Consider the following 72089-nt stretch of genomic DNA (forward strand, 5'->3'; position numbering starts at 1 on the left):
CCCAGCCGCTCCGCGGCACGTGGGATCTTCCCGGACCGGGGCACGAACCCGTGTCCCCTGCATCGGCAGGCGGACTCCCAACCACTGCGCCACCAGGGAAGCCCCGAAAAAACTAATTTTTAAAGGCATATTTATTGCCTAAAGTAAGAAATACAGAGTAAATACTTTCTATTAGTGTAAAGAAGTTTATTCATTCAGGTGTTTCTTGAGTGCCTACTATGTGCTCGGTGTACAGGATGAACAAGACAGATGCTGTGCCTGCCCACAAGGACCTGGGAGGCTGACACATTATACCTTCTTGAAATCTAGCTGTGTTTTTACTTCCGTTTCTCTTCAGCTTTTGTCCTTGTTTCTTGCACACTCACCTATCACTTTCTACAATTTCAAGTTACAGTTTATATTAGTCAAAAGATTTCAAATAATTCCCTTTACTTTAGCATCAAAACTTACTTAGTAATACAGGCAGACATCAGAGATATTGTGGGTTTGGTTCCCAACCAGCACAGTAGAGTAACTATCGCAATTAAACGAGCCTCACGAATATTTCAGTTTCCAAGTGTGTATAGAAGTTATGTTTACACTATACTGTAGTCTAAGTGTGCCGTGGCATTATGTCTAAAAAAAATGTACACACCTTAATTTTAACATGCATTATTGCTAAAAAAAATGCTAACTGTCATATGAGCCTTCAGTGAGTTATAATGTTTTTGTTGGTGGAGGGTCTTGACTCCACGTTGATGGCTGTTGACTGATCAGGGTGGTCGTTACTGAACGTTAGCATGGCTGTGGGAATTCCTTAAATAAGGCAACGGTGAAGTTTGCAGCACCGATTTACTCTTCCTTTCAGTTGAACGTGAAGAGGCCATTGTTGGGTTATTAACTGGCCTCATTTCAATATTGTTGTGTCTCATTGTATAGGGAGGCCCGAGGAGAGGGAGAGAGTCAGGGAAACAGTGGGCCATTGGAGCCGTCAGAGCACACACAGCATTTATGGATTAAGTTCACTGTCTTATATGGGAGTGGTTTGTGGTGCCCCCAAACAGTTGCACTGGTAGCATCAAAGGGCACTGACCGCAGATCGCCGTAATAAAATACTAAAAATGAAAAAGTTTGAAATGTTGCGAAAATGAGCAAAATGTGGGACAGAGATGTGAAGTGAGTAAACGCTGTTGGAAAAGTGGCACTGATCGGCTTGCTCGATGCAGGGTTGCCAGAGACCTTCAATTTGTAAAAGACACAATAAAGCGAGGCACAATAAAATGAGGTATGCCTGTATATTTAATTAAAGAAACTACAAAACATTGTCGAAAGAAATTCAAGAAGACCTAAATAAATGGAAAGATATCCTGTGATCATAGACCAGAGGTCTTAGTATTGTTATGATGGCAGTACTCCCCCCAGTTGTTCTACGCATTCAAAGCAATCCTTATCAAAGTCCTGGATGTCTTCTTTTTGACAGAAATTGATGATTTGATCCTGAGTGTCATATGGAAATGCAAGTTATCCAGAATAGCCACGTACCCTTCGAAAAAGAACAAAGTTTGAAGACTTACACTTCCTATTATTAAAACCTGTTACAAAGCTACACTAATCAAGAAAGTGTGGTACTAGGAATAAAGGTATACATGTAGATCAGTGGAGTAGAATGGGGAGTCCAGAAATAACCCCTTACATTTATGTTCTTGATTTTCAACAAGGGTGCCAAAGTCATTCAGTTGGGAGGAGGGGGGAGGAATAGTCTTTCCAACAGATGGTGCAGGGTTAACAGGATATCTCTGTGCTGAAGAATGAAGGTGAACCCTTGTATCACAGCATATGCATCAAAAACCTAAATGTAAGAGCTCAATATATAAAACTCTTAGAAGAAATCATAAGAGTAAATCTTTATGATCTTGGATTAGGCAGTATTTTCTTAGATATGACACCAGAGCACAAGCAACAAAAGAAAAAATCGATAAATTGGACTTGATCAAAATTAAAAGCTCTTGTGCTTCAAAGGATACTATCAAGAATGTGAAAAGACTGCCCACAGAATGGGAGACAGTATTTGCAAATCATTTATCTGGTACAGGTCTAGTATCCAGTATATATAAGGGACTCTTAAAACTCAGCACTAAAAAGACAACCCAGTTAAGAAATGTGCAAAAAGATTCGTACAGACATTTCTCCAAAGAAGATAAACAAATGACCAACAAGCACGTGAAAAGATGTTTAACATCATTAGTTACTAGGTAAATGAAAATCAAAAGCACAATGAGATACCACTTTGCACCCACCGGGATGGCTATCATCAAAAAGACGGACAATAACAAGTGTTGGTGAAAATGTGGAGAAAGTGAAACCCTTGTACATTGCTGGTGGGACTGTAAAATGGTTCAGCCGCTTTGGAAAACAGTTTGGAAGTTCCTCAAATGTTAAGTAGTTACCATCCGACCCAGCAATTCTACTCCTTGGTGTGTAACCAAGAGAAATGAAATGATGCCTGGACAAAAATGTGTACATCAGGGTTAATAGGAGAATTATTCTTGATAGCCAAAAAAGTGGAAACAACCCAAATGTCCCTGGACTGAAGAGCAGATAAAGAAAATGTGCAATGGATATACCATGGAATAATATTGAGCCATAGAAAGGATTGAAGTACTGATACATGCAACAACATAGAGGAACCTTGAAACGTTATACTAACGGAAAAAAAGCCACGCAAAAAGTCACATATTGTAGAATTCCGTTTACGTGAAATGTCCAGAATTGCCAAATCTGTAGAGACGAAGAGCAGATCAGCGGTTGCTGGGGGCTGACGAGAAGGGGGAATGGAGGGTGACAGCTGAAGGCTTACAGGGTTTCTTTTCGGGGTGGTAAGAATGTTCTAAATAGGTTCGGTGTTGGTTTCACAGCTCTGAAAATACTAGAAATCATTCAGCCGCATCATTTAAAAGGGTGAATTTTATGGCATGGGAATTATATCTCAATAAAAAGATTTCAGTATCTCACTGTCTGGATTTCCTTACTTATAACGTGAGGCACAGCTAACACTTACTGAATGCTTCCTATCAGCTGGTGCAAGTGTCGGCAAATGTTTTTGTGAAGGGCCAGAGCGTCAGTGTTTCAGGCTTTGCCGACTGTACAGGCTCTGTACTCTCTAACTTGTGCCCTTGTAGTTGGAGAGTAGCTGTAGACGGTATACGAATGCATGAACGTGTGGCTGTGTTCTGATAAAACTTGATTTACAGACGCTGCGTGTCAATTTTGTGTGATTTTCACACATCACTAAATATTATTTTAATTTTTACCCACCACGTAAGAGTGTAAAAGTCATTCCTAGCTTGCAGGCTGTAGAAAGCACGTGGTCATAGGGATTTGGCCATTAGGCTGGTACGTGGCCCCCTGGGCTAAAAATGAGCTTTGAATGAGTTTCAGTAGCCTCGTGAGGGAGGTATGATTCTTTTACCTATTTCTCAGACGAAGCAACTGAGAGTTTGAGGCTGCAGTAAGTCGCACAAGCCTGGGCCATGACCCCAGTGCGTTCCAGAACTCATCCTCTGTAACAGCTGTGCACCGTCTTCCTCCCTGTGCCCTCCGGAGCAGTCATGCAGCCTAACCCTTTCTAGCTGTGCTGATCCCCTCCTGCTCCTCTGGGTGCCTTTGGTGCCTTCAGGTATCTTGCATCCTCCAGTTACTCTGGTTTGGCCCCTTCCTTTCTTCTCTTCTAATGCTCTTTTCCATATTGATAACCCAGTACCCACGTCGGGCCTTGGGGAAAAATAAATCTGCCACCTGGCCTCCCTTTCAGACTTCCCTCGTGACTCACTTCTTCTGGAAAGGTGATGCCTCTGCCACCTTTTTTTTTTTTTTGCGGTACGCGGGCCTCTCACTTTTGTGGCCTCTCCCATTGCGGAGCACAGGCTCCAGACGCGCAGGCTCAGCGGCCATGGCTCACGGGCCCAGCCGCTCCGCGGCATGTGGGATCTTCCCGGACCGGGGCAGGAACCCATGTCCCCTGCATCGGCAGGCAGACTCTCAACCACTGCGCCACCAGGGAAGCCCATACCTTTCTTTCTAAAATTTATTTAATTTATTTATTTGGCTGCATTGGGTCTTCGTTGCTATGCATGGGCTTTCTCCAGTTGTGGCGAGCGGTGGCTGCTCTCCGTTGTGGTGCACAGGTTTCTCACTGCAGTGGCTTCTCTTGTTGCAGAGCACGGGCTCTAGGCACGTGGGCTTCAGTAGTTGTGGCACGCGAGCTCAGCGGTTATGGCTCATGGGCTCTAGAGCGCAGGCTCAGTAGTTGTGGCACATGGGCTTAGTTGCTCCACGGCATGTGGGATCTTCCCAGACCAGGGCTCGAACTCATGTCCCCTGCATTGGCAGGTGGGTTGTTAACCACTGCACCACCAGGGAAGTCCCTCAGCCACCTTTTGACCCTAGATCCAGCTGGAACCAAGGCCGCCTTGCTGACTGCAGTGCTCTCCCCTTATCATCCGTCTTTTGACCGGCTGTTTGTTTGGCTGTGTACCATTTAAACCCTCTGCAGTGACTATTTTTTAGAGCCTCTTTGTTTAATTTAGTGCCCAGAACTTGGTTAGCACGTTCAGGGAAGTTCAGACATCAGGGGTGCCTTCCATTTAGAGGTCTTTCTCTGGCTCAGACTCAGTGCTGTGCTGGCCTTTCCTGCTCTGCGTCTCACGTCCGTGGACCATCTCTCCACGGCTCAGGCGGGCAAGAGGCAGAGGCCGTGGGGGAGGCGAGTCACTTTTCTATCTGCGTGACCATCATGCTTCCTTCCTGATCACATGTGCTGCTCTTGGGGAAAACGGGGTGGCATACGCGAGGGCCTCTCCTCCTGTTCCATTCTCTGTCACTCCCATAGATGCTCCATCATCACCATGGGTTTGCTTGATGACACATCAAGGACGTGTTACATGGGACCGTAGAACCTCTCCCACAGCGGGCAGGTAGCTTTGTTGTGCCTCTGCTAGGATTCAGTTCATTTCTCAAACACCCATGCTTCACACACAAACTTCCTCTGGAAGCTATGTTTTCTGCAGTCTTCTAAGATGGAGCAACATCCTCTCCCCCCCTCAAAAAATATTTAATTAATAAATAAAAGGAAGGAGAAAGAAAAGAAATAATTTAGAAGTGCTTACGTGATTAATGTAAGCTCTTTGTTTATGATTCACTCCGTAGTTGAGAAAAGAGTCCTTTTGACTTCAGTACTGTTTCCATTCCACGTCGTTTGGACTCTGTTAAGTATGAAAAATGAGAGTGTCTCCAAAGAAGTCTCTGCCAGTAGCCAACCAGGGTGATGGTGGCGGTGGAGACGCTGATCGTCTGAGCAGTTGGGTAAGGGATGATAAGGGTGGTGAATTACATTCTTTTGCAATTCCTCAGTTGCATCTTAATTATTCAGAGTCCAGAAACTTTCCTTCTTTGGCCTAAAATATTTTAAAAATAATACTTGGAAGGCTTATATGGTTTTAAGGAACAGAGGGGAATGTGTTGGAATGATTTAGAGTTGTGTCATGGAATATATGGGAAAAATGGGGAACTGGGGACCTCAGGAAACAAGACATCTTTCTCTCCCTGTGTCACTCCTCTTGTGTCTCATTGTATCTCGGCTGTGCGTTTTCTTGCTCTCCCTGCAGACTGCCTTGACAGATAGTCTGCAAATGGCCCATTATGACTGCCCCCAAGGGTCACCCTCAGTTCCTGAGACTTGGAGGATGAGGATTCTGTCTTATTTATGTCTGTGTACTTAGCATTCTTGCTAGGAGTCTTGGTGTTGCAGGTAGCTAGCAGACAAGCCAAGGGGAGAGGGAGGCGTGGTGGTTATTGGAAAGATCCTGGAATCACCCTGGGATGCTGTCTCTGTGAAGGGAGCAGAACCCGGAAGTAGAATTATCAGGAACATCCTCTTTTTTTTCTCATCTGTGTTTCTCGCTGTGCATCTACTTTGCTCTGTTCTCTTTGTAGACTCACTCACTGCTTCTCAGGCCACGACCCGCTGGCCCCAGTTTCTCAGTGAGCCTGTTATGTTCTTATCTAATGATATTGCACTTCACCTGGAGGTTAGGTTCTGAAGTCAGCACATCAGGTGAAAATTGCTTATGGTTAAAATTTCCTTTGGCAGTCCTGGAAATCACTGGTAAGTGAGGAGAGATGCTCGGAGTCTGTGGGGCATGTGGGAACAGAGACCTGCTAAGGGAACATCAGCTTTCCAGCTTCTGTTGCTTCAGGGCATTTGCTCATAATTTGCACTATTAATAAACATGCTTTCTCTTCCCCCGGTTCCTCCTCCAAGCGCTGGTAGTTGCCTTTGTATGAGTTAAGCTTGAGAACAATGTGATTTCACTGAATCTTAGACCAGGTTCACGGGGGAAGAATTTAATGCATCTGATTGGCCCAGCTTGGGCCATGTGTGTGTCCCTAACCCGTCAGCTCTGGCTCACAAGCGTCGGCTCCATTCAGGAAATATTCATACTTTTCGCTTAGGTTTGCCAAAAAAAAAAAAAAGATTAAAAAAAAAAGACATAGACTGAGTAATGGGAATGAGACAGATAAAACCACAACGTAGAAAAGTGACAGTTGGAGTCTGGTCCCTGGCCCTGATGGAACTTTGAATACAGTATATTCCAGGGTGTATGTCAGAATCCCTTATATACCGTTGTTCAAATGGAGCTCCCCTGACCCCATCCCATACCTGCTGTATCTGCTTCTCTAGACATTGCACCTAGTATCTGCATTTTAAATTAAGCTGGCCAGATGGTGAATGTTGTCCACACCAAATTTTGAGAATTGCTGCCTTTAAGAGAAAGCTGTTGGGCTGTTTCAACTACCTTTAGAGTAAAGCGTTGTGGTCCTAGAGATAAATAATCATGTTCTTCTCATTTTAGAGCACTTGGCCTTCACATGGCACTGAGCGTTAGGGCTTTTCTTCTATTCATTATGGGTGACAACTACTGTTTTGAGCAAGGTGAGTTTGAAATAAGAAAATTGGGGGTTCTGTGATTTCTCCTATTTCTTGAATCTTTGGAGGATCACTTCATATTAACTGAAGACTTCCATTATTCATTAAAAAAAGAATAAGACTGATATTAAAATTTATCTGGAAGCTGTTTTACATATCTTCCCAGCCCATGTTATTGTCTCCTAGAAAACATCACACACACACACACACACACACAAATCATTCTGCAGAATGAAAGAGTTGGAAAGGGGGATGGATTTGAAAGTGCTCATAGAATGTACATACCTTTGGAACGCATCTTGCCCAGTGAACGTTTATGAAATATCGACACAGTGTTGTATCTTTATGTCATATCATGAAAAGTGAAAATATGTTTGTAGCAGTTGAGTTCTCACTGGCTGCTGTCAAAGTGTTTCTGAAAACTGGTATGGTAACCTTAACTTCTAGTAGATTCTAAACTCTTTTGGTTGTTACACAAGCAAAATGTATTGCCAGGGTCCTGTGCTTTGATTGGAATTGTTTAGATATGACTCATTTTTGTTTCCTTCAAGGATGAAGAATGTACATCTCAGAACATCCCTCTCCCCTGAAGATTTATGCTTAGAAACACAGAGTGAAATTATTGCTAGATACGTGGTTGGGATGGCTGGTGTGAACTTAGTTGTTGCTTAAGGCACTTTCTGTTCTCTCTCTGGGTGCAGGAGAAGGGCGGAGCAGCTGGGGAGCTGGGAGAAGTAGCTTCCCTTTATTTTTCCTGCCAAATTCAGTTAAAAAAAAAAAAGTGCCCCACCTTTTTTTTTTTTTCTCATGAGGAGATTTTGGCACCTTTGAGAGTTTTAATAAGCAAGTTATTTTTGTAGATGTACTTTTTTTTTTTTTTTTTTTTTTTGGTGGTGATGCGCAGCATGCAGGATCTTAGTTCCCGGACCAGGGATCGAACCTATGCCCCCCGCAGTGGAAGTGCGGAATCCTAACCACTGGACCACCGGGGAATTCCTGTAGGTGTACTTGTAGATTTCCTCCCTTGAAAACTCAGGCTGACGGCCAATCAATTCCTTTAAAAAAATCATTCAGCTAGGACCTGTCTTGCCAACACTATTGGGTTAAAAAAAAAAAAAAAAAAAAAAAAGGATGCTAGGCAGCCAGTGAGCGGATTTGGTTGAGGGACCATCCACCTGTTGGTGTTTGCCTGGCGGCATTAATAGTTTCTTTACCATGCCGGGAGGGAGTTGGGGAAGGAGACTTTGCAGGAGATGGAACTAAGAAGGCTGCCTGTAAATTCTTTGGAATCCTGTAGCACCTGAGACTTCATAAAAGTAAAGAAATAAAAGGGAAGGTAGAGCTTCCCTGGTGGCGCAGTGGTTGAGAGTCCGCCTGCCGATGCAGGGGGACACGGGTTCGTGTCCCGGTCCGGGAAGATCCCACATGCCGCGGAGCGGCTGGGCCCGTGAGCCGTGGCCGCTGAGCCTGCGCGTCCAGAGCCTGTGCTCCGCAACGGGAGAGGCCGCAACAGTGAGACGCCCGTTTACCGCAAAAAAAGGGGGAAGGTAGAATTGATCACGTGGAAATCACGTAAATGACCGTCTTTTTCTGTATAGTGTTCTGAAATCCCAGAGTACACAAAGTGAAGACTTGGGTTGTAAATTTCATGTGTCCTGCATTTACCTGCACAATCAGGTAGAGTCATAGCAAATACTGCGTCATCTGTCCTCCTCCACACACATCCATTCCCAGTCAAGCCCTTTCCATGTGGGGTCCAATTTGTTGGCCCATCCCAGATACCTGTGGCTTGGAATTGTTACCTTTACCTCTTCAGAACTGTAAATCATTTTCCTCCTAAATGATCGTGTTGGCGATAACCCTGCAGTTAGACAGGGAAGCAAAAGAATATGCAATGTCCTGAGAAAATTGTGTATAATTTATTACCGTTTCTTTCCTAAGAAGGCAGTGTCCCCTCCCTCCCTCCCCCCGGCCTTCCTTCCTTGCTTCCTTCCTTCCTTCCTTCCTTCCTTCCTGTTTTGCATCTTTGCTTCTTTCTTTCTCTTTCTTTCCCTCCCTCCCTTCCTTCCTTTCCTTTTCTTTTTCCTTCCTTTCTTCCTCCCTCCCTCCCTTCCTTCCTTTTCTCTTTTCTTTTTCCTTTCTTTCTTCCTCTCTTCCTCCCTTCTTTTTCTTTTTCCTTCCTCCTTCCCTCCCTCCCGCCCTCCCTTCCTTCTTTTTCTGTTCTTTTTCCTTCCTTTCTTCCTCCTTCCCTCCCTCCCTTCCTTCCTCTCTCTCTCTTTTCTGTTCTCTTTCTCTTTCCCCACTTTCTCTTTTTGATTTTCTTTTCCTTTCCCTCTGTCTTTTTGGCCAAGTTATTCCTCAAGCAGAGCGCCCCTGTTCACACCAGGGCAGGCTGAAAATGTATTTGCTCTGAGCGCTTTTCCTGTTGAGGGTTCCAGTTTCTTCCCCTTTGAACATTAGCGGTTCGCAGCTGGAGCTGGAACCAGGCAGGTTAGCCTAGTGGCTCCTTGCTGAAAGTGGCTGGCCAGGCAGCTGCCCGGGACAGCGGTTAAGCAGCAGGCCCTTCCCAGGTGACCTTGGGAAGTGATCGCTTTGTAAATTCCACCTCCGCAGAGTTCAAGAATTGAATTGAATCCTACATCGTACATGAAGTATTGACTCATACTAACAGGCTCTGGTAAATTAAGGATGAAAACTGTAATTTGGTCATTAAAAGCTAAAAGTCACTTCAGCCTACAGCTCCAGTCGTGAGGCTGCGAGGGAGGAGGGCTCATTTTCCAACCTCTAGAGTCTGATGTTGGGAGGTTTGGTTTTTGGTTTCCTTCCTCGCAGTCACAGAAAAGCCTCCTGTATTGAAATGTAAGTTGTGTCTTATAATTACACATGGGGCAAAGTTTCGCCTTATATGGCATTCTCTTTCAAAACCAGGAATGTCTCTTAGCTCAGCACTACTTAGTTACACATTTCACAATCACCATTTGTTGGAGATACTTAAGACTGGAAGACTGTCTTAGAAAACAGCTTGTAAAGAGCACTGCCTCGTCTGTCTTTTACACCTAAGCCCTCCACCTTCAGGCCGGAATTTTTTTAAGTTCTGTGAAATTATCCATTCCTATTTCGTTGGCGTAAGCTGTCATAAGTACCACACACGTTTCTGTATGTCTGCTTACCCTATTCTTCTTCCTTTTTCTTATTCAGGTAGTCAACCCTCATATAATTTTGTTTGTCCAATTTAAGTGTTTCTTCAAATTGTATCCTCTCCATAAATCAGCGTAAATGAGTCTGAGTCACTAACTTCAAATTAATCTGTGACCTCTGCGTTCCCTGACAGTATTGGAATGGAATGCCAGCGGTCCACATACTTCTATATTGTGAATAATTTTTGAGGACATTAGAAGGTCAAACATTATTTATTATTTCTCTGGGTTTGCTTGATGGCAATCACAGCTGTGTAGAAGTCAATCAAGTCTCTTGATAATTCTGTTTAGGCGGTATATAATTAGGCATTTAAAATTAGTTAAGTGTCTGTTTTGCTATGCGTTTCACGTTCTCTTCCGGAAAGCGTGTTTACCAGACGACTTTGGGGACATCTTTTACTTCAGCTTTTGCTTTTCCCCTGAGCTGAGAGTTTGAAAGTTAGGGAATTCTTTCTACTTGTATTACCTGTTTGTCAGCAATTTACCAGAGTTGTTTTTATTTAACACTGAACAAGTGCCCGGGGGATGTAAGCACAAACATGTTTTTATAAAGAGAACAGAAAAGAAACCACAGCAGCGCGTGCATTGTTGGGGATCTGCATTTTTAGGTGTGTGAGAATTAAAAAAAAAAAAAAATCTCTGCACAAAGTCCTTTTGCTTTTTGCTTTTTTTTTCTGGCACCTCAAAGTCTTGAAAACACCGTGGTCTTTCTCTTTGAATGATCCATACTTTGTATCATTTTGGCAGAAGTGCCATTGGCAAATTAAGAAAAGCTGGGACAGTGAGCCAGTGAGTATGGCAAGCTATAATTTAAAAGGAAACGAGTTTATTTGAAATCAAAGTGTAGGCAGTACAGAATGAACTGTTTAAAAGTCAGGGTAATTTTTGAGTCTTCAACAGCAGGCTTCCCTTGCCATCTTCCATGATGGATCTTTTGTCAAAGGATGGACCTCACATAACACAAGCATTTTTTTTTTCTGTTTGTGTTTTCCCCCTGTTGCATAGATGGTCCTCTCATGAAAACAGAAATTATGTTTAATTGTACTGTGGTAAGGCCTTTTCCTCGTTAGCCTCCAAGGAAAGGAGCAGAGTGACCTGGATTCTGGTTACTCTCCACTACTTTCCTATTATTCATGGCTGGGGTCGGACTTGAAGCCAGGTCTGTATAGAGCTTGAGCCCTTGTGCTTTGTTTATGGCTTTGAGCATCATCTGTGCTTCTGGGTGAGCTCACCTTGTTGAATCCCCAGCTTGGATATGGACGTTCAAGGTCTTCATTGGTTAAGGACATGACGAAGGTCACTCAACTTAGGAGCAGATCATCAGAACAGGATCCTTTCCAATCTGCTGGGTGAGGCCAAACTTCTGGAAGGCAGGGACTGTGTCTTTATTTCCAGCCAGCAGGTCTTCCTAGTGATCCTGGAGAGAATCATTAGCCGTTGTTAATATAACAAATCTTTACTTGTGGAAAGGTGTCCAGGGACTTCCCTGGTGGAGCAGTGGTTAAGAATCCGCCTGCCAATGCAGGGGACATGGGTTCGATCCCTGGTCCGGGAAGATGCCACATGCCACAGAGCAACTAAGCCCGTGCGCCATAACTACTGAGCCTGCGCGCCACAACTGCTGAGCCCACGTGCCACAACTACTGAAGCCCGTGTGCCCTAGAGCCCATGCTCCGCAGCAGGAGAAGCCACCACAATGAGAAGCCAGTGCACCGCAACAAAGAGTAGCCCGCCTGCTCGCCACAACTAGAGAAAGCCCGCGTGCAGCAATGAAGACCCAACGTACACATACATGCATACATGCATAAATTTTTAAAAAAGTTGTCCAGCAGTCACAAATTGCCTGTCAGTCTTCCGTTGGGCTTCCCTGGTGTGAAACTGGGAGTTTTTACTGCATGAGTGCGCCCTAAGAGCTGCCTTTGCTCTTGTTAGGCCCGGCCCCTGTCTGCGTCAGTCTAGAAAAAGAGGTGCCTTTAAAAAAATGGAGCCTATAGTTCTTCTGCTCATCCAGTCTTGCCTTCCCCCAGAGCGGAACTCTTCTGATTCACACAAATGCATGGGTGGGGTGACTGAGGCATAGGGGTGAGGCTGTATATGACCATGGTGCCACATTCAGGGTTTTAAAATAAATATTGATTAAAATATAAGACCCTAAAATGATTCATTTGCTTCTTAGAGCCCCATTTCTGCTTTGGATGGAATTCCCTTACTGTATGAATTTCTTCCCAGTTTTATTCCTCACGGGTCTCTATATGACATGTAATTTGTATTTAGACTGTTAATAACTGTACATTTCAGCAGGGGTCACTTGTATCTCTTGACCTAGGTTTCAAGATTTCCCTGGCAGAGAACGTCCACCTTGTCAGCTGAGGGACAGATTTGGGCCTAAACTCTGGATTCTTACTTCGTGTGCATATTTATGGGATCTATATGACCCAGAAGGAAAGGGCTGGCCCTGTACTTCTTAGCTCATCGTGTGTCACTGTCACCCTACATTTGGTCCTTATGTTCACTGACATCAAATACCACCAGTACTCACTGTTTGAAGCGATATCAGTAGTTTCTTTTAGTACCTGATTTTTTTTTGTTGTTGTTGAGGTAGTTCATTTACAATGTTGTTAGTTTTGAGTGTACAGCAAAGTGATTCACTTATACATATGTATATATATTCTTTTTCAGATTCTTTCCCGTGATAGTTATTGCAAGATATTGAATATAGTTCCCTGTGCTATACAGTAGGTCCTTGTTGTTTTTATCTGTTGTTTTTAATCTGTTAATTGTATGACAGATACGATATTTGTCTTTCTATGACTTAATATGAGGATCTCTAGGTCCATCCATGTTGCTGCAAATGGCGTTATTTCGTTCTTTTTTATGGCTGAATAATATTTCAGTGTGTATATGTATGCCCCATCTTTTTAAAAAAGTAAATCATTTTACATTAAAAAGAAACAATTACATTTATTCTTGTAATGAGAAAAATCATCACTTGACATAAGTAGAAGGTGATGATAAAAAGAAATGCAAGGGCCTCAGCAGAATCATGGGGGGAGACTATAAAGGAAGGAGGATGGCAGTGGCATCCTCATGCCCCCGGCATTTTGTAACCTTGTCCGTGAGGTGAGACTTTGTCCTTGTTATGTGCCAGGGCTCTCAAACGTGATTGTGGGTGAGAATCACTTGGGAGTTTTAAAATAATATGATTTCCTAGGACCACAGATCCAGTTGGTTTAGAACAAGGACCTGAAATCTTTATGTAATTTTTAAAGTTCCCTCCATCATTGGCGGGTTCGTTTTTTTTTTTCTGACATTAGCGAAAATTAAGATTTTTCTTAAAATAGGTGACCCATGTTTCGTGGCAGCTGATATTCTCTGTTCCTGTCTCTAGCCATGGCAGAATAAGGTGTTTCATTCAACATTGATATTTCCTTTTATTCCTAAAGCTATTTTTTTTTCCTGCCCCAGTTTTGGTGAAATTATGTATCACTTGTGATAATTCATTTTAAAAATTCCTGAGCTGTGTGGCTCACTTTCATGAAAATTCATTTAGATAAAATTAGATATTATTGTTTAATGAGGTGGCATTTCAATTTAGACCTTGCATCAGGCATATACCAAGAGTTTTTTATGGAAGAATTAGGTTCATTTGAGTAATAAAGGCTGAATCATGGGGGCTTTAATTCTTAATCGCTGTGAGGATTGTTATCTGTGGGATGTGAGCTGTCTTAGTGGTATTCAATCAAGTGTCCACTTAGCCATGACTGGAAGTAATTGCTCCCAAGTGGGCCGAACGGTGACCTGTTAATACTCGCGCTGACCTTGTGACCTTGTCTGCCCCATTGTTTAGGATTTTATAGCAGGCGAGTCTGCATTTCTCTGGGGTCAAGTAGATATCTTGAGGTCAAACATTTTCTGATTACCTCCTCATCCACACTGTAAGTCAGCCAGAAGCTGTTGGCATTGCTAATAGTCATTGCTTTGTAGCGGGACCTGAACAGTTGGAAAATTGTCTTCGCAGCCTGCATGTAAACAGTTTAATATTTTACGGAAAGAAGTTCATCTTGTAAATTAGGTATGAATAATACATTTGTAATTACTCTTTGTGTCTTTAAACACTTGTGTCTTAATTGGCTTGCTTTTTTTTTTTTTTTTAAATGTATTTGCATTTGCCAGCAAGTTAAAATTAACTCCTGTTAGACACACAGTGAAGTTAGGACAGAGCACACCAGGCCTCTCTGGTCCCACCAAGGTGTAAAACTTGATGGAGTTTTTCATGCACCTGGAAGGTCATTCATTCTCTCTTTAAAACATTTGTTTCTGGCTGGACAGCGAGTTGAAATTGTTTCCTGTTTGGGTTTTTTTTTTTTTTTCTGTTTGTCCTGTTTCTGTCCACAGTGTTATTTTGTGTTGCTGTTTGTTGATTGGCAACATAATTAATTTTTTCCCCCAAAGTTACATGGACACATTCGTCCATATCTATGATGAGTTAAGGAATCCAAGCGAGCTACATGTCTCTCAGCCTTGTGGGTTTTCCTTGCTGCTGGGCCCGCCCTCCGAGTTGGCAGAATTATTAAATAGGGGTGAGGGAAGGAATTAAGCTTGAAAGGTGATCTAGTCCAGCTTGACTCACAATTCAGTCATATCTGAGTCATTTCAGGTCCTGCTGTCACTGAACCCATACCGTTAGCCCTTTTTCTTGATCTTGAATCATTCACTCCATAGAATTTCTTTTTTTTTTTTCTTTTTTTTTTTTTTTTAACATCTTTATTGGGGTATAATTGCTTTACAATGGTGTGTTAGTTTCTGATTTATAACAAAGTGAATCAGCTATACATATACATGTGCTCCCATGTGTCTTCCCTCCTGCATCTCCCTCCCTCCCACTCTCCCCCTCCCACCCCTCCAGGCTGTCCCAAAGCCCCGAGCTAATATCCCTGTGCCTTGCGGCTGCTTCCCCCCAGCTATCCACCCCACCACGTTTGTTAGTGTGTATATGTCCATGACTCTCTCTCGCCCTGTCAAAACTCACCCTTCCCCCTCCCCATATCCCCAAGTCCGCTCTCCAGTAGGTCTGCGCCTCCATTCCTGTCTTATCCCTAGGTTCTTCATGACATTTTTTCCCCTCAAATTCCATATATATGTGTTAGCATACGGTATCTGTCTTTGTCTTTCTGACTTACTTCACTCTGTATGACAGACTCTAGGTCTATCCATCTCATTACAAATATCTCAATTTCATTTCTTTTTAAGGCTGAGTAATATTCCATTGTGTATATGTGCCACATCTTCTTTATCCATTCGTCCGATGATGGGCGCTTAGGTTCTTTCCATCTCCGGGCTATTGTAAATAGAGCTGCAATGAACATTTTGGTACATGACTCCTTTTGAATTTTGGTTTTCTCAGGGTATATGCCCAGTAGTGGGATTGCTGGGTCATATGGTAATTCTATTTGTAGTTTTTTAAGGAACCTCCATACTGTTCTCCATAGTGGCTGAACCAATTCACATTCCCACCAGCAGTGCAAGAGTGTCCCCTTTTCTCCACACCCTCTCCAGCATTTATTGTTTCTAGATTTTTTGATGATGGCCATTCTGACTGGTGTGAGATGATATCTCATTGTAGTTTTGATTTGCATTTCTCTAATGATTAATGAGGTTGAGCATTCTTTCATGTGTTTGTTGGCATTCTGTATATCTTCTTTGGAGAAATGTCTGTTTAGGTCTTCTGCCCATTTTTGGATGGGGTTGTTTGTTTTTTTGTTATTGAGCTGCATGAGCTGCTTGTAAATTTTGGAGATTAATCCTTTGTCAGTTGCTTCATTTGCAAATGTTTTCTCCCATTCTGAGGGTTGTCTTTTGGTCTTGATTATGGTTTCCTTTGCTGTGCAAAAGCTTTGAAGTTTCATTAGGTCCCATTTGTTTATTTTTGTTTTTATTTCCATTACTCTAGGAGGTGGGTCAGAAAGGATCTTGCTGTGATTTATGTCATAGAGTGTTCTTCCTATGTTTTCCTCTAAGAGTTTGATAGTTTCTGGCCTTACATTTAGGTCTTTAATCCATTTTGAGCTTATTTTTGTGTATGGTGTTAGGGAGTGATCTAATCTCATACTTTTACATGTACCTGTCCAGTTTTCCCAGCACCATTTATTGAAGAGGCTGTCCTTTCTCCACTGTACATTCCTGCCTCCTTTATCAAAGATAAGGTGTCCATATGTGCATGGGTTTATCTCTGGGCTTTCTATCCTGTTCCACTGATCTATCTTTCTGTTTTTGTGCCAGTACCATACTGTCTTGATTACTGTTGCTTTGTAGTATAGTCTGAAGTCAGGGAGCCTGATTCCTCCAGCTCCTTTTTTCGTTCTCAAAATTGCTTTGGCTATTCGGGGTCTTTTGTGTTTCCATACAAATTGCGAAATTTTTTGTTCTAGTTCTGTGAAAAATGCCAGTGGTAGTTTAATAGGGATTGCATTGAATCTGTAGATTGCTTTGGGTAGTAGAGTCATTTTCACAATGTTGATTCTTCCCATCCAAGAACATGGTATATCTCTCCATCTATTTGTATCATCTTTAATTTCTTTCATCAGTGTCTTATAATTTTCTGCATACAGGTCTTTCGTATCCTTAGGTAGGTTTATTCCTAGATATTTTATTCGTTTTGTTGCAATGGTAAATGGGAGTGTTTTCTTGATTTCACTTTCAGATTTTTCATCATTAGTATATAGGAATGCCAGAGATTTCTGTGCATTAATTTTGTATCCTGCTACTTTACCAAATTCATTGATTAGCTCTAGTAGTTTTCTGGTAGCATCTTTAGGATTCTCTATGTATAGTATCATGTCATCTGCAAACAGTGACAGCTTTACTTCTTGTTTTCCGATGTGGATTCCTTTTATTTCCTTTTCTTCTCTGATTGCTGTGGCTAAAACTTCCAAAACTATGTTGAATAAGAGTGGTGAGAGTGGGCAACCTTGTCTTGTTCCTGATCTTAGTGGAAATGCTTTCAGTTTTTCACCATTGAGGATGATGTTTGCTGTGGGCTTGTCATATATGGCCTTTATTATGTTGAGGAAAGTTCCCTCTATGCCCACTTTCTGGAGGGTTTTTATCATAAATGGGTGTTGAATTTTGTCAAAAGCTTTCTCTGCATCTATTGAGATGATCATATGGTTTTTCTCCTTCAATTTGTTAATATGGTTTATCACATTGATAGATTTGCGTATATTGAAGAATCCTTGCATTCCTGGAATAAACCCCACTTGATCATGGTGTATGATCCTTTTAATGTGCTGTTGGATTCTGTTTGCTAGTATTTTGTTGAGGATTTTTGCATCTATGTTCATCAGTGATATTGGCCTGTAGTTTTCTTTCTTTGTGACATCCTTGTCTGGTTTTGGTATCAAGGTGATGGTGGCCTCGTAGAAGGAATTTGGGAGTGTTCCTCCCTCTGCTATATTTTGGAAGAGTTCGAGAAGGATAGGTGTTAGCTCTTCTCTAAACGTTTGATAGAATTCACCTGTGAAGCCATCTGGTCCTGGGCTTTTGTTTGTTGGAAGATTTTTAATCACACTTTCAATTTCAGTGCTTGTGATTGGTCTGTTCATATTTTCTATTTCTTCCTGATTCAGTCTTGGCAGGTTGTGCATTTCTAAGAATTTGTCCATTTCTTCCAGATTGTCCATTTTATTGGCATAGAGTTGCTTGTAGTAATCTCTCATGATTTTTTTTATTTCTGCAGTGTCAGTTGTTATTTCTCCTTTCTCATTTCTAATTCTATTGATTTGAGTCTTCTCCCTTTTTTTCTTGATGAGTCTAGCTAGTGGTTTATCTATTTTGTTTATCTTCTCAAAGAACCAGCTTTTAGTTTTATTGATCTTTGCTATCGTTTCCTTCATTTCTTTTTCATTTATTTCTGATCTGATTTTTATGATTTCTTTCCTTCTGCTAGCTTTGGGGCTTTTTTGTTCTTCTTTCTCTAATTGCTTGAGGTGCAAGGTTAGGTTGTTTATTCGAGATGTTTCCTGCTTCTTAAGGTGGGCTTGTATTGCTATAAACTTCCCCCTTAGAACTGCTTTTGCTGCATCCCATAGGTTTTGGGTCGTTGTGTCCCCATTGTCATTTGTTTCTAGGTATTTTTTTATTTCCTCTTTAATTTCTTCAGTGATCACTTCATTATTAAGTAGTGTATTGTTTAGCCTCCATGTGCTTGTATATTTTACAGATCTTTTCCTGTAATTGATATCTAGTCTCATGGCGTTGTGGTCAGAAAAGATACTTGATACAATTTCAATTTTCTTAAATTTACCAAGGCTTGATTTGTGACCCAAGATATGATCTATCCTGGAGAATGTTCCATGAGCACTTGAGAAAAATGTGTAATCTGTTGTTTTTGGATGGAGTGTCCTATAAATATCAATTAAGTCCATCTTGTTTAATGTATCATTTAAAGCTTGTGTTTCCTTATTTATTTTCATTTTGGATGATCTGTCCATGGGTGAAAGTGGGGTGTTAAAGTCCCCTACTATGAATGTGTTACTGTCTATTTCCCCTTTTATGGCTGTTAGTATTTGCCTTACATATTGAGGTGCTCCTATGTTGGGTGCATAAATATTTACAATTGTTATATCTTCTTCTTGGATCGATCCCTTGATCATTATGTAGTGTCCTTCTTTATCCCTTTTAATAGTCCTTATTTTAAAGTCTATTTTGTCTGATATGAGAATTGCTACTCCAGCTTTCTTTTGGTTTCCATTTGCATGGAATATCTTTTTCCATCCCCTTACTTTCAGTCTGTATGTGTCTCTAGGTCTGAGGTGGGTCTCTTGTAGACAGCATATATAAGGGTCTTGTTTTTGTATCCATTCAGCCAATCTGTGTCTTTTGGTGGGAGCATTTAGTCCATTTACATTTAAGGTAATTATCGATATGTATGTTCCTATTCCCATTTTCTATATTGTTTTGGGTTCGTTATTATAGGTCGTTTCCTTCTTTTGCATTTCTTATCTAGAGGAGTTCCTTTAGCATTTGTTGTAAAGCTGGTTTGGTTGTGCTGAACTCTCTCAGCTTTTGCTTGTCTGTAAAGGTTTTAATTTCTCCATCAAATCTGAATGAGATCCTTGCTGGGTAGAGTAGTCTTGGTTGCAGGTTTTTCTCCTTCATCACTTTCAGTATGTCCTGCCACTCCCTTCTGGCTTGTAGGGTTTCTGCTGAGAGATCAGCTGTTAACCTTATGGGGATTCCCTTGTGTGTTATTTGTTGTTTTTCCCTTGCTGCTTTTAATATGCTTTCTTTGTATTTAATTTTTGATAGTTTGATTAATATGTGTCTTGGCGTATTTCTCCTTGTATTTATCCTGTATGGGACTCTCTGTGCTTCCTGGACTTGATTAACTATTTCCTTTCCCATATTAGGGAAGTTTTCAACTATAATCTCTTCAAATATTTTCTCAGTCCCTTTCTTTTTTTCTTCTTCTTCTGGAACCCCTATAATTCGAATGTTGGTGCGTTTAATGTTGTCCCAGAGCTCTCTGAGACTGTCCTCAGTTCTTTTCATTCTTTTTTCTTTATTCTGCTCTGCAGTAGTTATTTCCACTACTTTATCTTCCAGGTCACTTATCCGTTCTTCTGCCTCAGTTATTCTGCTATTGATCCTATCTAGAGTACTTTTAATTTCATTTATTGCGTTGTTCATCGTTGCTTGTTTCATCTTTATGTCTTCTAGGTCCTTGTTAACTGTTTCTTGCATTTTGTCTATTCTACTTCCAAGATTTCGGATCATCCTTACTATCATTATTCTGAATTCTTTTTCAGGTAGATTGCCTATTTCCTCTTCATTTGTTAGGTCTGGTGGGTTTTTATCTTGCTCCTTCATCTGCTGTGTGTTTTTCTGTCTTCTCATTTTGCTTATCTTACTGTGTTTGGGGTCTCCTTTTTGCAGGCTGCACGCTCGTAGTTCCCGTTGTTTTTGATGTCTGTCTCCAGTGGCTAAGGTTGTTTCAGCGGGTTGTGTAGGCTTCCTGGTGGAGGGGACTAGTGCCTGTGTTGTGCTGGATGAGGCTCGGTCTTGTCTCTCTAGTGGGCAGATTCACGTCTGGTGGTGTGTTTTGGGGTGTCTGTGGCCTTGTTATGATTTTAGGCAGCCTCTCTGCTAATGGGTGGGGTTGTGTTCCTGTTTTGCTAGTTGTTTGGCATAGGTTGTCCAGCACTGTGGCTTGCTGGTCGTTGAGTGAAGCTGGGTGCTGGTGTTAAGATGGAGGTCTCTGGGAGATGTCCACCGTTTAATATTATGTGGAGCTGGGAGGTCTCTTGTTGATCAGTTTCCGGAAGTTGGCTCTCCTACCTCAGAGGCAGAGCCCTGCCTCCTGGGCTGGAGCACCAAGAGCCTTTCATCCACACGGCTCAGAATAAAAGGGAGGAAAAGTAGAGAGAATTATTAGAAGTATGAGGAAAGAAAGAAGGAAAGGAGGAAAGGAAGGAAGGAAGAAAGAAGCAAAGAAGGAAAGAAAGGAGGGAGGGAGGGAGGAAGGAAGTAAGGAAGGAGGGAAAGAAGGGGAAAATGTAGAGAGAATTATTAGAAGTTTGAGGAAAGAAAGAGGGAAAGGAGGAAAGGAAGGAAGGAAGAAAGAAGCAAAGAAGGAAAGAAAGGAGGGAGGGAGGGAGGGAGGAAGGAAGGAAAGAAGGAGGGAAAGAAGGAGAAAATGTAGAGAGAATTAGTAGAAGTTTGAGGAAAGAGAGAAGGAAAGGAGGAAAGGAAGGAAGGAAGAAAGAAGCAAAGAAGGAAAGAAAGGAGGGAGGGAGGGAGGAAGGAAGGAAGGTAGGGAAAGAAGGAGAAAATGTAGAGAGAATTAGTAGAAGTTTGAGGAAAGAAAGAAGGAAAGGAGGAAAGGAGGGAAGGAAGGAAGAAAGAAGCAAAGAAGGAAAGAAAGGAGGGAGGGAGGGAGGAAGGGAGGAAGGAAGGAAAGAAGGAAAAAAGACAGAAAGAAAGAAGATACAGTAAAAATAAAATAAAGTATAATATAGTTATTGTACTAAAAAATATTTAGAACAAAAAAAAAAAGAAAAAGAAAAAAAAAAAAAAAAAAAAAAAAAAGAACAGATAGAACCCTAGGACAAATGCTGGAAACAAAGCTATACAGAGAAAATCTTACACAGAAGCATACACATACGTGTTCACAAAGAGAGGCAAAGTGGGAAAAATCATAAATCCTGCTCCCAGAGACCACCTCCTCAACCTGGGGTGATTCGCTGTCTAAAGGAGGGAAGGAAGGAAGGAAAGAAAGAAAGAACGAAGGTAAAGTACAATAAAGTTATTACAATTAAAATTAATTATTAAGAAAAAAAATTTTTTTTTTTTTAAAAAAAAAACATGGACGGATAGAGCCCTAGGACAAATGTTGGAAGCAAAGCTATACAGAGAAAATCTTACACAGAAGCATACACATACACGTTCACAAAGAGAGGCAAAGGGGGAAAAATCCTAAATCCTGCTCCCAGAGACCACCTCCTCAACCTGGGGTGATTTGCTGTCTAAAGGAGGGAAGGAAGGAAGGAAAGAAAGAAAGAAAGAACGAAGGTAAAGTACAATAAAGTTATTGCAATTAAAATTAATTATTAAGAAAGAAAAAAAAATTTTTTTTTTTTTAAAAAAAAAAACCATGGACGGATAGAGCCCTAGGACAAATGTTGGAAGCAAAGCTATACAGAGAAAATCTTACACAGAAGCATACACCTACACGTTCACAAAGAGAGGCAAAGGGGGAAAAATCATAAATCCTGCTCCCAGAGACCACCTCCTCAATTTGGGGTGATTAGTTGTCTAAAGGAGGGAAGGAAGGAAGGAAAGAAAGAAAGAAAGAACGAAGGTAAAGTTCAATAAAGTTATTACAATTAAAATTAATTATTAAAAAAAAAATTTTTTTTTTTTTTAAAAAAAAAACCCATGGACGGATAGAGCCCTAGGACAAATGGTGGAAACAAGAGTATACAGACAAAATCTCACACAGAAGCATATATGCCCACATTCACAAAAAGAGGAAAAGGGAAAAAAATCACCGATCTCGCTCCTAAATTCCCCCTCTTCAATTTGGGCTCACTCCCTGTCTATTCAGGTATTCCACAATGCAGGGCACATCAAGTTGATTGTGGAGCTTCAATCCGCCGCCTCCGCGGCTGCCGGGAGAGACCTCCCCCTCTCCTAGCTCACAGGAGCTCAGCTTTGTACCCGGCCCTGCCCCTGCGCGCTGATCGCTGGAGGGCGTCTGTTTTTTTTGCTCAGACAGGACGGGGTTAAAGGAGCCGCTGATTCGGGAGCTCCGGCTCACTCAGGCCGGGGGTTGGGGGATGGGGGAAGGCGGGGCACTGCGTGCGGGGCGGGCCTGCGGCGGCAGAGGCGGCGTGACGCTGCGGCAGAGGCCGGCGTGACGCTGCACCAGCCTGAGACCCGCCGTGCGGGAAGCTGTCCCCAGATCCCGGGAACCCGGCAGTGGCGGCCTGCACAGGCTCCGCGGAAGAGGGGCGCGGAGAGTGACCTGTGCTCGCACACAGCCCCCCTGGTGGCGGCAGCAGCAGCCCCAGCGTCTCCCGCCCGTCTCTGGGCTCCGCAGTTTCAGCCGCGGCTCGCGCCCGTCTCTGGGGCTCGCGCTTCCCGCCGCGGCTCGCGCCCGTCTCGGGGGCTCGCGCTTCCCGCCGCGGCTCGCGCCCGTCTCGGGGGCTCGCGCCCTCAGCCGAGGCTCGCGCCCGTCTCTGGGGTTCCTTTAAGCAGCGCTCTTAAACCCCTCTCCTCGCGCGCCAGGAAACAAAGAGGGAAGAAAAAGTCTCTTGCCTCTTCGGCCGGTGCAGGCTTTTCCCCGAACTCCCTCCCGGCTAGTCGTGGCGCACCAACCCCTCCAGGCTATGCTCAAGCCGCCAACCCCAGTCCTCTCCCCGCGCTCCGTCCAAAACCGAAACCCGAGCCTCAGCTCGCAGCCCCGCCCGCCCCGGCGGGTAAGCAGACAAGCCTCTCGGGTTGGTGAGTGCCGGTCGGCACCGATCGTCTGTGCAGGAATCCCCCCGCTTTGCCCTCCGCACCCGTCGCTGTGCTCCACTCCGCGGTCCCGAAGCTCCCCCCTCCGCCTCCCGCAGTCTCCGCCCGCGGAGGGGCTTCCTAGTGTGTGGAAACTTTTCCTCCTTTACAGCTCCCTCCCACTGGTGCAGGTGCCGTCCTTATTCTTTTGTCTCTGTTTTTTCTTTTTTCTTTTGCCCTACCCAGGTACGTGGGGAGTTTCTTGCCTTTTGGGAGCTCTGAGGTCTTCTGCCAGCCTTCAGTAGGTGTTCGGTAGGAGTTGTTCCACGTGTATATGTATTTCTGGTGTATCCGTGAGGAGGAAGGCGATCTCCACGTCTTACTCTTCCGCCATCTTCCCGCCCAGCCCACTCCATAGAATTTCTACGCATGTTTACGTGGAAAAGTACAACTAGAAAAGACAAAAACAAAACAAAGGAAAACATATAATTAGAAAAGTTGGCAAGTCATGAATTCAGAATGTCACCTAAGGTGACTTTTTTTTTGTTTTTAATATCTGTATTGGAGTATAATTGCTTTACATTGTTGTGTTAGTTTCTCCTGTACAACAAAGTGAGTCAGCTATACGTATACATATATCCCCATATCCCCTCCCTCTTGAGCCTCCCTCCCACCCTCCCTATCCCACCCCTCTAGGTGGTCACAAAGCACCGAGCTGATCTCCCTGTGCTATGCAGCAGCTTCCAACTAGTCATCCATTTTACCTTTGGTTGTGTATATACGTCAATGCTACTCTCCCACTTTGTCCCAGCTTACTCTTCCCCTCCTGTGTCGTCAAGTCCATTCTCTATGTCTGCGTCTTCATTCCTGCCCTGCCACTAGGTTCATCGGTACCATTTTGTTTTGTTAGATTCCATATATGTGCATTAGCGTACAGTATTTGTTTTTCTCTTTCTGACTTACTTCACTCTGTATGACAGACTATAGGTCCATCCACCTCATTACAAATAACTCAGTTTAGTTCCTTTTTATGGCTGAGTAATATTCTATTGTATATATGTGCCACATCTTCTTTATCCATTCATCTGTTGATGGACACTTAGGTTGCTTCCATGTCCTGGCTATTGTAAATAGTGCTGCAGTGAACATTGGGGTGCATGACGCTTTTTGAATTATGGTTTTCTCAGGGTATATGCCCAGTAGTGGGATTGCTGGGTCATATGGTAGGTCTATTTTTAGTTTTTTGAGGAACCTCCATACTGTTCTCCGTAGTGGCTGTATCAATTTACATTCCCAGCAAAGATGCAAGAGGGTTCTCTTTTCTCCACAGCCTCTCCAGCATTTATTGCTTCTAGATTTTTTGATGATGGCCATTCTGACTGGTGTGAGGTGATACCTCATTGTGGATTTGATTTGCATTCTCGAATGATTAGTGATGTTGAGCACCTTTTCATGTGTTTGTTGGCAATCTGTATGTCTACTTTGGATTAAATGCCCCAACCAAAAGACACAGACTGGCTAAATGGAAACAAAAACAAGACCTGTATATATGCTGTCTACAAGAGACCCACTTCAGACCTAGGGACACATGCAGACTGAAAGTGAGGGGATGGAAAAAGATATTCCATGCAAATGGAAATCAAAAGAAAGCTGGAGTAGCAATGCTCATATCAGACAAAATAGACTTTAAAATAAAGACAATTATAAGAGATGAGGAGGAACACTACATAATGATCAAGGGCTCAATCCAAGAAGAAGATACTACAATTGTAAATATCTATGCACCCAACATAGGAGCACCTCAATACATAAGGCAAATGCTAACAACCATAAAAGGGGAAATGCACAAGTAACACAATCATAGTAGGCAACTTTAACACCCCACTTTCACCAATGGACAGATCATCCAGACAGAAAATTAATAAGGACACACAAGCTTCAAATGACATATTAGACCAGATGGACTTAATTGATATTTATAGGATGTTCCATCCAGAAACAACAGAATACACTTTCTTCTCAAGTGCACATGGAACATTCTCCAGGATAGATCACATCTTGGGTCACAAAGGAAGCCTCGGTAAATTTAAGAAAGTTGAAATTGTATCAAGCATCTTTTCCGACCACAACTCTATGAGACTAGATAGCAATTACAGAAAGAAAACTGTAAAAAATACAAAGACATGGAGCCAAAACAATACTCTACTAAACAATCAAGAGATCACTGAAGAAATCAAGGAGGAAATCAAAAAATACCCAGAAACAAATGACAGTGAAAATATGATGACCCAAAACCTATGAGATGCAGCAAAAGCAGTTCTTAGCACTACAATTCTACCTCAAAAAAACAAGAAAAATCTTAAACAACCTAACCTTACACCTAAAGCAATTAGAGAGAGAAGAACAAAAAACCCCCAAAGTTAGCAGAAGGAAAGAAATCATAAAGATCAGATCAGAAATAAATGAAAAAGAAATGAAACAGTAGCAAAGATCAATAAAACTAAAAGCTGGTTCTTTGAGAAGATAAACAAAGTTGATAAACCATTAGCCAGACTCATCGGGAAAAAAAGGGAGAAGACTCAAATCAACAGAATTAGAAATGAAAAAGGAGAAGTAACAACTGACACCGCAGAAATACAAAGGATCGTGAGAAATTACTACAAGCAACTCTATGCCAATAAAACGGACAACCTGGAAGAAATGGACAAATTCTTAGAAAAGTACAACCTTCTAAGACTAAACTGGGAAGAAATAGAAAATACGATCAGACCAATTACAAACACTGAAATTGAAGCTGTGGTTAAAAATCTTCCAACAGACAAAAGTCCAGGACCAGATGGCTTCACAGGCGAATTCTATCAAACATTTAGAGAAGAGCTAACACCTATCCTTCTCAACCTCTTGCAAAATATAGCAGAGGAAGGAACACTCCCAAACTCATTCTAGGAAGCCACCATCACCCTGATACCAAAACCAGGCGAAGATACTACAAAAAAAGAAAACTACAGACCAGCATCACTGATGAATATAGATGCAAAAATCCTCAACAAAATACTAGCAAACAGAATCCACCAGCACGTTAAAAGGATCATACACCATGATCAAGTGGGGTTTATCCCAGGAATGCAAGGATTCTTCAGTATATGCAAATCAATCAATGTGGTCCACCATATTGACAAACTGAAGGAGAAAAACCCTATGATCATCTCAATAGATGCATAAGGTGACTCTGGATGTCACTCCAAAGTAAAATACTCATCTTAAGAAGAACGATTATGTGACTCTTCCTGCTGTTTTGAATGTGTGACTGAAAATAATTTATTGGCATTGTGGCTGCTGCTTATTAATCTCAAGTTAAAATACCTATAGCTCGGCTTAAGAGAGAGGTCCTTAATTGCTAAAATTCTAGAACTATTGTTTTTCTTAAAGTGAGGTAAATTGCTTCTCGCTGCATTGCAGTTACCTGTGCTTCTGTGTTTAAACTTTCTTTTTGGACCAGTTTGTGAATTAAAACCATTATCATTAAACACCAGACAGATAGGATGGCTCCTTTTTCAAAAAATTTGTACCTTCCTTGGCTTAATATGAACAAATTGATTTTGCTAGTGCGGAAAAGGTTAGTAAACTCTTAAAGGTATGTGTACACAGGCCTGTGTGAATGTACGAAGAGGCAGTTCTCAAACTATGTGCTGAGGTACCCTGGGCTGCAAGCTCTTAAGGGCTGCTGAAGCGGGATACAGTAGAACGCAGCATCTGTTGGGCACGGTGCAAGCTCCTAGGTTATTCCCAGTTTCATTGTTAGATTTTGTGGTATTCCCATGGACAGTGTGTATTTTAGCATAGCTGAGTTTTTGGCAGATGCTGTGATAAAAGGCAATGTACCATTTGGAAAACCAACATGGAACAGAAAACAAGGGTGGCCGTGTCCAATCTCATTTCGAGGTGTGAGAAACTGTGCACTCTGCATCAGGCACATATGCCCTATTAGTAAATATTGTGTTGTTTAAGAATGAAATAAAAGTACTTTTCCTTTCGATTTATTTTTTCCCCAAAGAGGTACTAAGTTGTTAGGTCTAATACTAGTTGCTTGGACCTAACTACTTAATAAATGGAATTGTTAGGCATTTCTTTGGCCTGGGCTGGGGAGGTGGGGAGAGGAGGAATGCCATGAAAAAATTTCTAAGACACTAAGAGTGCCATAAAGTCAGAACATTTGAGAACTTCTGGCATTGACACAAGAAGTATATCTGTATTAAAAAGAAAAAGTAGTCATGGTAGGCAACTTGGAAAAGGTAAATTAGCTAAATGGAGAAAATAAAAACCCGTGTTGACACTGCTACCCAGAGATATACATTCTTAAAGTTTTGCTGAAAAAAATTCTTTTGGCCTACAAGTATCAGAACCCAGAACCGGCTATTTTTAGAAAAAAGAACATTTATTTTAAGAATAAAAAGGTATTCCATGGAATCCAAATGAGTACCAAGATTTAGACTCCTTAGTCTAAATTTAGACTCCTTTAGTCCAGTGTAATTCCTCTAGTCTTATTTTTTTCTTCCTGCAAATATTAATTATTTTATATTCTTAAATGAAACTTGTTTTTGGCAGGAAATGGAATCCAGTTTGGAACCATCTCCTGAGTTCCTCTCTCACACCTACCCAGCTCACAGCGCCCAGACCTCAGCTTTTCTTCGTCTCTCCTCCCTGTTCCCCACACCACTGCAGCCGGGTGTTGTCTTAGTAGAAATACCCACAGTGGATGCTCTCTGTCTCCTTCACTGTCAGCTCTGGTCTTAATCAGTCAAGGCAGAGGATGAAGGATGCTGGTCGTTCTCCTTGTTACATCCCTTCTTTGCCTGATGGGGAAAAGGAAGGGGCGTGGCCGGCAGTGGGATCATCCCGTAGGGGTTGGCACAAGTATAGCTCTTGGTGTGGCATGGTGGCCCTCCTGAAGTCATTGCCTAAAGGATCACCTCTTCCCTCTCCCTCCCTGCATTCCCACTTTCCCTTCTTTCTTCAGCTCAAACAACAGAAATGTATTGTCTCCCAGTCCTGGAGGCCAAAAGACTGGCTTGGTGTTGGCTGGGTTGGTGCCTTCTAAGGGCTGTGAAGGAGATTCTGTGTGATGCCACCTCATGTGGCTTCTGGTGGTTTGCTGGCAATCATTGGCATTCCTTGGCTTGTAGAAGCATTACCCTGATGTCTTCCTTCATCTTCACGTGGTAATCCCTCTGAGGATGCAGGTCCTATTGGATTAGGGGCCCCCCTCCATTCCAGTATGACCCCATCTTGGCTAATTACGTCTGCAGTGAGCCCTGTTGCCACGTAAGGTCACATTCTGATCCACCTTCTCTTTCTGCTAAGCCCATTTAGTTGAATTTGGGAAAATTAAACGTGCAAACGCTGTGACTGCTCAGAATACTATGGAGAAGAATGCAAACCCATGGGAATTTGAAAGGAAAACTACGCCAGCGTCTCTCTCGATGTTACCGAAGGCCCCATCCGGCATGCGCCCACCACATCCTCCCTTTGTGCAAATGTCAGACACGTGTGTATAGTAGATGGGCCTGAGTCACGGGTTGTATTTCTTTCTTTCCATGTGACATCATTGCACAGTATTTTGAATTTGTACCCGGACACGGGAGGATTGACAGGGGGTGGCATTGGCCCAGAAAGATCCTGGGTCATGGTAGGGGTCTTCAAGCTCGCTAGTGCCACCTGCTATCTTTGAGACGCTTTATATAAATTGTATTTAACCTTGACAACCAATCTGGGCCGTGGCCAGTGCCTTCTCCGTCTTGGGGATGAGGGTGCTGAGAATCAGGACAGTCACTTCCCTTGCTCGGGGTCACGTAGCCAATTCAGGATTGAAACTCAAGCCTCTCAGAATCCAGAACCTGTTTTCTTTCTGTCCCTCTGTCTCTAACTTATTAAGTACCCCAATTTCCTAGCCTCTCTTGGAAAACACCATCACAGGAAAAGCAGTCTGGTGGTATTTCCTGTCTTTCGGGTCTGTTTGTCTCTCTTTAAACAGAGTAGAGTTTACCCTGAGATATATGAATATTATGAAAAAAAGTTTCTCTGGATTGGATGTGCGGGCATGGACAGATGAGCCTGGGCACCTTTGCCCCCGTCGTTGGACAGCTGCCTGCCGGGAGCTCAGTGTTTCTGGTGCCAGCGTCTCTCTCGGAATTCTTGCCAGGCCCAAGGGTTGGCGTTTGCAGTTGCTGGTGCGTGGTGTTTGAGATGTTTCTGGGTGGTTGTTTTTTTATTTGGGTTTTGTTATCTGACCTTTGTAGCTCTGGCATCATCTCTTGCTGCTCAGGGGTTCTGTGGCTTTCAAGCAAAGAGACTTGAAACTGAACCACGTCAGAGGGCTTTATGAGAAGTTTGGAGTCTTGGAGCCAAGGCTGAGCTTTTAGGGGCCATGGGTGACATGTTAAATAGCCTCTGGGCCTTCGTGCGTGCGGTTCCCCCTGCCCAGAAGGGGGGCTGCAGACTCGGCAGTCGACAGGGGCCAGCAAACAGGTGAAATGGCTCCATTGGGGTGTTCAGCCTCTCACCCCTTTGTTCTCTGAGAAAAATATTAGTTGGATTAGAGTGGCCAGATCTCTTTTCCTTGTATCTTCCAAAGAAACTAGGTAACTTAAATAAACAGTGTTTACTCTTGATTATTAAAAGTTGGAATTTGAATAAAAGTAGAGCTGATCTAGTCTGCCCAAAGCCAACGCATCTTTGGACCAACTTGGGCTCTCACGTCATTGATCCGCACTTTCGGGCTCCCTGGCTCCCAACCACCTGCTTCTTTTTGCTTCAGGTGACAGTTTCAGGGAAGTAACCTTCCCTGGTATTCTCTGTCCGTTCCCTTCAGTTTAAATGAGGAGGCTTACTGTGCTGTTGCCCACCCCTACCCACCCTGACCTAGCATTTATTTCCCTGTATTTTGATTGTACTTCTCTGTCATTCCCCCGGACTGTGGCTCCTTTCTCACGACGTCCACTGTGTTGGCCCAGAGCGGATGCACGCATGGACGCTGAATGATCACCGAGCCGGCGTTGGTGCAAGTCGGGGGTGGGGGTGGGGGCAGGGTGGGAAATGGTCCTCATGTCTCCCTTGGTGTGTTTCTCTTTCTGTTCTCATTTGCATGCGTTCTGCTTGGTGTGGGTGGCAGAGTCAGGTCATCTCTTTGCTCTCAGATGGCAGCTGTCATTGTTGATGATGCCTCGCGACTTTACCTGAGTTGCTTTAGAGAAAAAAATAGTAAATGTCATAGAAATTTCAGTTGCCTTGTCAGTGCCAACCTGTTTTGGTTCCTACAGGCTAAGTAGAGACACAAGACCGACAGGTTTCTGATACGAACTGTTCTCAGCATTTTGGGGTGGCCTGGCGTATTCATTCCTGTGCTAGAACATTTCAGACTTGAAGCCGTTTTGTCAAGGGCAGTCTCATGCTGACATTTTTAGGCCACATGGAAGAGTGTTTTGTGGCCGTTCTGGGAAATGTCGGGGGAAGGCCCGCTTATATCCTTGTAAAGATGTCCTCAAATCTAACCTTAGTGACAGACAGGGACGATTTCTGACGAGTCACCAAGAGGTTTGCCTCTGATATAATCCTGCAAGGATTCCTGTGGAGTTACATAAGATGGGCTTTCCCTCCTGTTTGGAATGAGAACATTTACAGGGGTCGGCCAGTTTCACGCTGGGAAGTCAGTCTGCACATACACAAAAGTAATGGATATATGTTTTTCAAAAATGTGAACGCTTTTCCGTCATTGAAAAGGAATGTAAAACGATCTATTTTTCAAAAAGGTGTAGAAATTGATGAGGCAAACAGAAGTCTATGAGTAGCTCTTTTATGGGTTAGCAGAGAATATGTTCTGTGTTTCAGACACTCGTAGTGAGATGAAGAAATGTCCCAAGATGACTGGGGAGACGTATGAAGTTAAAAGGGGATGGTGTATGTGTCAGGGGGAGAGGTGTGCCCATGTGCTTTTTTCCCCTTCTTTCTTTGTGTGCATTTTTCTCTTTTTATTCTGTTTTGCTTTTTCCTGTATTTGGTACTAGATGTTTATCTGATTTTAATGTTAAGTCGGGAGGTTGTCTGGTCACCTACCTGTTTCTTAGTTGGAAAACCATGTTGTAGGAATGTTTTGACACGTGTTTGTTGCATCTAACACAGACTCCTTCACAGAAGACATTGTATCCAGCAGGGCCTGGCCACCCTATTTGGGGAAAGTATTTTGGACCCTAGAGAGAGCAAAACATTTGCTTATATCGCCCAGCAGAGCTGGTTAGCACCCTTACAGAGATTCAGCAGCAAACACACATTTTGTGATTTAAAGTATTTATCCCATTGTGTCATTCTTGGTTTTACAAGTTGTGGAGGAATTGGGCTTTGAACTTACTTCTTTGAGGCATCCAGAAGACTGAGTCTTTGAATTTTTTAAGCCAAAGAATAGAATTAAAGTTACCGCAAATTAGGTGAATATAAGGATCTGTTGCTTGAAATCAGAGAAACTGTGGGAAAATGAGGATGGGGAACTCAGGAAGGAGGGCTGAATGAGTAGAGATTGGCTCCTATAAAAAAAAAAAAAAAGTCTGTAACTTCTCAGGAGAATTCTGCTTCTAGTTGTCAGAAGGTTAGGAGGCTCTAAGACCCAGCATCAGACATAGGAGGAGATTTACACAGGGCAGGTCACTGATCTGCGTAGCAGAGAATAAGGCCTGAAATGGGACAGCTAAGCTATAAGGCTTTTCTGCGATGCCGTACTATACCATAGAACAAGTGTTATCTCTCTTAGTATCTCCAGCCTTCCGCACGTGGCCACGTCTCTGTTCGCTCACTCTTTTATCCTGTCTCACATCACTACCCCCATATGTGCAGAACCCCTGCCAGTTCTTTCTGCCCCAGTTGTATCCCCCCTTGCTTTGCACAGAGCTCAGCATTTAGTATAAGCTCAATAAATGTTGGTGGATTTGATTATGAGGTCACAGAGTGAAGGTCGGTGTGTTAGCGAGTGATGCTAGCTGCTGTAACAAATAATCCCACACGTGTATAATGGCTCAAATCCAATAGATGTTCTCTTTCTGATTGATGTCCTTCTCCTCCAAGCGTTGATTCAGGCACTCTTGCTCCTTCCATCTTTGGCTCTGCCATCTTTGGCTCTACCATCTTCTGCCTGCGGTTTAAAAGTTTGGGAGCTTAAAATGAGAGAAAAAACAAGAGCAAAGAGGATCATGTAAGTGAAAATTTTATGGACTAGCCCTGGAAGTACTGTACATCACTTGGGAAAATATTCCATTTAGACAAGTGAAAAGCATTCAAAAAAGGGGAGAAGAGAGCCCAAGAGGAGTCCTTTGGGAATCTGTGTTCTCCTGTGGAACTAGACTGTAATTGCCTGGAGGGCAGGGATCATGTTTTCTATATATTCCTTTCTTTCACAGCATTAGCACATTTCTAAACAAATAACAAGAATGGGAAGGTTTGGGCTTGATTGACCTTGAGTTTGAGTTTTCCCACCTGTAGAAGAATTCTGTTGCCTAACAAGGGTAGAAATCCGGAGTCAGGGAGTCATTGCTGCCGGTGATCTGATGAGATCATCTGGTCCAGCTAGCTGTTTGTATTAATTACATTTCTTAGAGAGATGCATGTACTTAGATAAGATACAAAAAACACCAGAAAATGTCCAGCAAGATTCTGTCTTAGAAGGATAAGTTGAGAGTTTTTCACTGGGGAGAGTTTACTTATTTATTTTATTTTTGGCCACACTGGGCTTTCGTTGCGGTGCGTGGGCTTTCTCTCGTTGTGGCGAGCAGGGGCTACTCTTTGTTGCGGTGCACGGGCTTCTCACAGAGCACAGGCTCTAGGTGCGTGGGCTTCAGTAGTTGCAGCACGCAGGCTCAGTAGTTGTGGCACACAGGTTTAGTTGCTCCGCAGCATGTGGGATCTTCCCAGACCAGGGCTCGAACCCATGTACCTTGCATTGGCAGGCGGATTCTTAACCACTGCGCCACCAGGGAAGCCCCTGGGAAGAGTTTATTATTTTAATGTTCCATTGCACCATTTTAAAAAATTATATAAGTTATAGGTATACAATATAGTGACTCACAAATTTTAAAGGTTATACTTCATTTATAGCTATTATAAAGTATTTGCTGTATTTCCCTTTCTGTACAATATAGTCTTGTAGCTTATTTTATACCTAACAGTTTGTACCTCTTAATCTCCTACCCCTAACGTGCTCCTGCCACCTTCCTTCTCCCCACTGGTAACCACTAGTTTCTTCTCTAGATCTGAGTTTGCTTCTTTTTTGTTACATTTGCTAGTTTGTTGTATCTTTTTAGATTCCACATGTAAGTAATATCCTACAGTATTTGTCTTATTCTGTCTGATTTATTTTACTTAGCATAATGCTCTCCAGGTCCATCCATGTTGCTGCAGATGGCAGCAACGAAGAATGAAATCTTTCTCTTTTAGATCTGAGTAGTACTCCTTCGTATGTATATACATACCACATCTTCTTTATCCATTCATCCATTGATGGACACTTAGCTTGCTTCCTCCACATCTTGGCAATTGTAAATAATGCTGCTGTGAACGTTGGGGTGTGTGTATCTTTTCGAATTAGTGTTTTTGTTTTTTTCAGATATGTAACGAGGAGTGGAATTGCTGGGTCATATGGTAGTTCTGTAGCTACACGTAAAAGAATGAAATTAGAACATTGTCTAATATCATACACAAAAATGAACCCGAAGTAGATTAAAGACCTAAACGTAAGACCAGATACAATACATCTCCTAGAGGAAAAACATAGGCAGAGCACTCTTTGACATAAATCATAATATTTTTTTGGATCCAGCTCCTAAAAGAAAGGAAATAAAAGCAAAAATAAACAAATGGGACCTAATTAAACTTCAAAGCTTTTGCACAGCAAAGAAAACCATCAACAAAATGAGAAGACAACCTAGTGAACGGGGGAAAATATTTGCAAATGATATGACAGAAAATATATAAACAGCTCATACAACTCAACATCAAAAAAAGCAAACAACCCAGTTAAAACATGGGCAGAAGACCTGAATGTACCATTTCTTAAATAGCTAGTTATTGAGTGGATTTGAAACTTTGAGGTACCATCCAGTGCACCTAATGGATTTCTATGAGAAATGTTAGCTAATATTGTCACTTACATAGCAGAGGAATATGCCAGAGGTAAGATGAAACAAATCACTCAGTGTGGGTAACAGTATCTCCAAACACTTAATAATTTCTTGTTATGTTTGCAGTAACCCACTGAGGCTCTTTGCCCATTTTATAGTTGAGGAAACAGGCCTAGAGTGGTTAATTAGCTTGTTCAAGATAACTCAGCTAAGTGGGGGAGCTGGAATTTGAACCAGGCAGCCTGCTAAGCTAGTGCTCTGTAAAAGAAAAAGCCTTTTCTCCTCTCTGATATGAACCACAGCAGACTTAAGGTAAGGGAGAAGTGATGTGATCAGCTCAGCGTTCCTGGAATGCTGGCCATTCTCTGGGAATGATCGGATGAAAAATCTCAATTCGATTGGCCAAGTTGCTCTGGTGGTAGTAAAATAAACATCATTTCGCTGACAATTATTATAATAGACATTTCCCCAACAGTTAATAAAGTGGTATAGATACTACTTGATAATATAATCCCTGTTGCCAGTTTGGCTGCTAAACCCAGGAAACCCCTGGGCAATGGGAGACAAACGCATTCTTGCGTTGTTACTTCCTTAACTCATGTCACACATGACTAGATAGCATTTCCATCATTTGAAAGCATTTGGTTATTGTCCTCCTGTTGATGCCGTGAGTCTATAAGGACTTGGACTTGCAGAGGTGTTGTGATTGTCATATGTGTTTTGCACAGCCAGGTCTAATTTTTTTTTTTTTTTTTTTTTGGTAGATCACTTTCAGGGTAGGTTAATATTTTTAGCCAAAGTAAGACACAGTATTTTGATCCTTTTTTCTGACTTCTTAAAGCTCTGTATTGAAAATGGGTTATTTTCTCAGTACCAACTAGCATGGCTGACCTCATTTCCAAATTGGGAAGCCATGTTTTTCTCATGCCAATAATGCAACCATTTGAAATTCACAGTGAGTGAAACAGAAAGCACACAGTCCGTTCTGACAGGCGAGCCACACTTGGCACTGGGTAGGTGCTTTGCAAATGTTTGTTTTTTAAATTTATTTATTATTTGTTTGGCTGCGTTGGGTCTGAGTTGCGGCACACGGGCTCTTCGTTGCGGCGTACGGGCTTTTGTCTCATGGTGCGTGGTCTCCAGAGCGCCTGGGCTCAGCAGTTGCGGTGCACGGGCTCTAGCGCATGTGGGCTCAGTAGTTGCGGTGTGTGGGCTTAGTTGCCCCGCGGCATGTGGGATCTTAGTTCCCAGACCAGGGATCAAACCCTCTTCCCCTTCATTGGAAGGCAAATTCTTAGCCACTGGACCACCAGGCAAGTCCCTCCAAATGTTTGTTGAATGACTAAATGAAATGAGTGCATGAACAGAAGAATGCATCTTATTCTGGTTACTTTCTTTCATTGTGCAGAAAATAATCAAGATAATATATTTTAGGAGTGAGATTAGGATACAGAGTATGAGCTCATTTTTCTTTTGATATAATTTCAAACTTACACCAAAGCTGCAAGAATGATACAAGGAATTTGCATATACCCTTTAGCCGGATCACCAATTGTTTACACTTGACTCTATTTTTTATCATTTCCTTCCTCCTTACCTCTTTCCTCCTCTTCCTCAGGTAGACACACACACACACACACACACACACACACACACACACACACTCTTTGTATGTTTGCAGATAATTTTCCTAAATCATTTGAAAGCAAGCTAGAAAGCTCAGGCACCTTTGCCATAAAATACTTCAGTGAGTACTTATTTCCTAACAAGGCTGCTCTCTTACATAAGTACAGTACACTTATTAAAACAGAAGGTTTAATATCATTGATATAAGACTGTTGTCTAGTTTTGTCAGTGTGGCAGTAAAGCCTTTGATAGTTACTATTTAACCCGGTCCAGGATCCAATCCAGGATCAAGCAGTGCATTTAGTTGTCATGTCTCTTTTATAAATCTGTATTTAATGAATATTTGATTAGACAAAAGCTGTGATAGAATCTCAAATGAACTACACTGGCCATCCTTCTCATGAATTCTCTTGGATGCAGACAGTATACTGTCTAAATATTAGAGACACGGGGTATTCTGACTCCTTGTGCCTTCCTTGAAAAGATGAGGGTATTTTGTCATTGTTGTTTTGACAACTTTTCTTATTACTATATCCCTGGATCTCACTACTCTAGTTGCAAAAATATTTTTCCTTATGTTGAATCAGTAAAGGTGCATTAGATAGAACTTACGGTAAACATTGTTCTTTTCCCGGTGTTACGTACTTGTGTTACTGTTTTTCTCTTCTGTAGCCTCCCAGCACAAAAGTCCCCCTTTCTCTACTTTCCTCCTCTTCCTCCTCCTCTCTAGACGTCTTTAATTTCACAGCGGGACCTTGCAGTAATGTTAGATTGGCTCTGGTAAAGGCATTTTGATGACCTCTGTCTCGGATCATTATAGTAACTAATAAAAGCTTGCAAACGACTGTTACTCTGTAAGCGTGATTTCAGTGACTTGCGGCCAGCTCAGCTGTATAAATATGGAGAGTTTTTTGCCGTGTAAATTTCGATCACAGGGAAATGTATCTACCATTCGGTTGAATGTTTCTTTTAAATTTAATCACGTCTGAGTGTAAGATAACAAGCAGAAATAAAATGGCATTGGAAATGTGAGCTTGAGATTCGGAAAGAATGGACGTGTTGGTCCTCGTGAAAGCGTCCTGCTCCATCTTCTGCATGAGCATTCTGGGTAAATGCAGAAGGTAGGCGATGGGTGGCATGAATAGCAAAGCTCTGGTTACGCATTCAACCAAAAGGCCAAATCACAGCCCTGATATTACGGAGGGCCTAGAGACGCCAACGTGTACCGGAGAGAGCGGTGCATTTTCCTCAAATTCATGAACTGCACTTTTTGAGTTAAAACTTGAAAGTAGATAGCGTGATTATCTTCATGCTGTTGAATTAAAATTCTGACTTCTGGAAGAAAAAAATCACTTTTATATTTTTCTTTTGAAGTTGCATGCTGTGGATCTAATTAATTTTCACTGAGTTAAAGTTTTGCACGTTTGAACTGCGTTTTGCTTGAGTTTGGACTGGGGCATCTCAGGAGCCAGTGGAGTGGTGCTTTGGAGGGAGGGTGGGAAAGCGCTGGCCGTCTGTCTTTACTGGAGGTGGGGGTATAAGGAAGATGAATTCTGAGGCTGTGACTGGGCCAGCGGCCAAAAGAGTCGAGCTGCTGCCCCGCGTCTGCTCGGTGTGCGGGACACAGCGCTGTGATGTCTGAGCCAGGGCTCTGCTGAGTGTGGACGCGTCTGCTTTTCTTCCTTACCTCTGGGAGGCAGAGACACTACACCCTGGCCTGCGGGGGAGCGAGTCTACTCAGAGGATCCCCTCCTCTGGCTTCTTTCCTCCATTCGGTCAACAGATATTTACTAAGTGCCTGTTTTGTATCTGGCCGTATTTAGGAATGTGGGATAAATCAAGGAATAAAATACATTACCACCCCTGTGGATGCTCAAAATTCGGGAGGGAGACGGGTGGAGATGGGGGTGGGAACAGACAGATGTAGTAAGTACGTTATATCGTATGTCCTTTTAGATCGTGTGGCCAGGTGACTCTCTTTAAAGGTGCTGTTTGAGTAAAGGCTTGAAGGAGGGAAGGGAGTTAGTCCTATAGAACATTCCAGGCAGAGGGAACAGTTAATGCAGAGGCCCTTTGGCGCAGGGCAGACTCTGCATGCTTGAGGGACACCGCCAGGAGGCGAATGTGACTGGGAGCGGTGAGCCAGGTGGAACGTGGTACCAGACGGGGCCTCAGCATTGAAGGGCTTGCCTTGACCTTGAGTATCCTGGTGCCATTGGAGGCATTGACCTGATTTAAATTTCAACAGGATCCCTCTTGGTGCTGTGTTGAGAATAGACCATGGTGGGTGTAGGGTGGGCATAGGGGTTTAGGAAGAGCAGGGAGATCTGTGAGGAAGCTTTGCAGGGATCCAGGGGAGAGGTGATGGTGGCCATGACCAGGCTATTGGCAGTGAAGGTGGGGAGCAGTGGTGAGACCTGAGATCGTTTTTTTGTTTGGTTTTTTTTTTTTTTTTTTTTGCGGTACGCGGGCTTCTCACTGTTGTGGCCTCTCTCGTTGCGGAGCACAGGCTCCGGACGCACAGGCTCAGTGGCCATGGCTCACGGGCCCAGCCGCTGCGCGGCATGTGGGATCTTCCCGGACCGGGGCACGAACCCGTGTCCCCTGCATCGGCAGGCGGACTCTCAACCACTGCGCCACCAGGGAACCCCCTGAGATCGGTTTTGAAGGCAGCTTCCACCTGACGGAAGAGATGTAGGATTTGATAGAAAGTTATGAGTCAAGATTGACTCAAAGACCATTCCCTGAATGTGACTAGGAGGATGGGGTGGCCATAAATTGTGAGGGGGAAGGATGCACGTGGAGCCTGTTTCAGACGGCAGATCAAGTTCTAGACATCTTGAGTCTGAGATGTCTAGGCATCCCAGAGGACATGCCGTGGAGGCAGATAGGTACCCAAGTCCGGAGATGAGAACAGGGATGTGGGCCGGGCTGGGAGCCTGGGAGAGCTGGAAGCGCCTGGTAACGGTTGCCAGGGTGAATTATTTTCACGTCATCCTGAAAGTGACCTACTGGTTATTCGGGGAATCTCCAGTGTGCTGCTAATCCTATGTGCTCCCTGTTAAGAAGATGCTTGGTTGAGCTCTTAAAGGTGATGCTTCCTTGGTGTTAAGTGTTAGCACCTGAGCTTTGCTGGGTTGGGGTGCTGGTTGTGTGCCCTCGAAGGAAGCTCTCGGAATCACGGAAAGCCTGAGCTAAACGCAGACTTAGAGGTTGTCTTTCTCACCCCTGACTATAGGAAGAGGAGAGTGTGTGCCCAGCTGCGGGGCAGAGAGTGGAACTGGAATCTGCGTTGGCTGACTCACTGTCCCGTTCTCTTTCTGCTCCACTGAGCAGTGACCAGCTCCTGTTTGAAGAGGCATTCAGAGAATAGATAATGCAGTGTTCTTGCTTCTTGCATCCGTTTGTCCATCTTTTATCACCCAGGAAAAGTTAGAGTGCGTTCTAGAAAGGAGAAGACTGCTGTTGCTTTTCTGTCTTAATGATGAGTACCTTGAGTGTTTCTCAGCGGGGCAAACCAGACTCTTCAGGAACGTTCAGATGATGCTTTTGGTAACAAAACGGGAAGGTAAGAGTTGGGGAAGGTTAGGGATTCATTTTCAGGGGGGGATTTCTTCCTCTCTGTCCTTCTGGGAGAGGAAGGATGTAGCTCTTTGGGTTTTCTTCCTTACTTGCAGGGGACACCTGCTCTTGGACCTTCTCCTGAGATGGGGCTTGGGCTGTGCTTGCCTGTCCCTAGCCAAGCTTAGAGGTGATTTAGGGCCAGGTATGTGACCCTACCCTTAGCCAGGCCCTGTATCCTGTCTCTAAGGCACCACTGGGAGGCAATATAGCACAATCTGAACGAGATTCAAATCCTGGTTCCTCTGTTGAATTGCTCTGTGAGCTTGAGCAGTTACTTAACATCTCTGAGCTGCAGTTTCCTTTTCTGTAGAAGGAAAACGTCCTACATTAGAATGTTGTGAGGAGCCAAAGGAGAGCAAAATGTATGTCGAGGGCTGGGCCCTGCACTTGGCACAAAGTAAATGTTGAGTTAATGGCAGTTGTGAGCATCGTCATAATCATCGCGGGCATTTCCTGTGATTCCTACCTGAGGCTTAGGCCAGTTTCGTTAAGCTCGATATAGCTTCCAAAAAAGATGTGCTAATTGGATTATTGCATTTTCATGCTCTTATATTTATATATGTGTGCATGGCTTTGGAATCTACACATGTATATATTTATCCATTCAAGTTTCTCTTTTAAAAATCTGTAGGAATTATATTTTTGAGTCATTGAACCATGAGGAAATTGTTTTTCAAAAAAAGATTGCTATAAGTGATCATTATGTAGGCCATCAAAATGGAGAATAATGTAGAACTGGAAGTTAGAAGGAAAAGAAAAAAAAGAAGCTTGATGTTCATACAGAGCCGTTAGTAGAGCACATATTGTTATAACCTGGGTATTTAAAAAGAGCGGCACTTGCCTGCCTTGTTTCAAGGTTGGATGGCACAGACAAGGCTGTTTCGGGCTTGGGATAAATATTTTTTTGATGAATGCTACCACGTGTCGGCTTGTAATCAGGAGTGGCTTATCAGCAGCTTTTCCCAATCTGACATTGCACACGGAATGCCCCGATGGAGGAAAGTTAGCACGCTGAATGCTTTTACAGTTGAATTCCACACACATGAATTATGACAAGTGAGGCGACTACTCTGTGGTTTGTTGTGTCTGGTCTGGTTCCTACTTTTAAAGTTGCAGTTGCGTTTGGTCATTTGAAGCTTATTTTCACAGTCTGGCCAAGCCAGCAGGGTCCCGGGGCTCTGTAGGGGACATAAACCTCCAGCCTTTAAGTTAGAGCGCTCAGTAGATAAGCATTTCAAGACTTCATTGCATCATACAAAAGGACTTATGGGCTTATTTAACATACACTATTTGACTTCATTTAGATATTTCATGGAAAGAAAAGCCTTTTATTATCACCGAAGGAAAGGACTGCCAAACGTTGTGGGGCTCAGTTGAAGTATTATAACGGAGGTACAGAGCGCAAATATATTTCACCGCCTTACATAATGGGGTGTTTAATAATGGTTGTTTCTTTAAATTCAGCACATGTATCTTAGATATTTGCACTTGGTAAATTATAGGCTGTGGTTCAAGAAACTCCATTTTGTGTGTGTGTTTTTAAAAATTTGTTTGAATAAAAGCATGGACTGAATGTTAAAAATGACCGTCGAGTGTGTGATTTATGTTTATTTCACGAGCTCAGATTGAAGCGTCCACGCCAGGAATGAGCACTTTCCCTCCTGTTTTGGAACAGATGGAAATGTGAGCGATAGCTGGGACTGCTGACCTGCTTGGCCACAGCGTTGTCGACTGTTTTGTTGGGTGGCCATAGGCCTGTGGTGTGGATCGGGGGTCCGGGAGGAGGGGCTGGGAAAGCGTTACACTGTGAGGAAGAGGCCCTTGGCTGTCTAGGAGGAAACCCTGCAATCTTGCTGTACCTGTGTGCCTGCATCATCCCCAGGAACTGTACCTGCTCAGGTCGCCAGGGCTCAGGATCGACTGATTCTCCGTTTGAGGTCTACTCGTGTTCTTCCAGAACGTGGGGAGCTGTAGGGACTGAATTGTGTTCCGCCTCAAATTCCTATGTTGAAGTCCTAACCCCTAGTACCTCAGAATGTGACTTTGTTTGGAGAGAGGGTTTTTAAGGAGGTAATTAAGTTGAAATGAGACGATTAGCGTGGGACCTAATCCATTATGATCGGCATGTTTGTAAGAAGAGGAGACGAGGACGTAGACACACAGGCAGGGAAGACCGTGTGAAGACACAAGGAGATGGCCATCTGCATGCCAAAGAGAGAACCCTCAGAAGAAACCAGCCGTACTGACACCTTGATCTCAGACTTCTAGCCTCTAGAACTACGAGAAAATAAATTTCTGTTGTTTAAGCCACCTAACCTAGGATACTCAGTTGTGGCAGCCTGGGCGAACGGACACAGGAGCAAATCAGAATCTACAGGAGGGCATGCCTCATTTGAAAAAGTCTATTTCATATTATATTACAAGTTGAAATTTGGAAAATCATGGCAGGAAAACCTTTACAGGAAGGAAAACCTCTAAAGCTTGGCCAAATCCACGTGGCAAGTAGCGCTGTATTAGTGCATGCTGCAGGACAGATGGTCCGCTATTTACGATGATTTGACTTGAGATTTTTCAACTTTCTGATGGTGCAAAAGCAATCCTCATTCAGTAGAAACCGTACTTTGAATTTTGAATTTTGCTCCTTCTCTAGGCTCGCAGTAGGCGGTACAGTACTCTCTGGTGATGCTGGGAGGAGGCCTGGCTCCCATTCAGCCACACGATCACGAGGGCAAACAACCGACACACTTAGAACCGTTCTGTGCCCAGACAACCAATCTGTTTTTCACTTTCAGTGCAGTATTCAATACATTATGTGAGATATTCAGCACTTCATTATAAAACAGGCTTTGTGTTGGATGATTTTGCCCAGCTGTAGATTACTGTACATGTTCTGAGCACGTTTAAGGTGGTCTAGGCTAAGTTGTGGTGTCCCACAGGTGAGGTGTATTAAATGCATTTTTACTTGGCGATATTTTCAATTTACAGTGGGTTTATTGGGACATAAGCCCGTTGTAGGATGGGGAAAATCTGTGCTAACATGTAATATCTATTGAGCACTCACAGTGGGCTGGACCCAGGGAGAAGGGTCTTGCCTACATCATCTCCTCAAGTCCTCATCACAGTCCAGTGAGGTGGGAGCTATTATCTCCATCTTATAAGTGAGGAAACTGAGACAAAGAGGTTAAGTGACATCCGTGGGATTCAGAGCTAGGCAGCTGTGCTCCAGGCTTGTCCACGTTTTTGCTTCTCCAGCCCTGGGAGGTTGGGGTAGAGGGAGGGGTGGTCATCCAATCCATCATGACTATTGGCTAAAAGATACTGGAACTTGCTGTCTTAGACCACGTTTTGGTCCCACCACCAGAGAGAGGCTATCGAGTGTGTTGAATGTGGTGAAGATGTCGCTAGTCATAATAATAATCACTCATATTACAGAGCACTTAGTGTGAGCCCTGATCGGAGCTTTGTTGTTTTTTTTTTTTTGCGGCACACGGGCCTCTCACCGTTGTGGCCTCTCCTGTCGCGGAGCACAGGCTCCGGACGCGCAGGTTCAGTGGCCATGGCTCACGGGCCCAGCCGCTCCGCGGCATGTGGGATCTCCCCAGACCAGGGCACGAACCCGTGTCCCCTGCATCGGCAGGCGGGCTCTCAACCACTGCACCACCAGGGAAGCCCCTGATCGGAGCTTTGAACCCGCCTCTTTGACCCTCACGGTATCCCTAAGTGGTTTTGCCAGGGCTTTCCAGCGGGCCGCCTCCAGGTCATGGGACTCTGGCACCTGAACCCCTCAAGCAACACTGGGCAACACTGCTTCCCCAGCAAGCCCCGCCCTTGCCCAGCCATCTGTATCTGTCACGGGGAAGGGAACAAGGGCAGCTGACATTTGAATTTTAAAATAGAAGAAACTTTGTTCTTTTTCCCCGTACTACAAAAGCATCGTATGATAAATGTAAAAAAATCTTAAAACCAGAGCAAAAATAAATAAATCATCTATAGTTCCATCCCCTAGAGAGAATGACCGCTAGTGTTGTTCTGTCTGCCTTTCTAGTCTTTTTCCCATGGAAATATGCTTACTTTAACCGTAAGTGTACTAATATTTTTAGGAGCAGCAGCATTAGTTAGAAAAGAGCAAGGACTTTGGCACAAGATGGGTTAATATCACAGCTTTCCCTTCCTAACCGTGTGACTTTGGACATGTTATTTAATTTCTCTGTCTCCATTTTGTGTCTTTAAAATGAGGATAATATATAAAACTCACTTCACTGGGGTTTGCAGTAGCCCAGTGTATGTAGTGTGCTCTTTTGTAGCATCTGGCACACAGTAAATAAACTAACCATAACTTTAAGAAGAAAAAGTTTTTGTAACACATATCTGTTACTTAGCAACATATCGTTCAACAGACATTTGGTGAGCAGGTATGATTTGGGGGTTGTGTTTCCTTCTGTGTCCGTGTTTATTTTTCCAGCCCTTTTTAATGGCTGCATAGTATTTCACCATCACTATGAATCGTAATGTATTCAATTTTTATTGGATATTTATTTTTCCCAGTTTTTGTAGACCATAGACAATGTTGTGATATGTTTCTTTGCAACCTTATAGCTCATTTCTTCCCCAGTGGTTACTATTTCATTAAGATCAGTTCCAAAGAGTAAGGGGTGAACAGGAATGCACGGTTGAAATGGTTTGTTGAAGCAGGGCCAAATCCCCCTCCCCGCTCACGCCCGCAAAGGCTGTGCCAGCTTACTGTGAACCTGGCCACGGATGAGAGTACTCATTTCTATTTGTAAAACTTTGATGTAATATTAGATTGATGCGCTTAAAAGATAAACAAGGCACCATTCTTCTCTGTGGGTGACTGACCCAAATCCGTTATGGTGAAGGACAAGCAGTGACTTTCGGAATAGAGAGGGGAGAGACCAATCAGACACTGACGTACAGTTAATTGTGTGGTCCAAGCACAGATGACAATGACAGCTCTCATGTATGGAGCCCTTACTGCGGGTCAGAAGTTTTCCACAGTGTTCTCAAACCGTGTGATTTAATCTTCACGGCAGCGTTTTGAGGTGGGGACCCTTTAGCCCATTTTACAGATGCAGAGACAGAGGACTTTAGAGAAGTTATGTAATTTGTCCAAAAAAGCACACATTAGGCTACCGTTTGGCAGAGTTGGAAGCTGAACCCAGGCGCTCTGACTCTCAGGTTCTTGCTCTTGTCCTGGGGTACTGGAGATGGAGCTGGAAACGTGGATGCAGGAGCCACCATGCAGACGAAGTGAGACCAGGCCTGGTGGCTGGCTGGTCTCGCGGGGAAGGCCGACAGGGTTTCTAGCTTGTTGGAATAGAAGGCACAGCTTTGGCAGCAGACATAGGGAAGCAGAGAGGGGGAACCCATGTAGAGCGAGTGTGCCGATTCAGATGGTATATATGGGGCGATAGAGACTGGGGCTGGAGATCTCCCAGGAGATACAGGCGATCTCCCTTAGCCTGTTTTATGGCCTGTGTGCATCATCCTGCTTAATCCTTTCACCGCCCTGTGATGTAGGACTTGTTCTTACCCCCATTTTATAGCTGCAGAAACTGAGGCCCAGAGAGCTTGAATAACTCAGTCCTTGAGTATCACAGCCAGAATCAGACCCCAGGCAGCCAGATTCCTGGTCTGGGCCAAAGCCGATGGGAAGGAGAACTCAGTGGAGAGTTTGCACCCTAGGAGCCACTGTTGGAAGTGGTCTCTCCGTCTTGAACTTTGTAGCGATTACTGTCTGTAGACTTCATCTGGCAGTTAATCATGTATTCCCCGTGACGCAGCTCTCATTGTTGTCCTGACATGTTATTTTGATCATGTATTGTAATTTAACTTCTTGTGCTGGGCAGACAACTGAGCCTTGATAGCCCCCTGACCCAGCCCCCAAACATGTGCACCACAGTTCCTCAGAGGGGGGACTCGATAAATGTTTGACTGAATTTCATTTGAGGGGTCTTACCCTGGAGACTTTAGACAGTGACATTTGGGGAGGGACAGGGGGCGGGAAGGAAGGCGGGCACAGCGCCTAGGATTGTGATCAGATGGACTTGGGAGAACAGAGAGGAGATTGAGGACTAGAAAGCATCTCTTTTGCACCGGTGATGGAAGGACAGAAGGGGTGTCTCGGCCGCCTGCGTAAGCCCCTCTTCTCCTGTCTCCTTCCTCCGTGGGGATGTCCCCTGCGTTCAGGTTGTACTACCAGGGCTCACTTGGCTTTGTACTTCCCTCCTAACCAGGATTTGCTGAGTGCAATTGTAACCCTGTATTTCCAGCTGGGCTTTGTCGTGGGAGGCTTTCCAGATCTTCTCATGTTTCCCATTGGAGCTGTTGGAAGAGTGGTACTCAGTAGTATTGGGTACCATGAAGGGAGGAGACTTGGGTTCCAGATACAGGTGGCTGCATCACTTACTGACCATGGCCTTGGGTAGAGGACTTCGCTTCTCTGAGCCTCAATTTCCACATCTGTAAGATAGCAGTACTTACTTGTGAGGTTTATAAGAGCCTGGATGGAAATGCTTAGGAAAGAGTGCTGGGCCTGGTGAGGGCTCCATCAACGTTGGCTGGTCTTAGAGTTGGATATCTTCGGGAGTGTATCTAGAGGCCTCCCACTCTGTTGAACACCAAGGTGAAAGGCCAGTGTGTTCCTTTCTTTTCTTGTGTTTACGGCAGACGTTTCACCACTTTGACTCTTGGACACTTTTCATGGATGGTTTGGTCCTAATCATTAGCTCCTCTCCTGGTCTCCTGAGCATTTCCAAAGCACCTCATTCCGCCCCCTTTCTCAGAAGGAAGTGTGGCCCTCAGACCTTGGACCACTCCGAGCCTGGTCATCGTCCTCATCTTTGTTTACCAGGGTGATGATGATTATTAAATTTATTTATTTTTGGCTGCGTTGGGTCTTCGTTGCTGCGTGCAGGCTTTTGCTAGTTGCGGTGAGTGGGGGTTACTCTTCGTTGCGGTGCGCGGGCTTCTCATTGCGGTGGCTTCCCGTTACGGAGCACGGGCTCTAGGCGCGCGGGCTTCAGCAGTTGCTGCGCGTGGGCTCAATAGTTGTGGCTCACGGGCTCTAGAGCACAGGCTCAGCATTGTGGCGCACGGGCTTAGCTGCTCCGCAGCGTGTGGGATCTTCCCGGACCAGGGCTCGAACCCGTGTCCCCTGCATCGGCAGGCAGATTCTCACCCACTGCGCCACCAGGGAAGTCCCGATTATTATTATTAATATTTTTATTTTGTAAGAATTAACTGGAACTTCTTCTTCAGTCATTTCATCAGTCATTCAACTTTTTTGTTTTCTTTTGAGGTGGGAGACAGATTACTTTGAGGCAGTGGGTCAGATGGCGGTGGCTGGCTGGGTGACCGCATCCCTGCTGAGTCAGCTGTCTGCTCAGACATCTGCAAGCTGAAGTACGCTGATGACTCGTCACCAGCCAGCGTCACGTTAACTTGAAATTCCATTTCTGCTCCTCAGCTGTGGGAGCTTGGATGGCTTTGTGGGTTGTTGGAAAGCACTCCAAGTATTGTTATCGATCGGATTATGGAGCCTGGAATTGTCGGTTATCCCCTGAAGTGACGTTTTCCATTTGAGACCGAGGCATAAAATTGTGAAATGGGATGGTTCAAAAAGGTGGGATTCGATGCTGTCAGTTTTTAGAAAGGGAACGCCAGGCTCTGACAAAGTCATTGACTCACAGAGGTTCTCCAGCAGTTGGCAAAGCCGGGACAAGGTTTGTTCTTCCTACGGATTGGTCATCCAGCACCCACCCCCCTGGGTCTTATTGCCCTTCTGCTAAAATTATCTGGTCAGCTATTTGTTTGGGGTCTCCTTCCTTGAGTGGAGAGGCAATCTCAATGTCAGGGATGGTGGCTGCCTCAAGGCGCCCTTGGCCCCTCCTCCTGCTTCATTGTATCCCTGAATCACACTGTAGCCTTGGAAAAGAAGTCTGTTCAGTGTGTTTGTTCTCTGATATCTGTATGTTCTGTACATCATCCATCTTGGGTGATGGATAAGGTGCCATACGGGGTTACTTTGCCTCCCTACCGTAACATACATGATGAAAGAGTAACGCTTAGTAAATGAGGATGTTTATCTTATTATGCTCTAACAATTTTAACTTTCTTGTTGTTGTGTTTTGACTTCTTTAAATTGGGCATGAGCTTAGAAGATGACTTGAGGGTGGGGGGCAGGGGCGGGGGCTGGTATTATTTGCTTGAACAAAGAGTTTGGCCTCTCTGGTTTTATTCCTTTAAGTCATTTGTATTTCACCTCAAAGGCCTGTAGTAAGAAGGCTTTTGTTCCTAGTTGGAATATTGGGACCCATAGAATTCTCTAGAAGAGAGCTTTGGCCCAGCTGTGGTGGGACTTGGTGCTTCATCCCACAGAGTGATTCCTGTAAACAGCACTTATAAGCCCTAGTTTAAGACCATTGGTTTTTTTCAAAAGTTATTTTCATTTTTTTCCCCCTTTTTATTCTTTTTTAATTTTTTTCTTCCCTTTCCAATAATGGAGGACTCTTCCTTTTTACAGTTGAAGCCACTACCTTCTTCTTACTTATAAAGCCGGCAGAAATCATCATTTGACAAGGCATCTCAAAGAATTGCAGTTAATATTGTGACCTAGTTGGTTTCTTCATTTTAAAAAAAGTTGTTTTATTCCTCCCCCATATCAGCTATGTATGCTGATTATGTAATCGTAACTTCTCCCAGAAAATATGGATCCCATCTATTCCTACGACACCGTCTGGTTTCACTGTGGTGTGTCACTTCCCACAGAATGTTACCGCCGGGGAAACTGAGGCTTGGGTTTGCTACTCTCCCTTCTGCTGTGCGACCCGCCATGGTCAAAAATTACAGTGATAAGTTTCTTGTTAGTGGCATCATCACTCTGAATGTGATTCTTGTTCTCATCTAATAGAGAGCCTTGGTAACCCACAACCCACTTCCAGCTTTCGAGCAGATACATAGGGATCAACTCTCTAGAGTGAAGATGAAATAATATCATTTGTTTACCACCTTGAGTTGTTCACCGCGGGCTGTGAAAAATATGTTCTCAATTTAAAAGTTCGAAAAACAAGTGTACCAGCTATCACAAAGCTCTCCCCTCCAAGTAAACATGTTTATAGAACAGGACTCAAAACAAAATACTTGATCACGATAAGCCCAGCCAATGAAAAGAAAGTAAACATGTTTACCCACAAAAGCCTTTATAAAGAGCCCAGGTGGCAGCCAGCTCTCTGCTCACTTGACTGTTCCTCCCGGGAGCAACTGAGGCTCCCCTGGGCCTCAAGGACAGAGACACCACTTGCCCTGCCAGTAGGCGGCTCACCTTTATAAGCCCTGCTCTCTTAGCTCAGCCCAGTTTGCCAATGAGGATGGAAGGTTTGTATTTTGTGCCACTGAACGGAACCACGCGTGGAAGGTATTTGTGAAATTGAGCCTGGAGTTCCCGTGATTCTTAAATAGCAACTTGTCATAGGTAGAGTGCCAAGTAGGCTTATGGGGAATCTTTCTGGCTCCCTGAAAGAACCCAGATTAGTATCACATGTAATGACCTTCTGTGTCCTGGGCACTGTAGCGTAGACATCCAGGCTATAAACCATGAATTACACCCAAGCCTGGCCTCACCCAGACCACTCTGGTGAAGGAACCAAAGGGCTCGAGCAGGAAGTTGGTAGAAAAGACAGGGGTATATACCTGAGTGATAGAGGGGTTTTCAGGGTACGTGGAGTGAGCCTTCAGTGCTGTAAAAGAGAGGAAGGTTAGAAGGGGGATGACAAATTGTGCGTGTGGCCAAGAGTTAAGGACTTGAGGGATGGTGCCTTGTGTCTGTGCAGGAGCAAATTCAGGAGAGAGGGCCCAGTCCTAGGTGGCTCTGTGGGAGGTTGTCAGTGGATTAAAGAACTCAAAGTCTTTATTCGAGGTGGAGCAGTTCTAAGCGATGGTGAGATCGAAGTTTTGGCCATGCCCTCAGGCGTAGAGCAAGTAGTTCTGGTTAATTAGCACTTAATGAGCCCTTACGCTGATGGGCAGATATTATCCCAATTTTGGGGTATGGAGGAATTTGCCCAAGGTTATAGCCAGTAAGTAGCATAGCTAGGATGGGACATGGGAAGTCTGTTCCATAGCCTGTGCTCTCAACTACTGCCCTATACTGCTTCTCAAATAGACTGGAAGCTTTTAGGGTAAGAAAGTTAAGATAACCAGGTGTGTATTCACTCAGTGAATGATTTTTTATTTATTTATTTTTTGAGTGGTACCTTATCTATGCCAGGTCTGATGTAAGCCTTGGCCAGGCTGTTGGAAGGACCGTCTTCATGGCTGTCGAGGTCGACAGAAGTGGCCACAGTGAAGGGATGTAGACCGAAATTGTGAACCAGATACTAAAACAGCTGAGAAAGGTGTAGAAGAGCATCCTTGCCATTTAAAGGCAAAAGCCATGTGGCTGGGTTGGGAGCAGTGGTCGCCTCACACACGGTCATCAGAAGAAGGGTTTTCAAGGATCAGGGAAGCACAGTGGGGAGGGACAGTGGTGTTCTCCTTGGGGGTAGATGGCAGGCAAGGTAGACTGTTAGCAGAGCCAGAACTTGGCTCTAAGAAAAGGAATTAAAGAAAGGCCAACTCTTCCTTCTTTGTTTGCCTGAGGTCAAGGGATATTGAGTGAATGGCTTCTGGGAAAGGTGAAAGGGACATCTTTAAGGAAAGAGGAAAGTCTCCAGATGGTTCATGATGTTGGTCTCGGAGGACGGTGGGAAGAAGTGAGCCCTGGGACCAAGATGAAGGATGAAATGGGATTCTAGGACGGCCGGGAGGCAACAGGATGAGGGTACATCTACTCCTTGAAGAGGGGGTGACAGTTAAGTCACTCATTGTCTTTGGCAGGGTTCAGACAGAAGCTGGGTTCTTACTGGGGAGATGGGGAGAGGCAGACAGATGCAGCAGGAGGGCCAGCCTTCAAGTTTTAAATGGAATGTTTAGGGGATTTTTAGTGAAGAAGAGGAATTAACAAACAAAACAGGTTTCTGGTTAAGCCTCAGTGAACTAGGAAAGTAATTACAGACACCATATTCCCCGTGTGTTCTAATTAATCTTATGGGTTTACTTAAAAACCTGTTTTTGAACAGAGATATCAGTAAGTGCTCTGGTGAGTTGAAAGAAATCTTATTAGTGAAAGTTAAGTAAAAGTAATAGTGATTAGTTCTAGGGAACTTAATTGAAACGAACTCCAGTGGGCGCACTGAAGCCACCGACGTTGCTGTGGTGACCCATTTGGTTAAATCTGGGTGACCATTTTGACTAGAACTTTAGAATTTAGCTGCTGAGATAGATGCCCATCTAGGGTACATTTGAGGTTACGATTATTTTAAAAGCAGAAGTATTATTTGTTCTTCTCCGAGCCTTATTCATTGAGGCCGATTGGCATCTTATTTGTGAGCTGACAACACACACCATTTTCCGCAGCCGAAGTGCTTTTTGAACTGGGTTCAACATTGTCAGAAAGTTATTCACAGGAGTTGGTGATGGAGCCTGCTCCACCCACTTCTGTTCTCTTTCTATTTTGGTGCTATTTGCAACAAAGGAGAAACTAAGTTAGTAAATTAGAGAAGGATTGAAGCTCTCACAAATGCTCCCCTTCCTATCAGGTTGTGTAACGGATTAGACAGAGTGGGCCCGCTCTTCCTGTGGCTCAGGGACCTGAAGGAACACGGGTGCAAACCCCCTGAGATGGCCTTGGCCGTGTCCTCCCAGGTCTCCTGACCTACCTGATGGAGCTACATGAAGAAACCTATAAAGATGTATATGTATATGTGTATACTCATATGTACATGTCTATTTGTGTGTGCATATGAGTGTGTATGTACACATACACTTACTTATGTTGTGTGGGTCTAAAAAATTCCACATATAGCATTCTCAAGCCAAGGGAAATCTAGTGGAGAAGCCACTGAGTTTGAGTTTTGTGTCAGGGTCCCGGTAGGAAATAGGTGGCTTGTCCCTTTCCTGGGTCTGAGACGACAAAGGGGGGGCACATGGTGGAGCCTGGATACAGTAGCTGTAGGGAGACGACTGCCCCGCAGGAGCTGTGATCCTTCATAGTCAACCTCCGGTGCCCCGGTGATAAATGCCCCGTCTTCTCTGTCCTCCTGAGATGAGACCTCCATTGGTTGTACCAGCTGGAAGCCAGAAGACAAGGGTACCTGCTGATGCATCCACGCAGAGGGGCCTTCCAAGACACACAGAGCAAGGTGGAGGGTTGGGGCAGCATGGCAGATGGAGGATCTGGAGGAACAAAAGGAAAACCATCCGGTCCATTTTGTTCTGTGACCTCCTTTGGGTATGACACTGCCAGATGCATGGGAAAGGTTAATGTGGGACAAGAGGCCCCAGGTCTTCAGGATGGTAAGGAAGCATCTAGCTTTACTTCCCAAAGCGTGGTGCCTGGACCAGTAGCACCAGCATCACATGGGAACTTGCTGGAGATTTTCAGGCCCCGCCCTGTACCTACTGAATGAGACACTCCAGGGGAGGGGCCCAGGAATCTGTGTTTGCTTAGCCCTCCCCGGCGTTCTGCTGCTCGTTCAAGACTGAGAACCACAGCTGGATGTCTTGAGGTTTTGGGTGGCCAGCAAAGTATGCCAGTTTGCTAACATGGCCACTGTTACCTTGCTTGGAAATGCCAGGGACGAGCATGTTGTCTGTTTGAATCCCCTGCTTGGAAACTCTGCACGCTCCCCGTCCTTTTTATTTTTCGGATAGGCACTCTTCAAAAGAAATGGAATAATGGATGACACGTAGGCCATGGGGGCTCATACCCCAGGCAGTTCATGCCTTTAATTTCCAAGTGCTCCTCTGAGCCATGCCAGGAAGTACCCGGCAGGGCCCAGACTTTGGAGGTTGTTTTTGAAAAACAGATGCAAATACTGCCTGTGCTGTTGTTGTTTTCCCGGTGCCTGGCAGTGTTTGGTAAACAACTTGATTGCTAGGTCTTGGCCTCAGGGAACCACAGCTGCTCTTTCCAGCTCCCTGCAGACTTGTGCCGAGCAAGGATTGCTGCAGGGAAAAATAAAGAGGGGAGAACAAAACAAGAGAACAGCACTGTTGTTTTGTGGCTGCCTCTACCTGTTTTCCTGGAGCTGTTTTGCAACCACAGGCCCTGAGTTTTGATTCCTTACTTGAAAACACAAGGCAAGACCCCACGGCACCCTAGGCCTCTTTCTCTTTGGTCAGAGGGGGGAGTGGCCGCCGCGGGACTCGGAAAGCCTGTTGTAGTAGCCACTGGAAGGATCTCTGCATTTTTAAATATGTAAATTGAAAAAGGAGAAAGCTTCATTCTTTCTAATGACCCCCAAGATGGTAATCTGGCTTTTCAAATCTCCGGGAAAACAGATTGAATATGGCACAATTAATGGTTCAGCACTTCTAGGCTTTTCTCTAAAATATTTTAATGGGCTTGTAATTTATTGCAGTTCCTGACTAGCAGGGTTGAGGCAGGGTTGCTGCTGACCCACTGGACCAAGGTGCTCTCTGGGGCTGTAAGTGAAGTGGAAAAGAACAAAGGCCAGCTGGAGTGTCAGTCGGGACCTCCCCAGGCTGAGCCCCTGGAGCTCACTGGGTTCCTGGCCCTGCAGTGGCGCAGCACTCTTCAGAGTAGAGGCAAGGGCACAACTTCATCAGAGTTCCCTGGAGTATCTGGTAGAAATGCAGATTGATAATCTCTGGGCAGGAGCCTGCATTTCGGAGCTGGTGCCCTCGTTCCATATCAAGGTTGCGGTCCAGGACCTTGGTGATTGACAGCCAGTGAGACCGAGTAAGCCTAGGTGGGAAGCAAGTGATGGTGTTGCCGGACTTTTTTTTTTTTTTTTTTTTGTTTAATTTTGAGACCTGCATGTCATTTTAAAGCATTCACTTTTCATTTACTCCAAAGTTCTCCATTATTTTCACTCCCCCTTCCTTCTTAGATCAAGCAACCTTCTTCCTAAAATCCTTTTCTTTGGGCCTGAAATGCATCTTTCTGAATGTCCTTGTAGAGAGGTGATAAACTTTTGTTTGTCTGAAAAGATCTTTTTATTTCACCCTCATTTTTGAAAGGTAATTTTTCTGGGCATACAATTCTAGGTAGATAGTTTTTGCCTCTGGACAGTGTACTGGATCATTTATTTGGATACTATCTTCTCTTCTGGTGGGTTTTTTGTTTTTTTTTTTTTCTTTTAAATTTCAGTTGCTTTGTTTTTCATTTCTAGAGGTCAGAGTTTTGGTTAGAGTTATAGAACTTGATTTTATAGTATATATGCGTGTATTTTATATATGTATATGCTATGTATTTTTTAGTATATGTACTATGAACACCTAAAAAGCTATAGTATAGTATATAGTTTGTGGTATATTGGTTAGAGTTATACAGCTTATATTTTATAGTATATGTGCATGTATTGTAGTGTGTATATATATATAGTATGTATTTTATAGTATATGTACTATAAATGCATATTAAAAAGTATAGTATCTGTAGTTTATATAGTATTTTGGTTACAATTACAGAGCTTGTATTTTATATATATGTGTATATGTGTATGTATGTATTATATGTATGTGTGTATAGAGTGTATTTATAGTATATATACTATAAGTCCATATAAAAACTACAGTATATGTCATTCATATAGTATTTTGGTTAGAGTTATAGAGCTCGGTGGAGATGGAATTCCGCATTGGGTCAGTTGGATTCTTAACAGAACATACAAGCGAAACCAGAAAAATTCCACACACCACGGTGATAGTTTATCCCTGATTCTTGGATATGCCTGGGGACTGTAATGTTTTAGGAAGTCAAACCGGACAGCACTAATGATACTCTTAAGCGTTGATTGACCAACTTACACCTTAGCTAGAAGCCAGACGCTGCTCCCATGCTGAACAGAAGCGTGATTCCTCCCTCCTCACTGCTGTTCTTTGGTGTGTCTTTCCTGTTTCATCCGCCTGTAAGCCTTTGACCGTGATGTCCTGAACTGATGGGATCCCTTTTCCACCCCATCTTCCAGTTCCTTCCAAAACTTGCCCAAGATAATCGCTCTCGAAAGCCCTTAACTGCCCAGACACCTACTGTGTTTTCCTGTGTCCACTCGTGCAGCTTCTCTGTGCTTCCGAACCCCTGTAGAATTGCAGACCTGAGCCGTGGCGTAACCCTAGCCATAATTTGTTACATGGGTTGCAAGGGTTCTTTTTCTTGTCTTTTTTTTAATGTGTACTATTAAAGGGTTAGCTGCTGTCTTTGAAAAATGAGGAAATTTCCCAAAATAGTCATCTGGATTTCTGCCTTTGTTCGTGGAATTGAAAGCTCCTGTAGCCCTGGGTTCACGTTGCCATGTGGCAATAATGGGCTTGTGGAGCCACTGGCTGCCCTCTTAGCTGAGAAAGCCCGGGCCCTCCAGTCTGCCGCCTCCCTCCTCACTCCCTGTACCTTATACCTGGCCTGCCTCGTTCACTTGCATTGTCTGCCTGGTCATTGTGGGACGCCTTAGCTTTCCCCGTATGAACAAGGAAGCTCAGGTCGGAAAGGTTAAGTATCTACAAGGCCTTGCAACCAAAACTCACTCAGGCAAGCTGCAGTCAGAAGAGTGTCTAGTGCAAGGTAGGCACACACAATTTTTTTTTTTTTTTTTTTTTTGCGGTACGCGGGCCTCTCACTGTTGTGGCCTCTCCCGTTGCGGAGCACAGGCTCCGGACGCGCGGGCCCAGCGGCCATGGCTCACGGGCCAAGCCGCTCCGCGGCATGTGGGATCTTTCCGGACCGGGGCACGAACCCGTGTCCCCTGCATCATTAGGCGGACTCTCAACCACTGCGCCACCAGGGGAGCCCTCAGCGCCTTTCTTTTTGCTACGTGATGTTGACTTAGTAGCTTTGCACAGCTTCTGTGAGCCTTGGAAATGCTTCTTGGGTGTTAAGGCTACTTGAAGTTTGGACGATGGGGCTTTATCATTTGGACACAAACTGTGATTGGCAGTATCCACCTTCCTTGGCATTTTGGTAGAGATACAGAATCTCAGGCCCAGTTCCAGACCAATGAATCAGTGTCTGTGGGGATGGGACCCAGGAATCTGTATTTGAAAAAGCTCTTCAAGTTATTCTTCCGCGTACTAAAGTTTGAGAAACACTCATCTATAGTACACGTGGGCACTGTTCCATAGGAGTTGGAGCTGTACTCTTGGGACAGGAATGGAAGCCTTCCTCGGGCACCCAGTGAATGTTGTCAGCTGCCGAGGGCGCAGGTGCACTAAGGCTTGGCACTAGTGCCAGGGTGAGAATTCTTCTGCTCAAGTGCACGACCCTCTGCCCACAGCTCAGCTCTGGTATTGATGGCAGATCAGCAGAGGAGTGATTTGTGTTAAAAACCTTCTTTTTAGGGCTTCCCTGGTGGCGCAGTGGTTGAGAGTCCGCCTGCCGATGCAGGGGACACGGGTTCGTGCCCCGGTCCGGGAGGATCCCACATGCCGCGGAGCGGCTGGGCCCGTGAGCCATGGCCGCTGAGCCTGCGCGTCCCGAGCCTGTGCTCCGCAACGGGAGAGGCCACGACAGTGAGAGGCCCGCATACAGCAAAAAAAAAAAAAAAAAAAACCTTCTTTTTAATCCGGAAGCTAATAGTTTAGGTTATTTGGAATAAGTGTGCTTTAGCCAAAAAGACAAAGATGCTGAGAGGAAGAAGGGACGTGGAGAGCATCAGTTAATGACCTGACCTTGCAGATGAAAGAACTGGGATCCTGAGGCATTAAGTGGCTTTCCTGGAGCCACACAAGTGACTGATGACAATACTGGGTCCAGGATTCAGGCTTCTCCACTCGGATGTCTACACGTTACGTAGTATGTTTTCTCTTGATGGAAATATCTCCGAGTCTTCCTTCTTCTGTAATTCATAAACATTTGTAGAATTATTTTGGAGGAAAATGACTGTGGTTACCTCTCTTCCCAGTTTGGATGTTCACTGTTATGTTTGAAATAATTTTATTTTCATATGTTTTTATCTTCTGGAAAAGAGAGTTACTTAATAGGAATCAATACGTTTATCCATGTCAGATTTGAGCTAAAGCAGCTTATTGTTACCTGGGCACTTGATAATTGGACAAAAAATATTTTTGTAATGCCAAACTACATAAAATATTTGGCACAAAGTCTGCAATAAACAACAACCTTTCAGGGTATGTGTTCAAGTAATTGGTAACTGTATCTTTCAAAACATTATTTCCGGTTCATATTTTACAGCATCGCACTTGATATATTGACATACCCTCGTTTGAAAGGTGTTTTCCCCTACCTCTAGATTCTATGTCTGTCGTGCTGTTTTCAAGTTTAAGGAAGTGGTGGTTTTAGAAGTTACATCTTAGCTGTGTGTAAAAAAAAAAAAAAAATTTTGTATTGCAGTGTCCCAGGAGCTTTTGCTGACAATTCCAGTTTCCGAACGAAACATTTGGGCAATGGTGAGGGCTTCAGTCCCTTGTCTGATTTGCTGTCAACCATGAACGGACGGATGTGATGCATGCTGGCCAAAAGGGTGAGTGACATTTACGATTATTCGTCTGAAAGTTCATAAGACTAAATGTTGGCTGAAGGGGTCCTGCACGGTGCAGGAAACTGAAAAAAGATCCCAAATTCATCAGAACAATGACACTGAAGATGAGAGGCTCTCGTTTCGAAAGAAGAGTCACCCTGTCATTGTTTAGTGGTATAACCTTTTTGGATAACTTGGGCAATGATCTTAGGATTTATAAAAGACATAATAGGACACGGAAGAACTTTTTTTGTCTGTGTGATTCTTTTACGCATACACCGAAGGGTGGCCTACCTAGATTATGAGCTACGTGCGCGGTTGAAAGAGTAATTGCTTTTCTGGTCCCATTAAAACTTGGTGATAAAATGAACCACCTTGAAATAAGACAATAATAACCTCATCTTGAGTTGTGGGTGGTGGTGGGAGATTTAAGTCTGATTTGTTCATTGAGGAAGTCCCATCGCAAGCCTTCCACATGACTGGGGCTCTTGAAAAAGTTAAAAGGTTGGGAACTGTGGACTCTCAGATTTTCAGAAAGACTCGTGAGCATTTTTTTCTAGCATAGTTCTCCTCATCAGGTTATTCACTGTAATTTTTAGGGGGAAGTTAGAAGGGACGTGATGCTCTTTTTCTGTAGATTTGATGGCGTCTGTCATGTTCTTCAGAACTCACGGGCTCCCCTGTAGTAATGAATGAACAATTGTGACTCGCCTTTATCAGAGACAAGAATTGGTTGAGGCCAGGTGTTTTGGGTAAAAACTCTGACATCATTCAATGGGAGCTTTGTCATAAAACGAGGTCAGCTTTATAGGGAACCATTTGGTTTCAGTTTTGTAGTGAATGGCATTTAATGATAAGAACCATTGGCATAAACTCATCTTGTTTGTCTTAGTGGAGTTGTATTTGAAACAGATTCTATTTAATGGAGGGAAGTCTAGGGGAGTAGAAAGAGCACTGTATTAGAAATTGGGAGACCTGATAGCTAGCTGACATGGGGCAAGTTGGTCTGTTTTGATTTCCTATGTTTCAAATAAAGCAGGTAGGTTAGAGTGTCGTGTTTGTCAGTGCTAACAAGGCCCTAGAAGTTGGCTGTTTAAATCCCCTCACTTTACAGATGGAGAATCTGCAGCGCAGAGAGTCTGATGGAGATGTCTATGTCCCTGGGCTAGGTCCGAGCTGTATCCCAGGTTATTTTATCCTCGGGGATTCTCTCTAGCTTATCTCAATTACAGAGATTGTGACATCCAAGCCCCGCAATTCTGTAAACCTTCTTTGCTGATATGTGTCTCTTTAAGATGTTGTTTTGCATTTTGCTGTTTGGGCCAGCTTTTTAAAGATTTTACAGTTAGAGGTCATTTTGACAAATCCGTCCCATTTCATAGATGAAAAGAGCCCTGCCGGAGCAACCAGCCCGAATATCAGGCTCAAAGAGCCCGTGGGCTTTAAAATTCACTTCCACTTAGGCTAGGTTGGTATCTGACTACTTGTCCTTTGCATTTCATTCTGCTGGAGCTGGAGATGGAGGAAAAACAGAGTCTTGTATCTTCCTTACAGTATTCTTTCATGGCAAGAAATAAAGCAAGTAGAAACCTGTAACACATAAGGCAAGGGTGTACACCATGAAAATTAATAGTTAATGGACTCATGGAATTTTAGATCTGTTAGGGTGCTTTGATCATCTTATGGGGTGGTCCTGGGCAAGTCCTGTGCTTCTTTCTCCTGTGAAGTTCTCCTGAGGTTTTCTATTGCTAACCAGCTATGATAGACTTCTCTGAGTGGTCTGTAGACCAGTGAGCAGATAGCAGACATTATAAAAAGTTATATCTTTGGGGATCCAGGTAGAGTTGAGAACAAAGCCTGGGTCTGTCTCGTGTAAACATGAGAATTCAAAGAAGTGGTTGGAATTCTGCTGAAGGTATTGAAATAGCAACAAACTCAGGTTTGAGGTTACCTGTCATCTCTGTCTTCAGTACTGAGAGAGTCTGACTCAATGTCACTGTCATAAATTGATGTATGAAATTGAACAAAACCACATGAATGGATTTATTGAAGACTAGGCTCGTTTTATTCATTAATTTCATTTGGGTAAGGCCTGCTGTGTGAAAAATCAATCTGAAGAGCTGTAATGAAAATGATACCTCTTGAGTTGATAAAATACAGTTAGGCCCAGTCGATTACCAGTTTTTTCTAAATAAGGAAATGCTTTGTATTTATCCGATTGTAATCAGTTTGCCTTCGCTGTATTTTTAGTAGGAAGTGGAGATCCCTGAAATCTGATGAACTGGAGTATGTGTTCTGATTCTTTATGATTGTTTATCCTCAGAGTACACCTTCGAGGTTCGATTAAAGGACTGATTCTCTTCCTCTGTGATGCACTAACCTGGCCTGCGATGCATTGTATATCTGATAGCTAGTTAATCCTTCTGTTGTCAAAAACGTATTCATAGTCCTACGGCTTTCAGAACTTTACAGTTGATCGAGTAACCAAAAGAAGCATCAGTTAATTGTTACCGCTGATACCTTGGAGTCTCTAGGCACGAAATCAACTCCAATAATGAGTGAAATGTTTCATGGTAAGTGACCTCGTGATAGAACAAGGTCCCAGTCCCAGCAGTAGACAGCTAGAACGACAGATCTCCTCACTCCGGTGCAAAGAAACAAAGCCCTATGATAAAAGGTTTACGCAAGTAGATCATCGCGGCAGAATTTCAAGTTCAGAAAATGAGTAGTTAGGTAATGTACTCAATTTATGTTGGTGATAACCATGCTTGCATAATAAATAAGCTCAGGGGCAGGATACAGAGAAAGAAGGGCTGAGCACTTGAGGTGTCTCTTTGTGATGTGATTCTTTAACGCCCTCGCCAGCAGGGAATCAGAGTTGGCTCCTGTCTCCCCCGGCATGAAGCTTTAGTTGATGTTGGTACCTATCTGATGCACATCACGAGACTCCAGGAGTGAAGACCGCCTAAGTCTGTGCATATTTAATAGGCAGTTAGCCACAGTGTTGTTAATAAATGTGACAATAACAGTCTGGATTTGCATAGAGTTTTCTCTAGAAAAGTTGACTGTAGACGGCAAATACGTTGGCTTGTTTGTCAGCCTGTGCCTCGGCGTTGCATTGTTCCTCCCAGTAAACTGTCGGTTGCTGGTGGATCTGGGATAAGAGTATAAGACAAAACAGCATTGTTTTGTCACTGGTTGTTTTTCCTTATTTGCCTACAGTTCCTCTTTGGGTCTCTCTCGTAAACAAATGCCTAGCTTTTGACCTACTAGAAAGAGGTAAAAACACAGAAAATAATCCTTCTCATTTAAGGCTTGATAGTGGGCTACTTGGTGGCTGGAAGTTCCTGGATATTTTTATAAAACTGAAGACTGTGGATTTTGGTCATTGGTTTTGGGGTGGGGTGTGGCAGTGGTGCAGCTTCCGGGAGGAGGTGGGGCAGGTAGCAGGCATCTGGGAACAGGAAGGCTTGCAGGTGGGCTCCCCTTCTCAGCCGCCTTGTGCGGGAAGCTGTCAGTGGGCCAAGCCACTTTGTCGTGCTGAAACTTCCAGTCCCTGAAATTTTGACTTTGAAAAGTAATTTTAACAATTTAATAAACTACATAATATGTTTTATAAGCTGGAGCGAATGATCTTAAGTTTTTTGGTCTCTTTCCTAACACAATGAACCTAATATTGGTAAAAATACAGATCTTCACTCACGCCATAAAGACAGCCTAGATTTAATAAGCAGTTATGAGTGCTGGCAGCTGCCTATCAGATTGTATAACTTGGACTCCAGCACGGGAAGACAGTGTCAACTTATATTTTATCTGGGAAGTATTTTTGAGGCGTTTATTTTGCTTCTCTCTCTCCAGTCCCTAACCTAATACAAGTAATGTAATTGGCTGACTATTTTCCACATAGCTAATTGGCTAGGGGCCAAGGGGGAAACCATTGTCTGGCTTGATGATGATCAGAAATTAACATGACATTTATGTGGAGGTAATGGAATATATTAGTAATGCGGTAATTCAGGATGGTGAGAGGAAGAGTGTCCATCCTTCCCCACCCGTAAGCCGTGGGAGGAGTTCTGATGATGGTGAAAGAACCTCCAAGCCCCCTTCCCTCCCACAGCCCCCACCCAGTACCTCACAGCAGTGGCTAGCCAGTCTCTATGTCACGTTTACTGTTAAATTCTTCCCATAGAACTGTAAGACAAGCTAATGAATTATTCCATTTGTCAATTCAAAAAGAAAATCTGCCAACTACTACTGTAAGATTAAATTCCAATTAGAAGATTGCATTTAATTCGGAAGCTGTAACATTGTTTTAATGAATTCTCTTGGAGGTGACAGTTTATGTGAGATATATTTATATGGTGTAGGTAGATATCAATTCATTGGATAATGTTAAACATGTTACTTCATATATATTAGCTGTGAAATTTAGTTCTTCTCTAGTTATGTCCCCAAGGAGGTAGAGTCAGATGAGAAAACATATCTTCAAAGAAAGAACCCTTTCTGTCCTTTCAGATACTTGCTCTAAAACAGCCTTTTCTCACTTTTATTTAAAAAAAAAAATCTGTTAAATTTCTGCATTAACTGAATTTATGATTCTTGGTGTATGCTATTTATAAAATTGAATATAGGTTTTATGATATAGGAAATTAGTCTAGGAATGAGAATATGATCCAATTTTGTAATAAAGGTAATCTGCATTTATATTGCAGATATTTTCCATTTCTCTCTAAGCCCCTTATGGGATTATACACACATTTTTCTGGACATACAAATTCACTGTAAACTTTTAATGTAGTGGGCAGGCTTTTGTTCCCCTGACCTCGGCACAAAGCATCGAATCCTTTGCCTAAATCAAAAGTGGCAAACATTCTTGACAGACTTTCGATTTTATAATTCCCCCACCCCTGCCCATCCCTATGCCCCTGGCAGACATCACTAATTGATCACATTCTCTCCTCTGCTCAGTGTGGGTGTGGCCTCAGAATTTCTCCACTTAAATTCTTGGAGGCGAGCTTACCAATTCACCACTTACATGAGTGTGGTCAGAATCATGTCAGGCAAGTGGCTTTTGACTAGTCTTTGTAGTTTGTCTTTGTATATCCTATGCTTACCCCAGTATCTGGCACACAGCGGTTAAATGTGTGTTATATTAATGAGAAGATCTTACGCACAGTTCTGGCAATTATGTGGTTGTGTAACCACATAATTGGATTTTTGACATCACGTGTATACCGTATTTGTATGGTTTGGTAGGCAGTTTATTTCCTACCTTTTAGCTGGTTTGGGGGTTATGTGTATGAAACATTATAGTTTTGTAGGTTTTTTTTCCAATTTATGTAACTTTGGAAAAGACAAGAAAGAGACTCTCCTCACCCTCTTGTAACCTGTGCATTAACTCAGGCTCAGACACACAGCAAGGAAGTGGTGGGGTGAGAGCTAAACTGAGACTTTCCCTCTCCGAGTGCAGTTTCTTTCTTAAAGGGAGGGGCACGCACATGTACCAGGTGCTGACCGGTGCAGGGCAAGTTTCTTGCAATTTCCTTTCGCATATTAATCTTGGTTTTTATCAATACACTGAAGCAAGCTGTACCAGGGAGGAAGGCATTCAGCTATTATATTTCAAATGATACCTTCCGTGATGTAAAATTCTAGGAACTTCAGCTGCATGGCATGTTGTTTTTGAAAATAATCGGTTTTCTCTTCACTTGGTTCAAATAATGCTTGGAGGCTAAGAGAAGGAAATTTCCATTCAGTTTATATGCAGGCTGCTGCCCTACGCTGTTGAGAACTGCCATCCTTTTAATTCCTCCTTAAAAGAAAAATGAGCAATTAGCATATTGAAGTACCATTTAGTTAATGTACATTGTAATTTCATTTCAACGTATTGTTTGATTGTTTGTGTTGGTCATGGTAACCAGACTTCTGGAAAGTGGTTGTGCACGTGTGAATTGGTAACCTGTTGGGCCATATTTGTAGGATATGGTTGGCTTTGGTCAAGGATTCCAAAATCTGTGAGCCCCATTATGGTCTGTTCTGGGGGTGGCTCTTGGATTTTGCGTACACAGTGTTTATTCCATGTGACTCCAACCAAGTGATTGGAAGAGGCTCATGAGATGAAATCTTTTTCATCCCTCCTCGTATTCTGTGAGGTTTTAGTAATATTGGTACCGAGTAATTATAGCAGCCAGTCATCGGGCATTTATTTTTCCTGCAGTGGTTTGGATATCATGTTAGGTATCTCATGTCATTCTAACAGCGTCTCTGTGCCCTGGATATTATTATTCTGGTTTTATTGTTGAGAAGACAGAAGCGCAGTGTCTAAGTTACTACTCAGGATCACACAGCAGGTTCTACAAGTGGGTTTTACCTCAAGGTAGGCCAGTTTCAAAGCCTGTGTCTTAACCCGGAGGGCATGCTATGTCCTCATCCTTGATTCCATGGTTCTCCAAGGGCCTTTGATTTAGGCAAGGAAGATTTTGTAGCTTCTAGTTGTCTTTGTGGAAGAAATGGACTGCAACTCATTTAAAATGGCAGCTTAATCTACACACAGGTTTTTTTTTTTTTTTTCACGGTACGCGGGCCTCTCACTGCTGTGGCCTCTCCCGTTGCGGAGCACAGGCTCCGGACGCGCAGGCTCAGCGGCCATGGCTCACGGGCCCAGCCGCTCTGCGGCATGTGGGATCCTCCTGGACCAGGGCACAAACCCATGTCCCCTGCATCGGCAGGCGGACTCTCAACCACTGCGCCACCAGGGAAGCCCTACACACAGGATTTTTATAGGACCAGTGATTTAAAAAAAATGGGAATAACTTCTTCCAAAAATTTTTCCAAAAATATTCCTTACTCACCGGCCTTTTCCTCTAAATCTAAAATCTCCCAGTTTCATGCAGTTGGGCTCAGTGTTGCATATTTCCTTCAGGTCCTCTTCTAAAATAAAGATGCTTTTGGTGATGGTGGCTCATGGAGTTCCTATTATCCGAGGAGAGGAGTTTTCTTCTTTGATACAGTATAAACAGGCAACATAGGACTGGCAGGACCGCTGATCCAGAGAACGTGTGCAGGAAGGGAAAACCTGCGCTCCCAGGCTTTTGTACCCAGGGCCAGAGCCAGGCATTGACAAGGTCAGGTCTGCCACTTTGTCAAGCGCATTTAGGCCCCTTGTCTACGGGCTGCAGGGACTTCTGTCCATCCAGGATAGACTTGCAGGCTAGAGCGCCAGGAGGCTAGTTTCAGGTATGCTCTGTGGAATTTTTCTTACAACATGTGCATTCAGTTATTATTAAGGGGATTTTTTTCTCCGTATTTTTTAATGTTGCATATTGGATTGTGTAAAGGTGAAATGGCATGTTTCCTTTACATCTTTCTGAAAAGAAAAAATGGAGCATAATCTTGATCTTCTAGAGTATGGGTGGTGGGCATATGGCGTTCATGATCACTATTTTCTCTACTTCTTTATATATTTGACCACTTTCATAATAAAAAAGGTGTGTGCATTGGGGAGGGGGCAGTGGGGGGCTGATCTAGCTCATTATCTAGCCTGGTGTTGAGAAACCAGTCACCGGGTAGAACCTGACAGACTCCTCTGTCCTCCACACCACCTTGGGCAGCCCTCAGTTGCTGGTGTAATTTAATTGATACAGAGTCTTAGGGCGAGGAGATGCTAACCGAATCGGCCAAGAGTGGAAGTAATTTTGTGGACAATACAGATAAAAATGACTTTACCTGACGTACAAGCCTTCCCTGAGTAACCTATAAAAAATGACAGTGGTTGAATAGCTGTCATAACTGACATGCCAGGGGCTATGATACACCAGTTATAGATTTTCTCTCTAATCCTCCAGTGGGCAGTGTTTGGAAGGGAGTACAGGGGACCTGAACCGAGGGCCCACTGGACTTGCTTCTCTTCTACCTCCAGGTCCTTGGACTGTGTTCTTCAGTGTGTGATCCAGAGGCTATCTGAAACATGTTAAATATAGATTTTCAGGCCCACATCCAGGTCCAGGCCTAGAGCTTGGGCTCTGAATTAGAGAAGATAAACTCATGTCCTAGTCCTAGGCCTCACTTGGTAGGGTTACCTTGGCCAAGTCAAGGCTGCTCTCCAAACGTCAGTCTCCTCCTCTGCAAAATGGGGACAATGGTAGCATCTACCTCATTGGCTGTGAAAAGTCCTTAATGCAGTGCTTGGCGCCTAGTAAGCACTAGGTATGTGTTACGTGAAACTATATTTTAACCTTTCTGAGACGTTGGCAAATACCCTGACATAACTGGGAATGTTAAAGATGTAGCAGTTAATGCTCCAGGTGGCACTCTTTGGTGGATATAATTTAAACCTTATATATCCTAGAAGCATTTTTGGGTGATTATTAAAAACATTTAAAAAATCAGGATTAGAGTTTTTTACACAGATGTCTGAAAAAGAATTCTGTCACCAAAGTGTATAAGAGTTGACATGTATAAATATGCAGTTAGACAGTTTCAAAAAACGTGTATTATTTACTGATCAATGTGGTGTCTCCTTTGGAGCCATCACACTCAGTCATTTCCTGTCAGTCTCTCCAGGCTGTTATAATCAGACCATGGATATGCATATTAAGATACAAGAAAGTTGGTGTGTGTGTGTGGTGGCAGCTTTTTAATTGTGGATAATGTTGCTGCTTTAAAAAAGGTATCAGGTTAGTTTCCTCTTACGATGGTTAATAGTCATCAGAATTGCAGGAGGGATGAGTGGAGCTGAAACTCAGGATGGGGGAACACGAGGGGGGCTGGTGCTTCCAGGCAGTGCCCTGAGACAGGGAAGAGCTTTTTATCTGATCCTGGTGCTGAGTTCCTGGAGATTCCTTTTACTCTTCTTGCTACTGTGTTTCTTTGGAAAAGTTTTATAATTAAAAAATGCTTCTGTATGTGTGTGATGGTAGAAGGGTCATCTAACTTCTCTGTCGATCACAGGGATCAGCAAACTTTTCCTGAGCCAGAGAGTAAATATTTTGAGGTTTGCAGTCTACCTGGTCTGTTACAGCTACTCGCCTGTGTTGTGCGCCAGCAGCCGTAGGCAATTCGTACGTGAATGAGCGTGGCTGTGTTTCCAATAACATTCGTTTCCAGATGTTTGAATTTCGTGTAATTTCCACAGGTCACTAAAGAGTAGCAGTAGTTTTATTTTTTCCCAACCCTTTAAGAATGTCAAAACTACTTGTAGCTCATGAGTGGAGGGTTCCATTTGGCCCCAGGGCCCGTGGTTTGTAAAGAAGATGGAGCGTAGAACAGTGGTGAGGATTCAGTCCTTTGTTCTAGCTCTGTGAGGATGCTTGGGCCTGATCATTTGCTCTCCGGTTTCTGATGAAATAATAGCATCAGCTTTTGTTCACATTTCACCTTGAGATAGTCTTGTCCTATGTGATTGGATTATTGATTTAGAGTGACATTTAGTGAGGGTCTCTCTCCCCCTTCCTTTATTTAAGACAAGAAAAATATGAACCTGAAATAAAAGTGAGGTGGAGGGTAAAAGATGAAGTGAAAGGGAAAACAAGTCCCGGAAAAAAAGTGGACTCAGAAATGGACATATAAGATCTATATCCTCTTCAGCACCAGTGTTTTCTCATAGATGTTGGGTATCTCACCAGTGGAATTAAGGTTAAATTTCTCGAGTCACAAATGGACATTTTTGAAAATTTAAGAGTTAGGTATTACTTAAATATATATATATATTATATATGAAATATGTAGCAAAATACTATTAGCACGTCAGTACAGTTTCTCCGATACTACTACTTAAATGCAACATTTAATAAAATTGAGAGGTTTAAGGAAAAATATAAGAATTATTTACAAGTGGTTCTTGGGCACAACAACACTCTTAGAGTTGGTTGAATGATTAAAACAGGGTTTTTTTTCCCCCTAAATATCTCTTATTTTATCTTGAAGGAAGAATAGAGACCAGGAGGCATTTAATGTGTATCATTTGATTTTCCCTAAAGAAATGGCTGGAGACCAGAATGATAAAAAATGAGACAGAGGGGCTTCCCTGGTGGCGCAGTGGTTGAGAGTCCGCCTGCCGATGCAGGGGACACGGGTTCGTGCCCCGGTCCGGGAAGATCCCACATACCGCGGAGCGGCTGGGCCCGTGAGCCATGGCCGCTGAGCCTGCACGTCCGGAGCCTGTGCTCCGCAATGGGAGAGGCCACAACAGTGAGAGGCCCGCGTACCGAAAAAAAAAAAAAAAAAAAAAAAAAATGAGACAGAAGTAGACTCACAGACATAGAAAACAAACGTATGGTTACCAAAGGGGAAAAGGGTTGAGGGCAGGGGTGAATTAGGAGTTTGATAAAAGGAGAACTACCATATGACCCAGCAATCCCACTACTGGGCTTGTACTGTGAGAAAATCATAATTCAAAAAGAGTCATGTACCACAGTGTTCATTGCAGCTCTATTTACAATAGCCAGGACATGGAAGCAACCTAAGTGTCCATCACCAGATGAATGGATAAAGAAGATGTGGCACATATATACAATGGAATACCACTCAGCCATAAAAAGGAACAAAATTGAGTTATTTGTAGTGAGGTGGATGGACCTAGAGTCTGTCATACAGAGTGAAGTAAGTCAGAAAGAGAAAAACAAATACCGTATGCTAACACATATATATGGAATTTTAAAAAGCGGTAGTGATGAACCTAGTGACAGGGCTGGAATAAAGACGCAGACGTAGAGAACAGACTTGAGGACACAGGGAGGGGGAAGGGTAAGCTGGGACAAAGTTAGAGAGTGTCATTGACATATATACACTACCAAATGTAAAATAGATAGCTAGTGGGAAGCAGCCGCACAGCACAGGGAGATCAGCTTGGTGCTTTGTGACCACCTAGAGGGGTGGGATTGGGAGGGTGGGAGGGAGGCTCAAGAGGGAGGGGATATGGGGATATATGTATACGTATAGCTGATTCGCTTTGTTGTACAGCAGAAACTAGCACACCATTGTAAAGCATTTATACTCCAATAAAGATGTGAAAAAATTAGGTGTTTGATATTAAAATATACACATCACTGTTATAAAATAGATAACTAACAAGGACCTATATGCAATATCTCGTAATAACCTTTAATGAACAAGAATCTAAAAAAGAAAATATATACATATATACACATGTACATATACATATGTTATACATATATACGTATAATTGAATCACTTTGCTCTATACCTGGAGCTAACAGAATGTTGCACGTCAGCTATATTTCAAAATTTTTTTTTAAAATAAAAAAAAAGAGTGTGAGCGTTCCGGAGAGAAGATGCCTCATGTCTTACCTCGTAAACAGGTGGGGGAGTCAGGGCCAGGGGAGCCGTGGGGAAGAGTGGGTTCATGCAGTGGGGCATTTTCATAGCCTGGAGGCCGAGGTATAAGACAGCATCGAGGCAGAGAAAATGTAGGACCAGAGAAGAGAAATGATCAAGGATGTTTTCCAAGAAAGGTCTAGGAGAATAATCTAGAGGATTACTTCTTTCTCAAGTATCATGATAAAACTTACTGGGATGTGAAGGAATGAGTTTCTGGTTTTTCAGCAAGCCATCCCTTATGATGGGAATGCCACAGTATGGTGGTTGCAGTTGGGGAATAAACATCTAGAAAAGACGGTGAACCCCTGAGATGCAAATATGTTTTCACATAAATGTCCATTGTAATAGAAAATGGGAGGAAGTGAGAGAGAGAATACAACGAAGGTAGAATTGTGTTGAAAGCCTTGCACGTGGTTAGTTTATCGGTTTTTTTTTTGTCGTTGTTAAATGAAAAATAAACGTATTCCAGGATCCAGAGCCAAGATGTAGAACCTTGAATGTATAATGAACAGCTAAACGTGGTGATTAAGAACACAGGATATCGGCGAGAAAACTCAGGTTTGAATCCTGGCTCTGCCACTTACTATCAGTATAAACTTGGGTAAGTTACATTGCTCTGGGCCTCAGTTTCCTGACCTTTAAAGTGTGAATAATAGTAGTATCTAACTCATAAATGATTGTGGGATTAGATGAGTTAATACACATCAGGTGTTAAAAAAAAAAAAGTTGGGATGTAGTATTCCCTAAATAAAAAAATGTGGTTTGAAATCATGATAGCAAATTTGCCGTTATCTCTCCGGAGTGTCCCAGGATGTGAATTTTTATGTGTAACTATGCACGTTAGTGAGGTACATCATATACATTCAGAGACTCCTAGACATTTAGTGTTCACAGAACTATTAAAGCCTATTGCTGTCCACATGCATCTTGGGCCCAAATCTTTGGGGCCCTGTTGGTTCTACAAGAACACCTAGCCTATTTGAGTAACTCTGGGATGGTAAACTTCTTCAGGAAGCCCATTTTATCACTGATCAGCCCTTAGGGCTAGGAAGTTCTTTCTTCCACTGGACTGAAATCTACCACCTCCCACTTAATCTTTTGGTTTGGTGCTTTGAGATTCTATGAAACCCATTTCTTCTACGTGACCATCCATCAAGTATCTTCAAATAACACGTCCTTCTTGAGTCTTCCCCTGGCTAAAACTTCCTTGCTTCCTCAGCCGTTCCTCTCTTGTCTGGTTTTAGGTGTCCTGTAGCCCTCTCGGTTGTTTTCTCACAGCACCGTTAGCCACAGAAGCGTATTTTTTGTATGTGTCTACATTTGTGCTCAGAATTCACTTAAAAGTGCGTCTTTTCGACAAAACCATCTTTATCATTTGGAAGGGAAACACTTTGACTTTTCTTAACCCGCTTCTTAAATTCCAAATGTGGGAAGCTGGCAGGTAAAGGAACCTAGTGCTGGAGAATCCTAAATCTTCCCTTGAGAGTCAGTTTAGGCTTCACTTTGCTCTGAGCCGGGTAGCTGTGTAGAGAGGCAGTGGTAGTAACGATGGTTCTAGTGACTGCAGGAGCAGCTTATTGTGGGCCTACTATGTGCCAGCTACTCCACTCAGTCCTCTAGTTGCAGTAAATTATTGAATCCTCTGACTGTGAGTCTCTTACGATCTTCATTCCTATTTTCAGGAATAAAGTTGGAAACTCGTGAAAAAGCTCAAGAGAAGGATTTTTTTTCGTTAACATCGTCAGGATTGTTTATCTGTATGCTCTTAATCTGTATAGTTTTCTATCCTACTTAAGAAATTGTGTAGTTTTCGGTCTCTATTGCTTTATCCATTGTTTCAATGCATGGAAATTATACAGGTAACATAAAAATCACCTTCCTTTGTGGGGAGAGTCCACTTTTATTCCATCCAAACTGTTGAAATGAATTATTTTTAAAGATACTGCTGTTCTCAGTGGGCTGGAGCCCACACACACAGACACTGAGGATGGAATACTTCATTTCCTCTCAGCTTTTCCCAAATGACTTTCTCCCCTCTTTCTTCCAACAAGACTCCCAGAGAGAAAGGCAATCACAATGTTATCGGCAGTAGAAAGATTTCAGAATACACTCATGGGCATGGGTAACTTGGGGGATGGCTGGGTGCCTCCTACAAGACTTAACACATTTCCTGAACATGGAGCCTCACCATGGCAACAGCCATGTCACATGACACATTGGTGACACATGTAAGGTGCTGCCACAACGCATCCCAGGTTGAATGCCTGTGATTCATTGTTTCCACTGACACAGTGACTGCTGCAACTCGCAGTTGGAAGGTTCTCTGGTTTTCAGTGCCATTAATGCACACTGACTCCATGGCACATGGAGGGCTCGGGGAAGGGAAGCATCAATAAATAAGTGTGCGTTGTAAACATTGCCTTCATTAGTTCTACAGAGAAATACGTGTTCATCATTCAACCCCCCTGCCACTCGCATTCTTCTTTCTCGAAGCATATTTTGTTGGTAACACCTTGGAAGCTTGAAAGTGATTTTATTTTTAATCATAGTTGTACCCATTTCCACTTGGCAAACATCAGAAGAGAGAGTTCACGATGGCCCCCTTTTAGTATTTATTTATATTCTTCACATGTAGCAGATTTATTGATGAAGACATGTTTCTGGGAATATTATGTATTTTTTTTCTCATTGTGAAATTTATTGAATCCTTTCCATAAATCAGTTGGTGTTATTAGGGGACCGTGGTTTATGTGGAGGGGCCTGGAGGTTGTATGATATCAGGAGACTTTTCTGGAGGTCCAAGATGAGTGGTATTTAACATATTTTAATTTCTGAGTGTTTCAGTGAGTGATTAAAAAAAAAAGTAGATGTGGAATCTGGAAGGCATTAAAGAGATGTCAAGGACAGACGGATTTTGATTTGTAGCCTAATGAAATGTTTTGCCAACTTTTAAAGATTTTTTTGAGAGCAGAACTTTAATCATTTGCTTGTGTTTCTGGCATGGTAAGGTTATTCCTGTTTCTGTTACATGAGGAATCCAAAGTGAAAATGGGATAATTTTTAATTAGCAAAATTATAAAACCATTTGCAGCCAAATGTTTCTTGTCTTGTATAAACTGTGAGGTTTCACATTTTACTTTAATCATTTGGGGAAATTTCATTCTGAAGATCTATTTCAGTTAGTATTTTATGTATGGATACAAATCCTCAATATTAGAAATTACTTTTCTGATGTCACTTGAATAATCTGACAGGATTTCAGTCATGTTTATTGCTTGTGTCTGTTTTGGAGGGGTCATGGTTACCTGAGTTGGATGTTGTGCTAATATTCAAATCAGCATTATGCATGCAAGGCTGAATAAATATGACAAGAGAAATAGCATTAGGGTGTTAGGAATGTTTCTTTGTTTTTTTGGTGTATGATTTTGTACATTTCCGAATTGCTTTTGTTGAGGTAATTATTTGAATCAAAACGTTATGTTTTTATTTTTTACCATAAATATAGGAATGGAGAGTTATTTTAAAAGTGGATTTTATTAAGGAAATGAGAATAACGAGCCAGCTCATGGCAGCCTACACACAATTCTCAGACTTTTTATTTTCTGATGCTTCAATTGCATTTGATTATGCGAGTTTT

The sequence above is a fragment of the Phocoena phocoena genome, chromosome 10 (assembly GCF_963924675.1).
Source record: "Phocoena phocoena chromosome 10, mPhoPho1.1, whole genome shotgun sequence".
NCBI classification, from domain to species: domain Eukaryota; kingdom Metazoa; phylum Chordata; class Mammalia; order Artiodactyla; family Phocoenidae; genus Phocoena; species Phocoena phocoena.